At 32.8% G+C, this 72,089-nt stretch overlaps 1 protein-coding gene across 1 annotated transcript; it reads right to left on the minus strand.

Moving 5' to 3' along the window:
- Positions 1–19,217: 19,217 nt before the first annotated feature.
- LOC139855826 (uncharacterized) lies at positions 19,218–33,017 on the minus strand. Its single transcript, XM_071845070.1, has 3 exons — positions 32,570–33,017; positions 19,867–20,096; positions 19,218–19,775 (listed from the first exon to the last, which is right to left on the minus strand). Exons 1-3 carry the CDS (start codon positions 32,913–32,915, stop codon positions 19,497–19,499), a joined length of 855 nt encoding a protein of 284 aa, XP_071701171.1. The 5' UTR covers positions 32,916–33,017; the 3' UTR covers positions 19,218–19,496.
- Positions 33,018–72,089: the final 39,072 nt, after the last annotated feature.

Consider the following 72,089-nt stretch of genomic DNA (forward strand, 5'->3'; position numbering starts at 1 on the left):
GATGCTTTAGTATTTCGAAATTTATATCATATCCGAAGGGTGTCCCGGAATGATGGGGATATTCTTATATATGCATCTTGTTAATGTCGGTTACCAGGTGTTCACCATATGAATGATTTTTATCTCTATGTATGGGATGTGTATTGAAATATGAAATCTTGTGGTCTATTGTTACGATTTGATATATATAGGTTAAACCTATAAATCACCAACATTTTTGTTGAAGTTTAAAGCATGTTTATTCTCAGGTGAATACTAAGAGCTTCCGCTGTTGCATACTAAAATAAGGACAAGATTTGGAGTCCATGTTTGTATGATATTGTGTAAAAACTGCATTCAAGAAACATATGTCGATGTAATATATTTCTATTGTAAACCATTATGTAATGGTCGTGTGTAAACAGTATATTTTAGATTATCATTATTTGATAATCTACGTAATGTTTTTTTTAAACCTTTATAGATAAAATAAAGGTTATGGTTGTTTTAAAAATGAATGCAGTCTTTGAAAAACGTCTCATATAGAGGTCAAAACTTCGTGACGAAATCAATTAATATGGAACGTTTATAATCAATATGAACGGGACATTTCAGTTGGTATCCGAGCGTTGGTCTTAGAGAACCAGAAAATTTACATTATTGTGTCTTATCGAGTTTGTTAAGATGAATTAGTGAGTCTGGACTTCGACCGTGTTTTCTTTAAAAATGATTGCTTAACATTTTTGTTAAAAACTATATATTATTAACATGTAAATATTATGTGATATATTAATCTCTTAACATGTTTGATATTGTGTGATAGATGTCTACCTCTAGCACAAATCCCATTGATTCACCTAATAATAACGAAGATTCGAATATATATTGGCAAGATTCACAAGTTCCCGAAGAACCGGAAGAAGAGGAAACGGAACCGGAAGAAGAGGAACCCGAAGAAGAGGAACCGGAAGAAGAAGAGGTTCCGGAGGGGGGAATAGTAGAAACCACAGAAAACCGGTCAAATAAAAGAAAATCCTCAACCAATGGACCAAAGTTAATAATGGTCAATGGTGTTTCCGCTAAGGAAGTAAAATATTGGGAAAATTACCAATTTTCCGCTGAATCGGATCCTGATGAGGATTCCGATGATGTTATAGAAATTACCCCGACCCAATTTAATGAGGCAAAAGAAAATAATAAGGGAAAAGGCATCAAAATAGAGAAATCTGATTCCGACCCCGATGAACTTTATATGTACCGTCAACACCCGTATTTTCAATATCGTGACAATAACTCGGGAACCTCTAAACCACCAGGTTTTTCTAAACCAATGTGGAAAATGACGGCTCGTATTAGAGGAACATCATATATCCCTAGAAAATTAGGAAAAAGAACCAAGTCCGAAGAAGAAGAAACCAGTGATTCAGATTAGAGGGGTGTGAGCATGTTGTGTAATAAATGTATTGTAGTGTGCTTGTACTTTTATGTTCTATGTAAAAATTGCTTGTATTGTTTATTATTATGAATCTAATCCTTGTCTATTTTACAGTATAAAAACAAAATGGACATTAAGGGTAGACAACTGAATATTTTAGAAGACCTACCAGAGGATATGATTGAGGAAATCTTGTCTAGAGTCGGTCAGAATTCATCAACACATTTAGTTATGGCGAAATTAACTTGTCAAACATTTGAAAGACTTTCCAGAAATGCCTTAGTTTATAAAAGGCTTTCCTTTGATAGGTGGGGTATATCACATTGGGGAGACTTTAAGTTACGCCGTGTTTTCTTTAAAGCGTTAAATGCGGGGAACCCAAATGCAATTTTACGCTACGGGTTAAGAACCTAATTTGACTCAACATATCCCAACATAGGATTTCGTGAATTAGAAAGAGCTTCTAACATGCAACATAAAGAAGCATGTTATGCTTACGGGTTAGTGATGTTCGCTTCTTACCAAAGTGAGAAAAAGAACATCGGATTGCAGCTTTTAAATAAAACTTTCCCACAAGTGACGGATTCAGTAGTTGGGGTGAGAAACAAGGTTTTTAGATTATTACGGGGCTGTTGGACATTACGAAACCCTCGTCCTTTTGACGACATTACAACATGCTGCCTAGCTAATGGTCATAACAGTTATTTTCCACAAGACCAAGGATGGGAAGTCGTCTTAGTAAAACCAGAATGCATGACTTGTTTCTGGACTTATGAATTACGTGTCTTTATTTCCTTTGCTGAACAACTTGCGTATTAACTAGATTTATCTTCAAAACTGTCCTGTATCATAGTGTACTATATTCATGTTATATGTGATATAGCGAAGTTGTAAGTTTGAAGAATATTTGTATGTGATATATTATTATAATCAGTTTTTCATATGGAATTGTAGTAGTTGAATTGTATATTAGCTACTAAGTATGAACTTAACTGGTAGGTAGTACCCGAATTTAAACTTATAAAACGCTAATATGAAGAAAAAGCTTTTATAAATGAGTTCATATTATGCTACGAGATACTATTGACTACTCTTAATATTCTGTATGATTAAATTGTTTCATTTGACTATTTTGAAGGAAATGGCATCGACTACTCGACACACCTTGAATATGAGCGAAGAGGAATTTCGTGCCTTTCTTGCTTCAAACATAGCCGCAGTACAGGCCGCGCTACATACCAACAATAACTCTGAATCTAGCAATACAGCTAACGGTACAAGAAATCGTGTAGGATGCTCCTACCAGGAATTCGCTGCCTGCAAACCTTCAGAATTTGATGGGATCGAAGGACTAATCGGATTGAAACGGTGGACCGAGAAAGTTGAATCGGTGTTTGCCATAAGTAAGTGTGCTGAAGGAGACAAATTGAAGTACGCTACGCATACCTTCACAGGTATTGCGTTAATATGGTGGAATACCTATCTAGAGAAAGTGGGACAAGATGCTGCTTACGCGCTACCGTGGTCAGCATTCAAGCACTTGATGAACGAGAAGTACCGTCCCAGAACTGAGGTCAATAAGCTCAAGTCAGAACTTAGAGGGTTACGAACACAGGGATTCAATATTACTTCGTACGAAAGACGATTCATAGAATTGTGCCTATTGTGTCCAAGAGCGTTCGAAGATGAGGAAAAGAAGATCGAAGCGTTTGTGAAAGGGTTACCGGAGAGAATACAAGAAGATAGAAGTTCACACGAGCCTACCTCCATACAAAAGGCATGTAGAATGGCTCACAAATTAGTGAACCAGATTGAGGGAAGAATTAAAGAACAGGCGGCCGAAGAGGCCAACGTGAAGTTAGTCAAAAGAAAGTGGGAGGAAAACTATGATAAGAGTCACCAAAACAACAACAACTATCCCAACAATCGCAACATCAATCACAACTACAACAAACGACACAACAACAATAACAACAACAACAACAACTACAACAATCATCCCAACAACGATAACAAATGCAACAACAACAACAATCAGAAGAAGCTATGCCAAAGGTGTGAAAAGTATCACTCGGGGTTCTGCACCAAATTTTGCAACAAGTGTAAAAGAAATGGTCATAGCGCGGTGAAGTGTGAGGTCTACGGACCAGGGGTTAACAGATGGAAAGGAACAAATGGTGTCGGAACGAGTAATGGCGGAGCAAGTAGTGTCGGAGCAAGTTATGCCAATGTAGTTTGTTATAAATATGGAAAACCGGGCCACATTATTAGAAATTGCCCGAACCAGGAGAACACAAATGGACAAGGCCGCGGAAGAGTTTTCAATATTAATGCGGCAGAGGTACAGGAAGACCCGGAGCTTGTTACGGGTACATTTCTTATTGACAATAAATCTGCTTACGTTTTATTTGATTCGGGTGCGGATAGAAGCTATATGAGTAGTGATTTTTGTGCTAAATTAAGTTGTCTATTGACGCCGTTGGATAGTAAATTTTTACTCGAATTAGCAAACGGTAAATTAATTTCAGCAGATTATATATGCCGGAATCGAGAAATTAAACTGGGTAGCGAAATATTTAAGATTGATTTGATACCAGTAGAGTTAGGGAGTTTTGATGTAACAGTTGACATGGACTAGCTGAAGGAGATGAAAGCAGAGATCGTATGTTATAAAAATGCAATTCGCATTGTACGAGAAGAAGGAGAACCCTTAATGGTGTACGGAGAAAAGGGCAACACGAAGCTACATCTTATTAGTAATTTGAAGGCACAAAAACTAATAAGAAAAGGTTGCTATGCTGTTCTAGCACACGTCGAGAAAATACAAACTAAAGAAAAGAGCATCAATGATGTTCCCGTCGCAAAAGAATTTCCCGATGTATTTCCGAAAGAATTACCGGGACTACCTCCACATCGATCTGTTGAATTTCAAATAGATCTTGTACCAGTAGCTGCACCAATAGCTCGTGCTCCTTACAGACTCACACCCAGCGAGATGAAATAACTGCAAAGTCAACTGCAAGAACTATTAGAACGTGGTTTCATTCGACCAAGCACATCACCATGGGGAGCTCCTGTTTTGTTTGTCAAGAAGAAGGATGGTACATTTAGGTTGTGTATTGACTACAGAGAGTTGAATAAACTTACCATCAAAAACCGTTATCCACTACCGAGAACATGACTTATTTGATCAACTACAAGGCTCGTCGGTTTATTTGAAAATTGATTTACGTTCTGGATATCATCAAATGCGAGTAAAGGAGGATGATATTCCAAAAACTGCTTTTAGGACGCGTTATGGTCATTACGAGTTTATGGTTATGCCATTTGAATTGACTAATGCACCAGCTGTGTTCATGGACCTTATGAACCGTGTGTGTGGGCCATATCTTGACAAGTTTGTCATTGTTTTCATCAATGACATACTTATTTACTCAAAGAATGATCAAGAGCATGAAGAACATTTGAGAAAAGTGCTAGAAGTATTGAGGAAAGAAAAACTGTACGCTAAGTTTTCAAAGTGTGCATTTTGGTTGGAAGAAGTTCAATTCCTCGGTCACATAGTGAACAAAGAAGGCGTTTCAGTTATTGAAGAAAAAGCTAACTACAGCACCTATATTGTCATTGCCTGAAGGGAATGGTGATTTTGTGATTTATTGTGACGCATCAAAGCAAGGTCTCGGTTATGTTTTAATGCAACGAACGAAGGTGATTGCATATGCGTCTAGACAATTGAAGATTCACGAGCAAAATTATACAACTCACGATTTAGAATTGGGTGCTGTTGTTTTTGCATTAAAGACTTGGAGGCATTATTTATATGGGGTCAAAAGTATTAAATATACCGACCACAAAAGTCTCCAACATATATTTAATCAGAAGCAACTGAATATGAGACAACGCAGGTGGATTGAACTGTTGAATGATTATGATTTTGAGATTCGATACCACCCGGGGAAGGCGAATGTGGTAGCCGATGATTTAAGTAGAAAGGACAGAGAACCTATACGGGTAAAAGCTATGAATATAATTATTCGTACTAACCTTACTACTCAAATAAAGGAGGAGCAATAGGGGGTTGTAAAAGAAGAAAAGTTGAAGAATGAGATACCCAAAGGATCAGAGAAACATCTTAATATTCGGGAAGACGGAACCTGATATAGGGCGGATAGAATTTGGGTACCAAGGTTTGGAGATGTGAGAGAAATGGTTCTTAAAGAAGCACATAAAACCAGATATTCAATACATCCCGGAGCGGGGAAGATGTATAAAAATCTCAAGAAACACTTTTGGTGGCCGGGTATGAAAGCCGATATTGTTAAATATGTAGAAGAATGTTTGACGTGTTCTAAGGTCAAAGCTGAACATCAGAAACCATCAGGTCTACTACAACAACCTGAAATCCTGGAATGGAGATGGGAAAACATTACCATGGATTTCATTACTAAATTGCCAAGGACTGCAAGTGGTTATGATACTATTTGGGTAATAGTTGATCGTCTCACCAAGTTAGCACACTTCCTGCCAATGAGAGAAGATGACAAAATGGATAAGTTGGCGCGATTGTATTTGAAGGAGGTTGTCTCCAGACATGGAATACCCGTCTCTATTATCTCTGATAGGGATGGTAGATTTATTTCAAGGTTCTGGCAGACATTGCAACAAGCATTGGGGACTCATCTAGACATGAGTACTGCCTATCATCCACAAACTGATGGGTAGAGTGAAAGGATGATACAAACGCTTGAAGACATGCTACGAGCATGTGTTATTGATTTCGGAAACAGTTGGGATCGACACCTACCGTTAGCAGAATTTTCCTACAACAACAGTTATCATTCTAGTATCATTCTAGTATTGAGATGGCGCCGTTTGAGGCACTTTATGGTAGAAAGTGCAGCTCTCTGATTTGTTGGAATGAAGTGGGGGATAGACAGATTACGGGTCCGGAGATAATACAAGAAACTACCGAGAAAATCATCCAAATTCAACAACGATTGAAAACCGCCCAGAGTCGACAAAAGAGCTACGCGGACAGTAAAAGAAAAGATATAGAGTTTGAAATTGAAGAAATGGTCATGCTTAAGGTTTCACCTTGGAAAGGCGTTGTTTGATTTGGTAAACGGGGGAAACTAAATCCAAGGTACATTGGACCATTCAAGATTATAGATCGTGTCGGACTAGTAGCTTACCAACTGGAGCTACCTCAACAACTCGCAGCTGTACATAACACTTTCCACGTCTCGAATTTGAAGAAATGTTTTGCTAAAGAAGATCTCACTATTCTGTTGGACGAAATCCAAATCATTGAAAAACTTCAATTCATTGAAGAACCCGTCGAAATAATGGATCGTGAGGTTAAGAGACTTAAGCAAAACAAGATACCGATTGTTAAGGTTCGATGGAATGCTCGTAGAGGACCCGAGTTCACCTGGGAGCATGAAGATCAGATGAAGAAGAAATACCCGCATCTATTTCCAGAAGATTCGTCAGCACCTTCAACAACTTAAAATTTCGGGATGAAATTTATTTAACGGGTAGGTAATGTAGTGACCCGAACGTTTCCATGTCTATATATATTAATTGAGATTGATATTTAAATGACTAAATATTTCCAACGTGTTAATCAATCAAACTTGTTAAGACTTGATTAATTGAAATAGGTTTCATATAGACAATTGACCACCCAAGTTGACCGGTGATTCACGAATGTTAAAACTTGTAAAAACTATACGATGACATATATATATATATATATATATATATATATATATATATATATATATATATATATATATATATGGTTATATATATAGTTAACATGATTTTATTATAAGTAAGTATCTCATTAGGTATTTTAACAATGAGTTATATACATAAAAATGAGTCTATTAAATTAAGAAACTCGAAAACGATATATATAACGATTATCGTTATAACAACGTCTTACTAGGTACATATGAATTATATTAAGATATTGATACACTTGGTTAATTATGCTAAATGATAAGTAAATATATCAGTAAGTGTATTAACAGTGAACTACATATGTAAAAATAAGACTACTAACTTAATGATTTCGAAACGAGTTATATATGTAACGATTATCGCTGTAACGACATTTAACTGTATATATATCATACTAAGATATATTATATATCATAATATCATGATAATGTAAAAATTTAACATCTCATTTGATATAATAAACAATGGGTTAACAAGATCGTTAACCTAAAGGTTTCAAAACAACATTTACATGTAACGACTAACGATGACTTAACGACTCAGTTAAAATGTATATACATGTAGTGTTTTAATATGTATTCATAAACTTTTGAAAGACTTCTAGACACTTATCAAATTACTTCTACTTAACAAAAATGCTTACAATTACATCCTCGTTCAGTTTCATCAACAATTCTACTCGTATGCACCCGTATTCGTACTCGTACAATACACAGCTTTTAGATGTATGTACTATTGGTATATACACTCCAATGATCAGCTCTTAGCAGTCCATGTGAGTCACCTAACACATGTGGGAACCATCATTTGGCAACTAGCATGAAATATCTCACAAAATTACAAAAATATGAGTAATCATTCATGACTTATTTACATGAAAACAAAATTACATATCCTTTATATCTAATCCATAGACCAACGACCAAAAACACCTACAAACACTTTCATTCTTCAATTTTATTCATCTAAGTGATCTCTCTCAAGTTCTATCTTCAAGTTCTAAGTGTTCTTCATAAATTCCATAAGTATAGTTTCATAAAAATCAAGAATACTTCCAAGTTTGCAAGTCTACTTTCAAGCTTTCTAATCCATTCCAAGTAATCTTCTAAGATCAAGGAACCTTTGTTATTTACAGTAGGTTATCTTTCTAATTCAAGGTAATATTCATATTCAAACTTTGGTTCAATTTCTACAACTATAACAATCTTATTTCGAGTGAAAATCTTACTTGAACTGTTTTCATGTCATGATTCTGTTTCAAGAACTTTCAAGCCATCCAAGGATCCTTTGAAGCTAGATCCATTTTTCTCATTTCCAGTGGTTTTATCCAGAACACTTGAGGTAGTAATTATGTTCATAACATCATTCGATTCATACATATAAAGCTATCTTATTCGAAGGTTTAAACTTGTAATCACTAGAACATAGTTTAGTTAATTCTAAACTTGTTCGCAAACTAAAGTTAATCCTTCTAACTTGACTTTTAAAATCAACTAAACACATATTCTATATCTATATGATATGCTAACTTAATGATTTAAAACCTGGAAACACAATGAACACCATAAAATCGGATATACGCCGTCATAGTGAAACCGGAGGCTGTTTTGGTTTGGATAATTAAAATTTATGATAAACTTTGATTTAAAAGTTGTTCTTCTGGGAAAATGATTTTTCATATGAACATGAAACTATATCCAAAAATCAAGGTTAAACTCAAAGTGAAAGTATATTTTCTAAAATGGTCATCTAGACGTCGTTCTTTCGACTGAAATGACTACCTTTACAAAAACAACTTGTAACTTATATTTCTGACTATAAACTTATATTTTTTCTGTTTAGATTCATAAAATAGAGTTCAATATGAAACCATAGCAATTTGATTCACTCAAAACGGATTTAAAATGAAGAAGTTATGGGTAAAACAAGATTGGATATTTTTGATCTTTTTAGCTACGGGAAATGTTTAACAAATCTATACAAATCATATCCTAGCTAACATATATTGTATTATACATGTATTCTAATATATTATGTAATCTTGGGATACCATAGACACGTATGCAAATATTTTGACATATCATATCGACCCATGTATATATATTATTTGGAACAACCATAGACACTCTATATGCAGTAATGTTGGAGTTAGCTATACAGGGTTGAGGTTGATTCCAAAAATATATATACTTTGAGTTGTGATCTAGCCTGAGACGTGTATACACTGGGTCGTGGATTGATTCAAGATAATATATATCGATTTATTTCTGTACATCTAACTGTGGACAACTAGTTGTAGGTTACTAACGAGGACAGCTGACATAATACACTCAAATCTTTAAAACATAATAAAAATGGTTGTAATTATATTTTGATCAAACTTTGATATATATGTACATATTTGTATAGGTTCGTGAGTCGATCCGTGGCCAAGTCTTATTTCCGAGGAAGGAAATATCTGTGAAAGTGAGTTATAGTCCCACTTTTAAAATCTAATATTTTTGGGATGAGAATACATGCAGGTTTTATAAATGATTTACAAAATAGACACAAGTACGTGAAACTACATTCTATGGTTGAATTATCGAAATCGAATATACCCCTTTTATAAAGTCTGGTAATCTAAGAATTAGGGAACATACACCCTAATTGACGGGAATCCTAAAGATAGATCTATTGGGCCTAACAAACCCCATCCAAAGTACCGGATGCTTTAGTATTTCGAAATTTATATCATATCCGAAGGGTGTCACGGAATGATGGGGATATTCTTATATATGCATCTTGTTAATGTCGGTTACCAGGTGTTCACCATATGAATGATTTTTATCTCTATGTATGGGATGTGTATTGAAATATGAAATCTTGTGGTCTATTGTTACGATTTGATATATATAGGTTAAACCTATAACTCACCAACATTTTTGTTGACGTTTAAAGCATGTTTATTCTCAAGTGAATACTAAGAGCTTCCGCTGTTGCATACTAAAATAAGGACAAGATTTGGAGTCCATGTTTGTATGATATTGTGTAAAAACTGCATTCAAGAAACATATGTCGATGTAATATATTTGTATTGTAAACCATTATGTAATGGTCGTGTGTAAACAGTATATTTTAGATTTATCATTATTTGATTATCATTATTTGATAATCTACGTAATGTTTTTTTTAAACCTTTATAGATAAAATAAAGGTTATGGTTGTTTTAAAAATCAATGCAGTCTTTGAAAAACGTCTCATATAGAGGTCAAAACCTCGCGACGAAATTAATTAATATGGAACGTTTATAATCAATATGAACGGGACATTTCAATAACTTGGACCAACACCACGTTCCCATCCATAACGATGACCTAAGACATCTCGCATGATTTCCCGTTCACTCATTGGACTTTGTGCCCCAACTTGCTCATCACGCATCCGCACCATCTCATTCTTCATAGTTAAAACACAAAAATAACCACCATTAGAAACTTGAAAATGATGTTTTTATTATACAAATTAAAGAGCTAGTGATTATAATGACTTACATATTTGCGAACGGGTTCCTCGAAAGGTTCAAACCAATTTCCCTTGTCATCCGTGTTGTTCCTCTTATAGCCTTCGATTAAGCTCTCGTTCTCGTTAGTTTCCCGATTACGCTGTAAATATATGAAATTGATAGATATGTAGATATATATATATATATTTTTACTAATTTATTAATATATGTAAGTATGTATATATATTTATATGTAAGTATGTATATATTATCCAAAATAAAATTAAACTAACTTACATGCTCATATCGATTTTGAGCGAATGACTTTCGCCCTTGGTGAGTTTTGAGTTTTGACTTTCGCCCTTGCTTCGTATCCTAAACCAATCTCACTCATTTTCTTCTTAGCCTCATAGTGAGACTTAGGAATATTAGCGAGAGGAAATGCAGTTGTAAGTAATTGCAACAATTTGTCAAATGATGTATTGGTCCATTTACTATCTACCTTCATGTGCATCAACTTTGCCAAAAAATTAAACGCTGACATAAAGTTACAACCAGGGTATAGCTCTGTCTCGTCAAGTTTATCTAATTCGCTAATACCGGCGTGTCTAGCACTTGGTGCATCAGTTGTGTTCATTGGATCATCGCCATCTATGGTTTGTTCATCTAAAGTACTATCCTCACGAAGATCGTTCAGTAAATCATGCAATCGGTCAGTCGGTTCATGTGTGACAGGTTCTGTTGGCGGTGGCATAACGATATTTTCACCATGCCATCTCCATATCTTATAACGTTCACTAAACCCGTGTTTATGTATGTGTATTTTAATTTTATTTGGCTTGTGAAATATATGGTTATCACAATTTTCACATGGACAACGACATTCCCCTTTGGTATTAAGGTATTCGTTACATCTACTTATGAACAACTCAAGACCTGACCAAAATTCTTCAGATAAACGATCTAAAGTAGTCCAACTCTTATCGATTGACATTTACTACATTTACAAATTTACAAGTAACAAATGACATAAACATGCATATAAAAATCACATATATATTAAGTCAACAAATTATTTAATAGCCAATCACAATCAAACTTTAAGTATGTAAAATATTAAACTAAGGTAAGTGGAGTGTAGAAAGGTTGGCTGCCTAACCCACTTTTTGAAAATGTGTCTCATATACGAATGCGTATATATGATTTACTATTTAAGAAAAATTCGACAGCATTTCCCCTTAGCCCCCAAATAAGTGTATGAAACACATATTCGTAGGGCAAAAGAGAAATGTTACCGAATATTTCTTATAGTAAATCAAATACACGCACTCATAACCTAAATGAGACAACACATTCAAAAAGTAGTCCCAAAACGGGGACTATCCGGAATTAATTTCTAAATTAATTCAGGACGGGTGACCTACGGTTTAAGACGGGGAATAATTAACATACCTAAACACACATCATACAAAGTAAACTTACAAAACTAAAATAAACATAAACATTAACTTACTAAACTAACATAAACATTAACTTACTAAACTAACATAAACATTAATTTAACAAAGTAACATACAAACTAAATTTGGATTACTAACTAAATTAAGTTACTAACTTACAAATTTCCAACTAAATTAAGTTACTACCTAACAAGCAACTAACTTATAAGCTTCTAATTATCATATTGTTAACCTAAATTATCAAGTTGTAACTTGTAACCTAAATTACAAGTTACTAACTACTAATTATGAACACTAACAATAACTTAAATAACAAAAATCAAAACTAACACTATCAAAGTAACAATCATCTAAGAAAATTATCAACAATAACAACATTGTTCTAATATTATGAACACTAACTAACAACCATCTAACTAAAATTATGAACCCTAACAATATAAATCAAAATTGTAGTGTAATCTAACAAGAGAAACAAGTTTAAAGAAGCAATTCTAGCATATTTAACAACAAAAATGCATAAATCTGAAAATTAAAGATTAATGCTTGAAAACAAGAAAAAACAAGAAAAATTAAGAAAAGAGGAGTAGATTACTAACATTGATGAAAAATTGTTGAAGATTAAAGGTGGAATCGACCGGAATTGAGTGAAGTAGACCGAAAATTGACGGATGGGGTTTGGTGGTTGAGATGGAGTGAAATGGGGAAGTGAAAAGAAGCAGAAAGTTTTATTTTTTCTCAGGTGGTATTTGCGGCGACGCTCGCCGCAATTGCTAAAGCTACGCCGCAAATGCTTTTTGGCGGTGCACTGAATTTTCTTTGAGAGAAATTTGACTTTTGACGAAAATTTTGGATGTTACCTCAATTGCGGCGATCCTCGCCGCAAATGGTCGTTGTTTTTGTTAAATTTGTTTTTTTTTTTATAAAATGTTTAATTAACCAAAAAATATTAATGCTATTATTTGTTAATTAATAATATTTTATTTATTTAATTAAATATTTAATTGATTTTATTAACAATAATCTTACTACCACCAACATTGTCGTCATCATCTTCGTCATCATCATTGTCATCATCATCATCATCATTGTCATCATCTTCGTCATCATCGTCATCATCACCACCAACACCAACATCATCATTAAATTGAGCCGTAATAATTTGGTGGGAAATTTTTGGCGGGAAAACATTTGGTGGGAATTTTTTGGCGGGAAAACAGATGATAGCTTTTTGTGCGGAAAAATTCTTCTATATAACTACCCCACTAATCACAACACTAGATGACTGCAACAATATGGCTGATAATTACCACTATGGTCCAGTGGAAACTTTGCCTGTGAAATTTTGTCGATCTTGTGGTTCAAAGATGGTTCTCAAAACGTGCTTGACTGATGAGTACGAGTACGGTCGACGATATTATGGTTATGGTGGTACGTTCGGCACCTTGATGTCTGAACTTCGTAGAAAGCGACAAATTTGGATTGATCCGCTCTGGTCTGAAAGGGTGCTTGAGGTGATACCAGAATTGTTAAGGTCCAAAAAAGATATACAACGTTCACTCAAAACCGCAAAACGTCAAGCAAAAATGTTGAAAATGATGTTAATTTGTACTCTTGTAGCATTTGTGTCGTATTTCATTTTCAACTAACCGATGTAATCCCCTTTGGAAGTATTGTGTTGTAGTTTGTAGTTTCAGAATTAATTTCAGTTTCTAGTATTTCAGTTTCAGAATTAGTTTGTAGTTTCATAATTAATTTCAGTTTCTAGTATTTCTGTTTCTACTATTTCAATGCATCTTCATGGTTGATGCTGACGTCAGCCTTCCATCATCTAATCCACCACCACCACATTCATGACCAACTTTGAATGCTTAAAGTGTGTCATTGTTGTATTTTGAATTTCAATAAATTGTTGTATTTTAATAAACTGTGTAATTTTAATTTTCAATAAATCGTGTAATTTTAACATTGGATTCGTGTAATAATGTTGTGTTTAGCAGAGATGCTCTGCATAAAGTTGTGTTGAGTAGAGATGCTCTGCATAAAGGTGTGTTGAGCAGAGATGCTCTGCATAAAGTTGTGTTGAGCAGAGATGCTCTGCATAACGTTGTATTGAGCAGCGATGCTCTGCATAAAGCTGTATTTAACATGTGATTTTAATTCATGACCATTAGATTCGTTCAAACAAGTGCTTCAATCCCCTATAAATACAACCCCTCAAATGTTAACAAACCACATCTCAAACACTTATCTTTCGTTGTTATTGTGTTTAATAATAACAATACACCATTACAATACACCGACACATGCATAAAACTGTTACAATACACCGTTACATAACAACATTACATTACACCGTTACGTACACCGACACATAAACACCGTTACACTAGGGCGGGAAAATTTTTGGGCGGAAAACATTGGTACGGGAATTCTTGGTGGAGTGGCAGTTTGTGGATCTACTTAAAGAGTAGCCATACACACTCTTTTCATCCATATCTACCCATTCAAGTCTCTCTATCTCTATCTCTACAATCACACTATGAATCAACTAACACATAATAGACCTATTAGTGAAGGTCGACAAGTCAGACTACAAGATTTTCCAGAGATCGATCGTGAATTCAGAAGAATGGGTTGGCTCCCTTTCCTTTTGCTTGATAAGTTTTTTTTCCCTGCTCTCGTGCATCAATTCTATTCCAACTTTGAATTCACTAATGAACAATTGGTGAGGTTTCAAATCTATGACAGGCAACACGAGTATACTCTTGAACAATTTGGTATGCTATTGGGCGTACCATTTGTAGGTAAAAATATCTATTTTCCCAGTGAAGACCTCGAAGCTCTTCCTCATGATATTCCAAAATATGACATGGCCATACTTGTGTGTCGTATTGCGGTTCCATTCAGAACCATAGAACGTTCAGGCATCCTTGACAAATACCTTCGTCCGAGAAATATTGCTATAAGAAATGCACTTATTAGGAGTAACATGTACCACCGCGAACCAAACGTCACTCGATTGTCAATGACCGAAGCATGTCTTCACTGGTGCATAACTCACAACATCCAAGTAAATATTGCTCATTTGGTCGCTTCCCGAATGAATCAACTTCGTTATGCAGAAACAAGACCTCATCTTCCGTACGGAGCATTTCTGAACCTTCTATTTACTAGTATTGGTGCGGTTGAATGTCTGGTGGGACGACGTCCGATAGCCACGTTACCTATCGACCGGTTCTTCATCTCTGAAACATCGGCAGCATCGAGCTCAGGTTCTGAAAGTTCGTCCACTAAATCGGATGCTCGTAGTCATCCTCGTCGTCGTTATTAGTGTGTTTCAATACCAGTAACTTTGTAGTCGTGTGCTTGAAGTGTGTTTAATTCAGTAAGTGTGTTTAAATTTAGTAAGTGTGTTTAATTTTAGTCGTGTGTTTAATTCAGTAAGTGTGTTTAAATGTAGTCGTGTGCTTGACAGTGTTTGGTGTTTTAATAAAAGTGATGTTTAAAAAAATAATCTTTTATGAGTAGTAGTAGTAGTAGTAGTAGTAGTAGTGGTAGTGGTGGTGGTAGTGGTGGTGGTAGTGGTAGTGGTAGTAATTATGGATTAAATTATAATTTATTCAGTATTAATTATTGATTAAATTGAACTGTAATTTAAATGACAATTGTTTTTCAACATAACTAATAAAAATGATACAATTAATACCAAAATAAAAACGATACAATTAATACTAACAAATGATACAATTAATACAAAAATAAAAACGATACAATTAACACTAAAATAAAAATGATACAAATAATACTAAAATAAAAACGATACAATTAACACTAAAATAAAAATGATACAATTAATACTAAAATAAAAACGATACGATTAACACTAAACTTAGCTAAACTTAACAGTTTAGTTGACGGAAATTAAAACAACTTTACTCATCTTCCAAAACTAAATAAAGAGAAATGCGATTAGAACGCCAACTCAAGGTTTCTTTTATACCGTTCCACTGATCCTCTGTTCGGAGATATGTAGCAGACAATTCTGGAACACAGTCATCTTCGTAATACAAGACATCCGTGTGTTCGAACGGAACCATTTCATTCAAAAAGTATAGAAGGTCCTCTAAACCTACGTCGCGAACATCAATTTCTTCGAACGTAGATTTCGAACTACTGTTATTACGGTAGTCTCTCATTTGATTACGGAATCTACTTCCGTAATACACGTCGAAAGAGACAATCATTGGCGGAACGGTTACCATTTTCGTTGTATTTGATGTGTGTATGAGGGTAAAAATATATGTAATGTTAATTAGTTATATATCTCTGCTCTTACTTATAGAATCCGTAACGCACCTTTTGCGGCGCACACCTACTACGATGCACCGAAACTAGCGGGAAGAAAAAAACTTGCGGGAAGTAGTTTGGAGGGAAAAAATAAGCGCCAAAAACTTTTACGTCGGAGTATTAGCGGCGACCCGTCGCCGCAATTACATATGGTCCCACACTTCCATCTTTGACCAGAATTTGCTAGCGAAGGAAAAAGGAAAAGAAAATATGGTAAATTTATTAGCAGCAAGGGAGCGCCGCAATTGCGTGTAGGCCCAATTCAACTGGTCAGAAGTCTGATTTTTTTGTCGTTTAGCGGCGAGATTGGTGCGCCGCAAAAAGCCTTCGTCGCCTGTTCTCTTTTTTCTAGTAGTGTTTCTCAACTTTTAAAATTTATATTATCTTAATTTACTGTACACTTTAACATCCTTACGAGCAACAAAACCCGATCAAGGTAGTATAGTAATTAGTAAGTTAAGGATCGTCCAAAGAGATTACATGTAGCAAAATATAAGTTGTCTTTAATTTTAACTCATATGAAAAAATTAGAAGTATTTAATATTATTATTATAGATTATCTTTAATTAACTTTGGTAAGACTATCTTATGAAATACGTAGTATAGAATATGAATTGATTTAAATTAATTAAATATAATAAAAGGAAGCGGTTATTTGTACTTTTTAATTGGGAGGGATTCATTATTAGATAGTTTCATTACTCATACTAATACCAATAAATAGCAAAATAATAATCATAGACCAATTATTATCCCTAAAAGGTTAAGCTAAATATAACATAAAGTTCAAAAAGTAAGACTTAAAACATATATTAACTAAATGGGGGTTCAAAGTTAATATCCTGACTTATGATATTCAAATAACCACATGATAAATGTCTTCTTAATCTTGTGGTGTGGACTAAGGCAACATGTAATCAGACTGATAAATAGATAAGCTGATAAACCTAAACAGATCAATTAAAGTTACTAGCTACGAATCAATCTTTTGACTAAGTTTTCATACAATGGAAAATTGAATCCACATAAATTAGGGTTCTTCGATTAAGTCTAACAATAGTGAGTTTATTACATGAGTATAATTATTATTGAACTAGTTGATTACTACTCATGATCTTTAGCTAAACTCCATGCAATTCAAATACTTTATTGATGCGATTAATCTCAAAAGTTAGATGAATCGAGTAAAAGAATACTTAGAATTAATTACTAGTTAATTGTAGTTCTTATTACCTAATTATTAAGCATGCAGATAAAGATTTAGAACGTGACAGCAATACACAGATAAAACGACAATCACAACAACATAATTATACAGTTCTGAAAAAAAATCAGAAACTGCACAATTTGAAGCACGAAGCCGGCGGCTCTGGATCCAAATGGCGGCTAAGATCATCACAGCCGGCGGCTTCATCTTAAGTCCTAGATAATTTAGTTTTCGTCCAATTAACCACTATGAATGTTTAGTTCATAATGGTAGACGAATATAAACGAATAAACAATAAATTAAACATAACTGAAAAGAAACAAGAATATAAAAGTAAAAGTACATTGATTAAATGAAATAAAACTTGAATTAACTTGAGAAGATGATGATTACAACTTGAAAGAAAGATTAAAATTCTAAACAATTCGTAGTTTTTCGTGACTAAACCTTAAAACTCAATGTACGTGTAAAACAACAGAATTCGACCTCTATTTATAGGACTCAAAAATATAGCCTAGCTGGCGGCTAAGATAGGTCTAGCCGGCGTCTAGGGATGTCGGTTAATAAACTTTACGCGTTTAACTTGTTATTCAAGCACACGAAACCGCCAATCTGCATGTCTAGCTGGCGGCTAAGGGTGATCCAGCCGCGGCTCGGACACTTTCAATCTAGCAAGTTCATATGCATTAGGATATCGGAACTCATTTGATATACTATAATCCCTACGTGGAGGATGAGTAAAACGGCCACCATGATATCGTTTGATTGTAAACGGTCCAGGATATTCATCTACATGTAAAATAAGAATATGCAAATTTTAATCATAATCAATGAAACAGTAGAATCATGTTTAAAAAAAAATATTTGAATAAGAAATCTTATCATATATGTTGTTGACATCAAATGAGTTTAATTCGTTTCACATTTGATATTAACTAGAATCCATCTGCGTGAAAACTAGGGTTTTTGCAGGTTTGTGGAGATGAAGCAGAAAAAAATGAACCGTCGTTTGGTTTTTGCAGGTTTGTGGTTTACTTGCCGATTGGAATAACTTTTATATGGAACAATTAATTGGAACGAACCAAGTTGCCCTCACATGCATGGCACATGAGAGAGTTTAATGGCTTAATATTGACGGTTGTTTAACTGGGTAATAACCATGATTTTCCAACAAAACTGAGGTACTAACGAAGCAAAAAATAAAGTACAAGTGCTGTGAAGAAAAACTTAACAAACCACATGTACTATCAACGTAATTTTTTGGGTAATTAATTTATGGGTAAATTTTCCGTAAGTTCATTTTTCTTATCTTTTTTTCTTTACTATTAATACTTTTGTGTTATAATTACGTAATAATGATAATGATAAGCATTTGGTATTATACCGATCATAGATATGCGTATTTGTTATGTGATTTCTAAAAATGATTCACCGTTGCACGCGCGGTCCTATCATTATCTTGTTAAACACATTTTCAAACACATGCTTAGCAATCAAGAGAAGATTTATGCATTCCATGTCAAATGTGACAAGGAAAATACCTACAGATCTCAGTATACCAAATGTATAGAACCATATATTATTTCTTATCTACCATAATAATAACTTCCTTAATATGTCTCCCAATAACAACAATGATAATACCCAACCCTATCATTGTTGGATATGATAAGGTAAAAATGTATACAATATTTCTTGTATCTCAAATAAGGGAGAATTCGTTTTCCCACCCACGGTAGATGCGGTAGAGAAAATCGAATTCAACTCTCCCACTTTTGAGAAAATATGGCATAAACTTTCTTCATATTGTACGCTTGAATTGCATTCTGGGCACTAAAGTGAAGAGAAAATCGGGACGCCCGGTAAGGTAGTACCTGCATCCGCAATAAATGTATTGCCACTTATGTATTCAGACGAATCATGAATCAAATACCTGACTAATCTAGTCAAGGCTGGATCACCCGTGCCATACGTTCTTAAAGGAACAGTCTTTTGAGCCACACTGTTGAGCCAGTTTTTTTCCATTAAACCTTCCGTGAGCTCGGACCTAAATAGCCCTGGATTTATAGAGTTCACCCTGATCTTGTACATACCGAGTTCCATAGCCATTACCTGTTCAAATCGTTCAAATTCAAATAATATAAAAATTAATAATGAAAACCATTCACGGTTTAAGAAACCCGAATAACAAACTCAAGGTTACCTTAGTTAATGTGATAATACCCGCCTTTGAAACAGAATATGCTAGACCTCCGGGTAGTTGACTACGATCAAGACCCGAAATAGATGAGATATTGATTATTGATCCTCCGCGTTTTGAATCACGCATACATATAGAAATGTACTTTGACACCAACCATGTTCCAGTTAAGTTTGTTCTCATTGTTGAATCCCACTCTTTTTCAGATAAGTCTAACGGAGTATGTATATTACCTGAAACCCATAATATATAATAGGCCATACGTTAGCGTAATTTAACAATCATATATATATAATTTAACAATCATATGTACATACAGGGGCGGATGTACTTGGCCAGGACTGGTAGCACATGCTACCAGTGAATTTGGCCCACTAAGTGTAAAATTTTTGGGTTTTCATTTAGTGCAACCAATGGATTATATCTAGTGCTACCTTTTAGCCCAATTTAAAACTTCCAATCCTCACAAGTCTGTAAACAAAGAGCGAACTCAATGTTTATCTTCTTTCAGATCAACATAACGTTATCGTATAATCTCAAGTTTCAAACAATTTCGGGTATTAAATTATAATCTCCTATCTTAAAATTGGGTTTATAAATTTCTAATTTTTTTACTTTGTAATCTATTTTCTCCCCAGTAATTTTAGGGTTTATTAGTTTATTAAATGAGAACGAATGCTTAATAATATATGAGATGCTAAACAGTTTATAATGCGTGGTCAATCACTTCTTGAGGGTGATTTAGGGATTATAAGTAATTATCTATTTAGGGATTGTCACTTCAGGTATTAATTATGCTTTGCTTTGTAACAATCTAATTCACAGTGCCATGGGCTGTGACTTGTTTAATTTAAACGTTTATAGATTTTTTTTGTACTCGGGTCTTGAGTTTATACACTTTAGCTAACAATTGCTAGCTAATTACTCGGGTCACGGATAGAAGATGTTTTCTCCAATGAAGCTTGTAAAATTCAAATTACGAAATCGAATATGTTTTTTGAACGACTTTCTAATTGGTGCCGTACAAAAGAAGCACTTCTTAATGCTTAAATCGAAGTCGTAATGAAGCGCTTTCGACGGATGAAAAATCGTAAAGGACAACTGAACTAGCTAGGAGGTAACTTATAAAATCTTTTAATGATATACTATTATAATTATAATTGTTGTTGTTATTATATTAATATTATTATAATTATAATTGTTGTTGTTATTATATTAATATTAATTTTAATAAATATTAATAATATTATTATAATTATAATGTGCTACCAGTGGCTTTGATTCTTAGATCCGCCACTGTGTACATACATACATGTATATGTACATACATACATGTATTATCTTGAATGTTATTTTTGTCGATCGTTTTCCAGCCTAAATAATAACATTCATCACGAAGTGTCTCTTCTAAATGTTCATATTTTCGTGTGATCTTGATGCCGGAAAAAAAAATTACAAAAAAAACGAAAAAAAAATTTTTTGCTTCCCCCCGCTTCCCCCTATTGGTTACTTCCCCATTGATCCTGCCTATATATATATATATATATATATATATATATTATTTGAGATAGTTCTGCTATTCATAACATAAAGCGTGAAGCTTCAGCTACTTGTGTTCTGCTTATCGTGACACACGCAACATAATAGTAAGATTGACCAATAACTAGAATCTTACATATCATGACCATAAGTAACACTTACAAGGCCCTCACAGACACACACAACAACATATTTACTACGTAATAGACAAAAATACATAACCGTACGTCTTGTGCATAACGATCATCTAAAACCAAATGGTTCCACTTTCGGGTTATACCCGTGTCATAAAGAGCAGCCAAACAGGGACTCGTCTTACTCAAAGTTAAATTAGAAGTGCCAAGTCCAATAATATCATTATCGTATATCATAAATCATAAATCATAAAATGATGTAATAATTAATTATAAGAATAAAGATAAAAAAAATATATCAAGTATTCACAACAGAAAAAAAAAAAAAAGAGATGATATCAATTTGCGATTTAGTATATATCAAAGGTGACTAATTTGATTATATATTAGGATCAATTTGAAATACCAGATGGATATGAAGTAGAAAAGTATGCTCTTGGGGGGGGGGGGGGGGGGGGGGGGGGGGGGTGGTTAAATATCGGGTATTTAAAAACAAAAAAACTTGCGTTATTGGGTAAATGGTGGTGGGGGTTCAAAACCGAAACTACGTCCCTTTGGGCAAGAGTAATTCGTAGCATTTATGGTTCTAATGGTGGCCTAAATTTGGATGGTGGATTCTCCCACACTTCGTCTTTAGGTATTTGGAATAATATCATTCGTGCAGGTAAAGAAATCGAAGACGCTAAAGTTTCATTTTCAGTTTCGTTTTCAAGAAAAATTGGCAACGGACGATCTACCTCTTTCTGGAACGACATTTGGATAGGAAATTCAAGCTTTCGGGACATGTTTCCGAGACTGTTCATGTTGGACGTGTTGGTTTTATTTTTTGATAGAAAAAATTGATATGGTTACTTTGTGAAGGATGTTATCCCACATAGGTGGGAGGAGAAAGTTGGAGGTATGTGACTTGGTTATAAAAGGAGGGCTAAGTCTTCATTCCAATTTGCACCAATCAATACACTTTAAGTACTTGATTATTTCTTTCTTACCCTTGTTTGAAAGTTGTATTAGTTAAATATTTTGGAGAGTGTAGTTGGCTTAAGAGAGTCGTCTATATCATTGTAACAATTTGTGATATAGTGTATTTTTCTCTTTGGGGGCCGGTGATTTTTCTCCTGTTTTGGAGTTTTCACGTTAAATCTTGTGTTGTGTATTGTTCTTATTTCTTTACTGTTATTATTGGGCTGGGTGGTGGGAATTAGTGAGATCGTAATTTCCCAACAACTGGTATCAGAGCGTGAGGTTTGACGGGGGTCGCGGTTATAGGAGTTGGAGTATGCTCTGTGGTTGCCACAGGAGTGGATCGTCCACATCAGAAACGAGTTCTATTGATCGTATAGGGTATCTGGTTAGACAACATTTTTTATGATTCGGAGTAAGTGGTGTCTAGAATTTGTAGTGGACCGGGTGTTGAATTTTTCAATTTAACGGATCCTGTGCGCCACTCCACTACATCTGTCGGCCAGTCGAAACGTGAGCAAAATCAGAGAAAGTGTTGTTTATAGGATACGGATACGATGTCGAAGTTCAGTCCAATGAGGTTTGATGTAGAGAAATTTGATGGGAGGATCAATTTTGACTTGTGGCAGGTTAAAGTCAAGGACGTGTTGATTCAGTCCGGCTTACACAGGGCGTTGAAGGGTAAACCCACCCTTGTTCCCGACAGTGATTCTAGCAAGAAGTTCGATGAAGAAGAATGGGATGATATGGATTTGAGGGCGGCAAGTGCGATTTGTTTATGTCTTGCAAAGAACGTGCTTGCAAATGTGCACGGGTTATCAACGGCTAAGGAACTTTGGGATAAGTTGGAGCAGTTGTACCAGGGCAAGGGCATCTCAAACCGGTTGTGTCTTAAAGAACAGTTCCATACTTTTCGTATGGATGGGGGTTCAAAGATTTCAGATCATCTGAGTATTCTTAATGGTATTGTTTCGGAACTGGAGGCTATTAGAGTTAAAACGGAAGATGAAGATAAAGCTTTGAGGCTGATATTATCTTTGTCATCGTCCTATGAGCACATGAAACCCATTTTGATGTATGGGAAAGAAACTCTGAAGTTTGAAGACGTTACTAGCAAGCTTCTATCTGAGGAGAAAAGACGGGAAGGTAACGGGGTCTCGTCATCAGAAAGTACGGTACTGTTGTGTTCGGATAGACGGAAGAGAAACTCCGGAAAGAATCTGGTATGCTGGAGGTGCGGGAAGACTGGGCATGTAAGGGTTAATTGTCCAGGTGGAGCTAATTCGGTAAATGGCTCTAAAGGCGCTAATGATGTCTCCGTTGTTACGGAGAGTGACGAATTCCTCTGAAGTCACACTATCCTCATGGTGTGTCCGCGCCACCGTGAAAAGGGATGTTCGTTAGCGGTTCCACAATTACACATGCGCATTGGTTTGGCGTTGATGCAGGTTGTGTGGTGGAAACTGATGTTGTAGCTGATGAGACTTTCGGGAAAGCCAAACAGGGAAGTTGCACCATAAAGTTTCAGCTGGTTGTTCAACAACATGTGCCGAGGTGAAATGTTTGGAATGTGATATTCTAAGTGCTATACTCTTAATGATGGAGTATGATAATTCTTGTTAAGAGTTATGATTGTCTGTGATGACAATGATTGTCGGTTTAGACAATATTCGGTAAAGATGCAAGTTTTGTCTCTTGGGAGATAATGTTATCGGCATGAAGATGAGGATCTTGAAGTTGTCATCGAGGAAGCATCTATATCGGTTATCCTTATAATGTTAAAGTATGGTTATCTTTTTCTATCAAAAAGGTGGAGATTTGTTGGTTTTATTTTTTGATAGAAAAAATTGATATGGTTACTTTGTGAAGGATGTTATCCCACATAGGTGGGAGGAGAAAGTTGGAAGTAGGTGACTTGGTTATAAAAGGAGGGCTAAGTCTTCATTCCAATTTGCACCAATCAATACACTTTAAGTATTTGATTATTTCTTTCTTTCTTACCCTTGTTTGAAAGTTGTATTAGTTAAATATTTTGGAGAGTGTAGTTGGCTTAAGAGTGTAGTTGGCTTAAATCATTGTAACAATTTGTGATATAGTGTATTTTTCTCTTTGGGGGCTGGTGGTTTTTCTCCTGTTTTGGAGTTTCCACGTTAAATCTTGTGTTGTGTATTGTTCTTATTTATTTACTGTTATTATTGGGCTGGGTGGTGGGAATTAGTGAGACCGTAATTTCCCAACAGGACACAGTTCACGATGTTTCTGTGATGGATAGAGTGGTAGCAGGCCCAACAAATTATGATGGTAATGCAACGTATATCGGTTGGAACTGGATCAGAGAACCAAGAGGACGAACCTTAGGAGAATTGCAGCAGCTGACTTTGATGGTTGCAGCGTGTTCTTTTGATTCAAGCAAAGAAAATTCGTGGTCGTGGAATTTGGCTTCAAGCGAAAAATTTACGGTAAAGAAACTGTCCATTGAAATTGAAAATCAAATTTTTGAGGAAGCTTTTAATAGAGGAGATCAAACAATCCGAAATTATTTGGTTCCGAAAAAGATTGAGATTTTCACTTGGCGAGCTTTAAAAAGAAGACTTCCGGTAAGAGTCGAATTAGATAAAAGAGGAATTGACCTTCATAGTGTACGGTGTCCACTTTGCGATGACGATATTGAAACCTTAGATCATTCCCTCATTTTTTATAAACACGCAAATGAGGTGTGGTTGAGGGTTTTCAAATGGTGGGACATAGGTGCTTTCTCAAGCTACACTGCAAACGAGCTACTTCGTGTTCATCCTTCTCAAATCGGGACGGGTGGCACAACTCTAATATGGCAAGCAGTCGTTTGGGTAAGTGCTTACTTGATATGAAAGAATCGTAATAATAAAGTTTTTCGAGATAAATGTTGGATTGCGCCCGTGGCTCTAAATGAAATTCAAACACTATCGCACGAGTAGATTTCGCATAGAATCAACGGTGTCAAAATCGACTGGAATGTTTGGTTAACAAATCCAAAAGTGTATGTGTTGTAGTTTGTAGATGCTATGATGCAATCTCTGCATCTTTCGGGTTTTTATTGTTTTTGTATTCGGGTTTTTATTGTTTTTTATCTTTCGGCTCTATTTTTGAGTCAATAGCAAGCGTCGATTTATTGGCGTCTTGACTGCCGTTTAGAGCCTAAATTGAATTCCAGGCAGGATTTAAAACCCATGGAAATTTGATTCTACCATTTTCATGGCGTCTCAATTTTATTTTACTTAAAAAAAAAAAATTTCCTACTTATTGGCCGGAGGTCCACTCGGAAGCAATCTCTTTATCCGTCGAATAGAGAGAGAGAGAGATGACTTTCTCTACTTTTGAGAGTGTTTCACTCTGGGTGGAGAAATGACTTGTTTTTATTTTAGGATAAGGGAATGATTGTCTACATCTCACCTCTCCCATACACCACTCATGAAGTATTGGGTTTTGTTGTTGTTGTTGTTGTTGTTGTTGTTGTATTCGGGTTTTTCGTGGTTTCGGCTAGCTCAGGTTTGCTTTGTAATGGGCTAGCCCGTCTCGTGTATTTTCGCTTTTCTTCTATAATATATTTGGCTTTTCAAAAAAGAAAAAGAAAAGTATGCTCATGACTGGGGGCTATGTACTATGAACTATAAAATATATTTGGCCAGTTAGCAGGCCCAACACTGGCCAAACTATAATCAGATACTCCGTAGTACGGAGATTATTTTTATAATCAAAATCAGCTATATTTCATTATTTTACTAGCAAACACCTTGTAAATTCGTAGAATCATACGGAGTACTTATTTATATTTATTATTAATATTAATTAATAATATCATAGTGGTTCGTTGGGTCGGGGTGATCTGGTGGTTTGAGGTAGCCTGGTAACCCGGTGGTGGTTCGGTGGTCCGGTTTCCAGGTGGTGATCCGTTGTGTTAGGAGTTAGTGAGCCCCAACAAGAAACGATATCCCAAGTTATCACTCACTAAACAATAAACAGAAGAACACAAGAACACGCAAAGATCACGATTAATATAAGTGCAAGAAACGTAAAAGAATAAGGAATTTAATGTGGTTATGTATAAGCGTTAAAATCAACGATTAGTTTAATCCACGGCCTAATGGAGAGAGTTTTTATTGATAATTTTCGTGATACAAGTTACAGGCTACATGGGGTCTATTTATAGAGCATAAACAAAGACGAATCACATCACAATGAGGAATCCAAATCACGTTCCAATTCTACCCGCCTAGGGGCACTTCGCGATCGCGACATACCCTACGCTGTCGCGGGATTGGTCTCCCAAACTTAGCTGCCTTTTGATCATATTTCGCGGTCACCATCATTCCCTTCCCAATCGCGAACCAAGCATTGCGGGCACCATGAAGATGGTCCCGGCCACGAAAAATGTAAGCAGCAACATCTCTTCGTTTTAATTTCAATCATCTCCACACTCCACCAAATCTCCCACTTGAAGGAGAATATAAACAAACTCGTATCAGATGACCATCTTGACCTCATTGAACCTACCCATCTATACCGCCAAGGAAAAATTTCTTGGGACACGCACAATCCAACCACGACGAGCGAGAAACTTTTGATAAAGAGTACTTCAACTTCAGAAGCCAAAAAACGTAACCAACTAACATGTAAACTCGTTACTTCAATCATCCCTCAACAACAATCGATCTCCCGACTACAACTCCTTTAATTACCCATGTATACTAATGACCACCGAGTTTTTGGTCGTTTTGACCCAACCCCCACCCAAATTCGGGTCAAAACGACATCAGGGGAAAAAGGGGGGGAAAAACCAAACACCCCCTCAAACTATATCCAACTTTCAATATTCAACCCCCATATCAGGGGTGCAAAATGAAACTTATTATTTTAATTAAAAATCTTAACCAAACTTCACCGATATTTTCAACGAGACATATCTTTACGCTCGCCTCGCGTTAAATTTTTCCGAACCCACCGTTCAACTCAAAAAAATTTTACGAACACAACGGGACTAACTATACGCGAAACGGACACTTCTAAAAAAAACGCTAAATATCTCGGATATATTCAATACATATACACATCTGGGTACTAACTACGTGTATCTAAAAACACCCGTAGCAAAACGTTTTTACTTCTTTAAATACATAACGCTTCGTTAACTATGAATACGCAACCCAAATGCCCCGCGACATCGCGGGGGTCCGTTTTACTAGTTGATACCGCCGGATAAATTAACTCGGGACACGTCGCACTTCCACGCCATGGGAAGGAAGACTTTTGTAACCTTAAATTGAGCTATAATTCAATCCCCGTTACTCACCTGGGACCAGCTCATCCTTTCTCTATTTCTTGGAAATCATCTCACTAGATATTGAGATACCGGGTCGGAGCCCAACCCGTCTCTAACAACCCCATCACCCAAGTGATCAATTTGTACGCAATAACATCTACTTGATCCATCTTTCCAACAAAGAATAGATCACCCAGTAGATCAAATCCGTGGACATAACCATCAAGAAACCCATGAGAGAACACCATCACATTCTTGATCTTCCACTTTACCGCTTTCTCTTTCACCGTTGGAACACTGACCACATAGGTGCGCACGAATTCAGACAAACCGAATTTGTCAACTCGAGTCAACTCCCACCGTACGCATGTAGTAATACCAATGACTCCCGCAAGAATATCATGTTCATCTTCTCCTATCAGTTGCAACATAGTTGCCATTGGAGGTGATCTAACCGAAGTCTCGAAACCTCAAGTGCTTCTAAATCACCAACCCGATTCCCCACTAGTTCCAAGGTCTTCTCGAGATCCCACTCGACCAAGATCCATCAACAAAATCCGAAAGTTCAAGCTTGCTGGAAATTGTAACACATACGAAACAACCTAGCCATTCCTTAATATGAATCTCAACGATATACATAGTTCCCGTCTGTAACCCGTGAGAAATAATCTGAGCACCCCTAAGCACCTTCCACTATTGATCTCCAAAAAAAACATGATAACCATCATTATCCAACTGGCCAACAGAGATTAGTCTTCTTGCGAGCTTGAGAATGAACCTCACGTTCTTCAAGATCCAAAAAAACCTAGGTGTCTAACGGAAAGATCACCAATACCTGCAATATTAAGTATTCTTCCGTCCGCAAATTTAACCCTACCTAAATACCCTTTAAATTTCACCATCTCGTGCATGTAAGCGGCAACATGAAACGAGAAACCCGAATCCAAAACCCAAGATTCGTCCAAAAACTCCTCAAAGCACATCAAAGCATCTTCAACTACCGCCGCTGAGTTCTCATTCGATTTCAAACCCTGGCACTGTGACCTAAAGTGACCAACTTGCTGAAAGTTCCAACGCACAACGTTTCTCACTTGGAGAGTGTAGTTGGCTTAAGAGAGTTGACAAAAAGGGGTGAGAAACGTTGTCTTAAGCCAACTACATAGACAACTCTCTTAAGCCAACTACACTCTTCAAAGTATTTAACTAATACAACTCTCAAACAATGGTAAGAAAGAAAGAAATAATCAAATACTTAAAGTGTATTGATTGGTGCAAGTTGAAATGAATCACATGAGCTCCTGTTATAACTAAGGATTTCACCTCAACTTCTTCCACCCACTTATGTGAGACAACTTCATTTTATATTCAAAAAGGTTACTTCTCTTTTCTTCCATCCACTAATATGGGACAAGTAACCATATTATTTTTCTATTAAAAAATAACACTAACATATAGTTATAGATGTCTTTTTAAAAGGAGGAGTGAAAGAGATTTGAGAGTCTGATACTTAAGATTAAAGAAATTGAGCAACCATTGCGTTTACGATTTTTGTTTTCCGTGAATTTGGAGTAATGATCAAATTTTCATTTTGTATTGTTCTTATAAAACTCCAACGACCTACTTTTTTAAAGATATGCCGACCATCACGTGTCATGTCCCTTCTAATTTAAAACGTAGTAATGGTTTTAGAAAATTGATATTTTTCATCACTCAAATCAAATTGAGTGATGAAAGCATCACCATAATTTATTCCAGAACTATATAGTTGTGGTACGCTATGCAAACATGACGTTCTCATAATCTCTACACAATATAACATGGAAACCACAATATTCCACTGTAACTGTATCATATTACTAGCTCCATCCTTATAGTTTTTTACATATATTTAATTCTTTTGATTTATTATCAAAGTTATATGGAAATTTCCTATCACTACGGGGAATCAAACGTTAAAAGTCTTTTGCGACGGCTATTTGCGGCGTTAGACAGTGAGACCCATTTGCGGCGATTTGCCTCGGGAATGAATTTTCAACGTTTGATCGAAATTTAATGCGAAAGAAAATGAAAAAGAAAATTAAGTATCTTATTTGCGGCGATGTGGTAAAAGGTCATCGCCGCAATTGCTTGGTGGACTCACGACTCTGGTCAAAAGACTGAAAATTTTGTCGTCTAGCGGGTTATTAGAGGCGAGATCTCATCGCCGCAAAAGGCTTTCGTCGACCGTCCTCATTTTTCTTGTAGTGCATGACTGACGAGAGTAGAGCTTCCTCACGTAACTTTGATAAAACGACGAGAACTTCTTACGTAATGAAAAAAGTTAAAAGAACGTAGTTTACTGTACTACATACTACTCCCTCCGTCCCACAAAGAGTGTCTACCAACAAAAAAAAGTTGAATTTAAGATATCTTGTGCAAATGTCTATTTTATCCTTCAATTAGTATGTTTCTGAATTAATTAATTTCCTTAGTAAAGTAAGTGATAGAAGAAATTGAGTAAATGTTTTACTGACTTCCATATATAAGAAAGGTAAAATTGGAGTTTCAGTACTTTTTATTGTTATTTTGAGTAAGGAACACTTCATTTAGAACAAATATAGATAGTAATATGGATTCTTTTTATAAAACGGGTGGAGTATAAACTTACGATATAATATAATTTCTTTGATTTCTTTGATATCCAACACAAAATTACTAAAAATTGTAATAAAAATTAGTCAATTTAGTCAGACTGTAAGTACATGCGAACATGTACCCAACATGGATATCTACCACTTCAATAAAAAAATGTGAAATACTTTGATCCAACATATATCCAAATCCGGGGCGGATCTATATACGTGATGCTGAGTGGTAGCACATTTATTCCTTTCTAGAAAAGATTTTTAATCCCTTATTTTTACTTTTAGTCCCTCATCCTAAGTCGATGGTCCACATTTTCCCTTTCAAATCCATCGTCTACTTGTATTCAATTTTATCAAGTACAATTTTGTATTTTAGTAGCTTATTTTTAAAGATAATTCTCGCACACTACTTTTTGATTCATTTATATTTTTTTCTTATAAACTTACAGTTATACTTCTAAAGAGTTAAATCTATATTATTATTTTAATATATAATTAAGAGTATAATAGTAAATTATGGTGTGTGAGAATCACCTCCCTTATTTTTATTTCATTATTATTAATATTATATTTATATTATATTATTAATTATTAATACTTAAACTTGTTATATATATTTTATGGTTGGCAATGTCTTTTATATTAAAATAATAACTTGTTACTAACTATGTACAATTTTAGTAATCTTTGAAGAACTTTTCTAACGACTGCTCGTAGTTTGGACTATCGTTAATGTGAATAAAAATCTTGTAATTAAAGATCATATATATAATTTAAAGCGATGATTATGAAATTGTACTGGACTATTATTATTATTATTTAGTATTATTTTTATTAATACTATAACTAATTATTAATTATTATGTGACTATGATTTCTATATCCATCCAAATACAAATTCTTATCTTTTATCTTAAAAAAACTAACATAAAACCAATTCAAATAAACGAAACTGTAAGGATAATTCAATCTACTTTATTTTTTACATAAAAACTATTCACCTTACACTTTATCTATATTTCTAACTAGTTTTGGAACCCTCGCTTCGCGCCGGGAATTCGATTTTTAATGTATTTTATTGTGTTTAGTTATGGAGCCTGCGAGTGAAAAATCAACGTATATGAAAAGTACCCTAAATATTTAGCGTTTTTTAAAAAGTGTCTGTTTTGCGTATAGGTAGTGACATTGTATTCGTAAAATTATGTCGAGCTTAACGATGGTGTCGGAAAAATTTAACTCGTTGCGAGCGAGAAAATATGACATGTTGAATATTTGAGTGGAGTTTATTTAAGATATTTTATGAAAATTTTGATTTGGCACTTTAACCCCCTGTTTTGAGGGCCGATTTTAATTTTTGAACAAAATGTGGGGGCGTTTGTGGTGTTAGTTAAAAAAAAGGAAAAAAAGAAGTGAAAAGACAAAAACGCCCCTGGTACTATTTATCATTTTTGTCTAATAAATAGTATAGTAATAGTAATAGTAATACTTGTACCATTACAAATATAACTAATAAACATTATTAAACTTTTAATTACTACAGTATTATTTATTACCCGTGATCATTTATTTTTTAAATAATTTCAGTCAAACTTATATTCAAAATCAAAATTTTAAGAACAATATTGCTAGCAAGGAAAGAGTAAAACTATTGATTAGTTTGTGGCAGGTGATTTGGTAAGCCACCATTTTCTATCCATTTACCACCGAATACGTACGAGAATATAGTATAACGCGTAACATGTACTCCGTAGTACATATAGTACGGAGTACATATAATACTACTACTATAATAATAAGCAGAAAAAATCTTGATCAATAGAAGAAAGATATCTCTATTTTTAGTCAATAAAATATCAAAGTCGAAAATTTACTCATTTCATACTAGAAATTATCACATAAATCCCTCAATAATCATATTTCTAAATGATAAATGATATTACAAGATCAATACAATTGATCACTGAATCCATGAAATCGAATTTGTCCAATAAAGTTATTGTGTTTTCCAATTAAATGTTGAATTTTCAAATATCAGTTCATTATTTATCATCACAAATAACATCCGTCATCTTATGTTAATATAAAAAACATTAACCAGTTTTAGGAGATAGGTTAGCTAAACTAAATTAGAAAGATTAGAAATCAGAAATTACCTCTTACACCAGCATTATTAATCAAACAGTCAATGTGACCAAACGCCTTCCACGCCTTTTCTATTGACACTTCAATAGCGGCACCATTCGCACTAATATCAAGTTCAACCGCCACCGCTCGTAAGTTGTTGGCCACGTCATCATGTTTTTCTCGCCCTATTTGATTTATCTGATCACATAAAGACTCGAGCCGATCAATTCTGCGTGCGGCCGCTACAATTTTGCAACCCGATTTTGCCAAGTCTATACAGAAGTCGCGGCCGAGCCCGGATGATGCTCCGGTTACCATCACAACTTTCCCGTCTAAATTTTGCCACGGCTCCAATTTTGTAGATACGGTCGTCATTTGATTATTAGATTAGATTAATAATAATAATAATAATAATAATAATAATAATAATAATAATAATAAAATAATGAGTGTTGGTTAGAGCAAAGTTGTGCGTTTATATGAGATATGGATGGATGTGGATTTTGTAAAGAAATACAAAAGGAAAATAAGTTGATGTTGGAGTAATCAACCTGGCAAAAGTAAGTCCATAAGAATGGCCTTTGAATATTTGTACATCTAACAACATGACCAAAGTTCATTCAAAAGAATCACGTATGTGGATTTTACGCAGTCAGGACAACACGCTATCGTTGACCAAAAGCATACGGTATGCATACCATGTCCATTCTGGAAGAGTCGAGTTAAGCTAACGGTGTGGCCGTGTGGGTCCAATCATCCCACAACTTTGTACGGAGTAATTTCTTATGGAATAAACCACCATTGCAAAACACATAGTCTCGATCCGTTGCGACGGTTTAGTGACTAACTCGTCATGTCTCGAAAAAAACCGTCTAATATGATAGTCAACGCTCAAAATTCGGGTCAAAGTTGAAAAAAAATCAGGTCAAAGTCTCTCAAAATTTGAAAAAGCCAGAAAGTCGGTAAAATCGGTCATATTTTTCGTATGTTAGTTTGAATTTTTTGTATTATATTAACGGTGATAGCGATTATGAGTACAAATTAGTCAATTAAAGTTTTTAGCTTTAAAATATGTACACATATATACATTTATATTTATATACTTGTATATTTAAAAGTCAACTTTAGTCAACGTCCGTCTCGACCCCCCGTCTCGAACGTCTTGACTTTTTTAGGACCCGATTGTCTCGACCCCGTCTCACGTCTTTTGCAACCTTAGAATAAACATCAGTGCATTTAACTATAAGGCATCATATAATTTTAAAGTTTATGATCTTTTGAGTCGGCAATTTTAACTGCTATTTAAAGCCTAAATTGAATTCGAATCTAAAATTCAGGAAAATTTAATTCTACCATTTTCATGGCGTTTCAATTTTATTTTTAATCTTATTTTTTTATAAATTTTCTACTTATTGGCCGGAGGTCCAATCGGAAGCAATTTCTTTATCCGTCAGAATTGAGAGATGGATAACTTTCTCTACTTTTGAGAATGTTTCATTGTCGATGGAGAAATGACTTATTTTTATTCACGAATAGGGGAATGATTGTACATCTCACTTCTCCCATACACCACTCATGTGATATTGGATTTTTGTTGTTTTTAATCTTTTGAATGTAAACAACCACTAAAATATCCAACATGTTATAATTCAGTAGGCTTATAACTAATTTTGACCTAAGCCTATACAATCCTTAAATATGAGAGAGTAGTAATGGAAGAGAGAGAGAGTATATTTCTTATATGTAAGAAAATGGTGTGTATATGTGTGTTCATTATCCACATATATATAGTACAAATTTTACTATCCATATTTGACTAATTACCATCCATATTTTACTACTAAATTTACAACACTCCCCCTTGGATGGTAATTTTTTTTTTTAAAGAGCAATTAATACTGCCTCGTTAAAAACCTTGCTAAAGAAAACCCAGTGGGATAAAACTTTAGCTAAGGGAAAAAGAGTGCAGCATAGAGTTGACTCCCCCTCAAGTAGACAACGCTGAGTCGTCACATCTTTTGAACTTGCCTCATGCCAATATTGTGAATGTATGTTTTGAAAAACAGCGATTGACAGTGCTTTGGTATAAAGATCAACAGAGTTGTTGATTGAACGTATCTCATTTTAATCTGGTTGTCTTTTACGAGATCTTGAGTATATGAGAAGAATCTGAGGTTTTCATCTGAAACTGTATCATCTAAATCTTTTATGTACAAGTTTGGTCCACGTGATTTGTCTACAGTCTCCTTCATGGTTTGTTCAAACTGTTGTTTCAATTCCTATTCCCTTTCAGTATTTTTCTGAGCCTTACTAATATACCATTCTTTTCCATCAAACTTATGACCGTTGAGACTGTTTATAACTTTAGCGCCTCGTCAGCATTTATGTTTTGTTCTGTCATTTTTTGATACTCTTCTTTCATTTGTACTATGTAAGCTGTATTATCTTCATAGATAGTTGTTAGGCTTTTATAGCGTTCTAGTCCACAAGAATCAATAATGATTTGTATCATTGATCTTAACTAAAATCATTCCCGAGTAGCTTCATGTAATGCAATCACTTCAGCATGATTTGATGATGTTGCAACAAGTGTTTGTTTTGAGAACGTCATGATATTGCGGTGCCTCCATTTAGGAATACATATCCAGTTTGAGATTTAGCTTTATGTAGATCGGATAAATAATCTGCATCTGTATAACCAAACAAATCTTGTTTCGAGTTGTTAGAATAAAATAATTATAAATCAGTAGTTCCCCGAAGGTATCAAACTATTTGTTTGATCCCATTCCAATGTCTTTTGGTAGGGGCTGAGCTGAACCTTGTCAACAAATTAACTGCAAAAGAAATGTCAGATCTTGTATAATCTATAAGATACATAAGAACCTCAATTGCACTAAAATATAGAACTTTCGATCTGTTAAAATTTTCATGATCTTCGCAGGGATGAAATAGATCAGTGTCAATATTGAGTGATCTAACAACAATGAGTTTGTCTTTAAAAAAAATGTTTTAAAATCTTTTCGGTATAAGTTGTTTGATGTACAAGTAAACCATTAGGCATATGCTCAATTTGCAATCCAAGGTAATACTTGGTTTTTTCAAGATCTTTCATTTCAAAATAATTCTTTAGAAGTTGAATGATTTCATAGATCTCTTTATTTGTTCATATGATGTTAAGAACATTGACATAAACAACTACGATCTCATATCCGAACATTGTTTTTATAAAACATACGTGCAAAATAAGTTTATATTTATACCCTTTTTTTATCAAGTAGTCATTTAATCGGTTATACCACATACGTCCCGTTTGTATAAACCCACTTAGAAATCTTTGTGATTTAATGGAATATATTCCCTTGGGTTTTACATTAGATGCTTATGATACCTTAACCCTTTAGGTATATTCATATATATCACTATTAAGTGATCCATACAGATAAGTAGTAACAACATTCATGAGATGCATTTAAATAACTACCAGGTTGATTAAGTATCTAATAAGTAATTGTATCCATTACAGGAGGATAATTTTTTCTCCTAATTCATTTCTGGTCTTTGTGGGAAATATTGAGTTACAAGTCTAGTTTTGCCTTGTAACTTCATTTGCACATTTCTTTTCGGATAAAAATTAATTTGTATCCCATACGTTTCACATCTTTAAAAGTGATAACGATTGATCCGAAAACTTTTCTTTTATCGAGCGATTCTAATTCAGCTCTTATTGCTCCTTTCCATTGAGCTCAATCATGTCCATTTTGTATATTCAATGACAGATTTTAGTTCCAGATCATCATCTTTATTCATGATGTCATTGTAACATTATATGAAAATATCTCATAGAGATTTTAGTTTCATTTCGGTTCCATAATATTGCATAATTTATCGCAATTTTAGTATTTACATTTATCAATATCCTCTGCAGAAGGAATATTGATTTGTGGTTCTTCTTGAACACTTTCTCTTACCTCATTATCAGCTGATTTTCTTTTTCGAGGATTTTTATCTTCGGAACCAATTGATCTTCCACGTTTGATGCGTGGCAAAGACTCAACAGTGACATTATTGCCAGCTTTTGGAATTTCAGTTCGAGCTGGAGCATTTATCGCTGGTATATATGATTTAGTCACTTTTTTATATCTGTAAATGCATAAAGTAATTAATTTGCAAGTTCTTGAATATGCATTATTTTTGAACTTTCGTTTCACATTCTTTTGTGCGAGTTCAATATACCTTAATTGATGTTCGCATCATGAAGCATCATTTTATTTTTTATTTTTATTTCTCCCCCTAATCTAGGGAACAATGTTTTATTAAAATGACAATCAGCAAAACGTGCTGTAAAAACATCACCCATCATGGGTTCAATATATCTTATGATTGAAGATGTTTTATATCCAAAATATATTATCATCTTTCTTTGAAGAACCATTTTATTGTGTTGTGGTGATACAATTGGAACATACACTGCACAACCAATGTTTTAAGGTAGAAAATATTTGGCTCTTGGCCAAAATCAAGTATTAAGTGAAAATATTTACGACTTCCACATGGTATAATGCGAATTAATGTCGCAGCATGTAAATTTACATGTCCACATATAAATATTGAGAGATTTGTACTCATTATCAATTGTCTAGTTATTAGCTGTAAGCGTTTATTTATTGATTCAGCTAAACCAATTTTGTGTATGCACATGAGCAACTGGATGTTCAACAACAATCCCTGTAGATATATAATGATCATTAAATGCTTGAGATGTTAACTCACCAGCATTATCAAGTCTCATCCTTTTAATGGTGTAATCAGAATAATGTGTTCTCAATTTAATAATTTGTGCAAGAAACTTTGCAAATGCCATATTACGGCTTGATAACATACAAATATGAGACCATCCGCTAGATGCGTCTATTAGAACCATGAAATATCAAAATGGTTCACATGATGGATGAATTGGTTCATATATCTTACCTTGAATTCTTTCAAGAAACATTTGTGATTCTTTTTCACAATATACTTTTCATTAATCACCATATGTGCTTTCCATTAATCACCATATGTGTTTTTTTTTTTTTTTTATAAATCACCATATGTGTTTTTTTTTATCATATATCCTTTTCACCATATACGCTTTTAATCATATGCGCTGTGTTTTTCACCATATGCGCTTTTAATCATATGCGATTTTCATCATATGCGTTGTGCTTTTCATCATATTCGCTTTTTATCATATGCGCTTATCATATGCGATGCGCTTTTTATCATATGCGCTTTTTTATGTGAATAGTAAATTAATTAATTTCGTTTTACTATTCATATGAATTAATTTAGATTTACTATTTTGTTAATTGAGTAATATATATATACATCATATACTTGTGACTCCGAAGGCTCAAATGAATTTGACCATATAGTTATACGTTGTACCTTGCACATTAATTTTCAGTAGAAGCTTTAGATGCATATTATTTTCAGTAGAAGCTTTAGATGCACTTTTTTTTTAATCACCAAATACCACAAACACTTTGTTTGCGTTCGTTCATAGTCATCAATGAAAACCATTTTCTTTAATTTTATTTTATACAATAAAATTAACGCATCATTATTCTTTTCAAAAACAATAATCTATTGTTATTGTTCACTTGTGCCATGTTTAACAACAAAAGTCAACAACCAAAACAACCTTTGCTTTTGTTACCGAGAATCCAAGACCAAAAAAAAATTAATTTTTAATTAATCTTTTATCAAAACCATAAATGATTTTATTGATCTACGTTGATATGGCCATAAAGAATTGACGGCTGACCTACTTTTGTAAGTGTATTTCGGCTATCATCCCGAAAACGCACAACGACCCTTTTTTTTTTTATGAACTATTTGTTTCATATCTAGCTTAGGCAATTATTGTGAACATTTGGTCCCTATAAGAGCATTTATTTTTTAGACTTTTAGTTGATTTGTACTTGTCACAATTAGGGATAGCACCCGCGGGTCGTGGATGCGGATCCATTGGATCCATCACCCGTACCCGCGGATTTTTTTTAAGAGACATCCAATTGAACCCTTGTTCGTTGAAACAATTTGACTATATTTTTACTCCCCATTATTAAACGGGCCATTTTGATGCACACTCTTAAAAAAATAATTTGTTTTTTAAGTTTTATTATTCAACCTCCTTTTTTCAACGGTCACGTTTTTTAACAAAACATTTGACAAGTTTGGAAAAAAGTTTTTTATTGATTATCATCAAAAGTTTTCTATTGTCACTCTACTGGATGGAATTATGGCATACAACCAAAATTGCAACCCAACACTACATAAGAACAAAAAAAAAAGGTTGTTTTTAATTAACATATGTATATGTGTTAAACTCGAAATAATAATAACTTATTTTAGAAAATTAACATAAGACATGTTGAAACATTTTTGTCACATTTAGCTCATCAAGTCTAATACTTATCATTGATAGATTTTATCACGTCTAGGAGATGTTTACTTTTTTCTTGTATTAAGTCCTACTTTCATTTACCTTTGTTTGGAAAAAAGTTTTTTTTTTTTTTTTTTTTTACTTTGCTTTCCCCCTTTCTGTAAAACTCATTTAAACACTTTCTTTGTTTTTTTTTTTAAAAAAAAAACTTCCTTTTTTTTACGTTACCCGTAAATTATAAATATATAAAAAAAACTTTTTGTTTAAATTTTTTTTCTAGTTTTTAAAAGGCCACTTGACCAATTTTTTAATTCTTTCACAACACCTGATATCGTGATCGTGACCTTTCACCAAAGCAAGAGATATTCTTGATAAACTAAACACGGACTCGTGTTTGAAATTGTCGGCCACAAAAAAAATTCATTTGATAAAAGTATATATTTTTTTTTAGTTATAGAAGGAGACCACTTCATTTTCAATACTTCATTTTTGACAAAAAAACTATTCCATTTTACCATCCCCTTTTTTTTCTTACTTTAACTTTTAAGATATACTTTTAATAAAAATACAAACTTTTTTTTCTTATTTTAACTTTTAAGATTTACTTTTAATAAAAATACAAACTACTTTTTGTATTTTAACTTTTAAGATTTACTTTTAATAAAAGTACAAACTACTTTTTCTTATTTTAACTTTTAAGATTTACTTTTAATAAAAATACAAACTATTTTTTTATTTTAACTTTTAAAATTATAAATTTAAGAATAAACATTAGTATGCATGAAATAAATAATGATTAATTGCATAAGTAATCATAAATGTTAGATAACATATAAAGACCCCGTCGTATTCGTATTGATCGGAATTAATCTCGACCCATGGTACCGTGTTGTCAAATGACATGTTGCGTACAATCATGAGGTCTTATTAACATAAATATAAATGTTAGTGAAGTTAATAAGAGTTAGATTACAGAAAATATAATTCAGGCGGTATAACCGGCCATATATAACTTAAATAACATAAATATAAATGTTAGTGAAGTTAATAAGAGTTAGATTACAGAAAATATAATTCAGGCGGTATAACCGGCCATATATAACTTAAATAACATAAATATAAATGTTAGTGAAGTTAATAAAAGTTAGTAAACATAAATGATAGTTAGGCGACAGTGTCGACCATATATAATTTAGGTGGCAGAGCCAACCATATAATAAGAACAATACAAATGCACTAAGAACTTAATAAAAATTAGTAGTTCAAAATGTTAGTAGTCCAAAATTTGATATGTCCGAGTCTGAAAAACCTTAATAATTTCATACCTTGATTAGTGACTCGTGATCGTTTGAGATATCCTTTGATTACACTAAGCTCTTCGTGCTGATAACGTGTTATAATTCAGTAGGCTTATAACTAATTTTGACCTAAGCCTATACAATCCTTAAATATGAGAGAGTAGTAATGGAAGAGAGAGAGAGTATATTTCTTATATGTAAGAAAATGGTGTGTATATGTGTGTTCATTATCCACATATATATAGTACAAATTTTACTATCCATATTTGACTAATTACCATCCATATTTTACTACTAAATTTACAACACAACAAATATAATTAACTTAATAAAAAAGAAAAATGAGACCATATTAATTTTTTATCATGAATTTGTCGATGCAAATCTCCTTAAGTTGGTTAATAGATCTTACTAGTTGTGGAGCCCTCGCTTCGCACTGGGGATTCCGTTTTGAATGCGAGTTAAAAAAAAAAGTCTTGATCTATTTTGTAAATTTTTTTTTCGACATCTAACATTGAAGGGTTGTTCCTTTTGTGAAAGTTGCTTATTTTAGCGTTCGTTTTTTTTAAAAAGTTAGTTGATCTATTTTGTAAAAAAAAAAATGTTTTTCGACATCTTTTGGTAGCATTGAAGGGTTGTTCCTTTTATGAAAGTTGCCTCCTTTATCGTTGAGGAAGAAAAGGAAAAAAAAAAAGGTTAATTGATTTTTTTGGTAAAAAAGAATTTTTTCGACATCTTTTGGTAACATTGAAGGGTTGGTTCTTTTATGAGAGTTGCTTCTTTTATCGTTGGAGATCAAAAAAAAAAAAGTGAAATGATGAAAATACCCCTAATTACTATTGATAAATAGTGCTACAGTGTTTTGTCTATTAGATATATAGATAATTTATTTAGATTTAGATTATTTCCATAATTATATCTTATATTATTGAATGTTAGTTTTGAAAAAAATATTAATACGATTTGGATGGTTTCAGAATTAGAGTTACGCCATAAATATAAATCCAATTCTACCAATTGAGATGTTAATTGATACCCCTTTATCGGGAATAAATACTAAAAATAAATTTAAATTACCACCGAACTATTGATTGAGTGATAAAAAGCCTCAATTGGTTGTGGACCCGTATCATTGAAAAAATAGGTGCAGGTTCAAATTTTGAGAGGGGAGTTTTCTTCAAGGTTGTGCCTCTGGTATCATTCACTTTGTGCGGGCCAAGCAGTTAACATAAAGCATTTCGGGTACGCTTTGCGCGATGGATGTGAGGAGTTTCTTCCTAACGGGTGTGTGAATGACAAATGGGAGGATTCGATGCTCCGAAATTGCCGTTCTAAAAAAAAAAAAATTTAATTTAATTTAAATACGGCTAATATCAGAACAATAATATTTACACTTTATGTTAATTAGTTAGTGAACCAGATTATTTAAAGGTTATTAAACATGGCATTACGTGAAAAGACTATTTTTCATAAGCTTATTTAGTAAGCCATTTTTCTATTGTAGATAAAATTATGTCGTTGGTATTTGTGATTTGTTATAAATTGCGTGAATATCTCTAAACATTTTTTTACTTGATTGGTCACTCATGTTTGCAAAAGTTACGCAATTCACTATTGAACCTAACGATCATTAAATATTTCTATTAATTTCGTGCCATTCATGTGAGGGTAGTTTTATCTTTAACTTTTTTTTTTCTCTTTTGCTTTTCTTTTCTGTATACGTATCATCATCACGTAATGGCCATGATGCGTTGTCAGGTGAACAAGTCTGGATATTTGTAGACTTGAAAAGTATTTTAATTATTAATATTGTGAATATATTATTTATATATTAGGTGATATACTTTTCACATTGTTGTAGATTTATTCTATTTTTCAAGTCATATGTACTCCTATAAATTCATGTGTATCGTCCCACATAATCGGTGTGGAGTGATATCGCTCAAATCAAACATATATTTTATCGCAGTATCAAGCGATTATCCCTCGATTTTGTTCATTTTTGAAGACATTATGGAAGTTTAACACCTTTTATGCCAATGTGTAACGACCCTACTTTTTCCGTTATTTTTTTCAGTTAAATATTTAACTTTTGTGAAATTGGTATCCTTGCCATGCCATCTTTATATGATAAAATATATTCCTATAATTTAAATAGTATTCCAATTCCAATATTATTTATATAATGAAAATGTATTTTTATGGGTTATTACGTTATAAATCCGAAATATTTTTCTAAGACATTCTGTTGAGTCCCCAGAGTAATTAAGAATTTAATTATGACAAAACAGAATTTATTTGCACTAAAATGTAATGTGCAGCCAGCACAAGTTTGTTTATGTATAGACAGCAAATATTGCTGTGTCGGGTGTCTAGTATGCTGCCTAGTCTACCAGCACAAGGTAGACAGTATTCTTCGAATCATCACAGGATGTGTACCCAGCAATTCAAGAATATCAAGTGACTCAGCATAGAAGAACCAGCATGGCTGGAAAGCATCATACAACACAAGACAACTATACTCCATTACAAGCATAGTAGTTTCCTAAGTGGTCTACATCAATTGTACTATTCAACAGAAGTCGAAGACAAAGTTGAACAGAAAAGGACACGCGACGGCGGCTGACAAGTGACCTTACATGACCACGTGGGAATGCAGAAGTTTAACGCATGTGCAGACATGTGTTATACTTTGTCAACGCCTAGGGAACACAACATTCTATTTTTTTAAACAAATAGTGGTGATAAACCGAATTGGGGTGTTCCTACCAATAGCTACTTAAGAGGAAAGAAGGGGGCACGCTCTCTGACATATTTGTCCCCACAAGTACAGACATCCTATGTACCAGTGGACAATAGAATAATTACACGGTTAATAGGACCACTATAAATTGGTGTATCCACTATTGTAACAACTAGTAACTAGTGGTGTAGGTTTATTTATTTAGAGCCCAAAACGTGTAATAGCTTTAAGAATATCCTCAATAGCTATACTTAGGTAAATCTGTATCAACCAACTATCATTCCGCCAAGGTTAGTTGTTGTAGTGACCCGGAAATTTCCGACCAAATTTAAACTTTAACCTTTATATTATTCCGACACGATAAGCAAAGTCTGTAGCGTTGAGTCTCGAAAACTTTGAAATTTATATTCAGTTACCCTTCGACTATTACCGACGATTCACGAACAATTATTGATAAATAAATATGTGCAGGTGTATACATATATATAATGAATGTAAATAATTATAACAACTGGAAATAGTAAAATTTAACCATATGAATTAAGAATTATTAATATTAAGTATTGTCATTAAGAATTATTATTATTGTTATTATTATTATATACACCATATAATTAATAACATGAAATGCTAAAAAATAATATAATAAATTACTTATAAGTTAAAATATAATTGTTAAAGTAATATTATTATTACTTTCAATAGTAACATCTATATTGGTATCATTAATATTATTATGAAACGGGATAGAGATATAAATTATAATATTATTATTAATAATATTATAGTAGTTAGTATCATATTATTATCATTATCTTTGTTATTTCAATTATCAATTTTTTTTATAATAAAAAATAAAAATAAATAAATAATACAATTTAATATGGTTATCATTACTAATCTTATTATTATCATTTTTTTTCAATGATTATTAAACTTGTCTTTTTATTAAAATTCCCATTAATTTTATCATTTATGTTATCATAACAATAAATTTCTATTACATTTTATTACTTTGATATTATTAATAAATGATAAATGATATTATTATTTTTATTATTATTAATTGTATTTTTACTAACAGTTGTTTATCATTATCATATTTACGTACGGAGTATAATAATCCAATAATGAATCACGAGCTGATTTAAAGGTGTCCTTTATTTGTTTCATATCAATATCTAATTTGCTTTCTTTTATTATTTTTTTCTTCTTCCACTCGGATCCTGTCGAACGTCCATCTCCCTCAAAACATCTGAACAAAATTTTTTATTTATTTAAACTGAACGTTCATACATCATCATATTCAATTACCACAATTATTATATGTATTTGTTAAATTTATATCGAAGAACAGTCGGTATTTCTGTCCTTTTTCATTTTTATCAAGATCACGATTTTGTAACGATTTTAGAAATCTAAAATTGCTGTTATGATTGAAATCCCTTACTCAAACTATCTACAAACTTGCAGGTTCCAATTTTTCATTTTGATTATCAATTTTGAAGTCAAAGGTTTTTGAATTAAAAGTCAACAGATTGTTAATCAAGCGAATTCGAATTTTGGTTTTTTGTTTCTGATTAAATTGATGATTGGGATAGTTTATAGGAACGATTTGAAACAAGTTTGGTGTTTTAATCTTTGGCTAAAACATTACTAAATTGAAAATCAAATTTTTTTTATTTATATACAGCGAAGAACAGAGAGTTCTTTTTCTTTTATTTTTTTTATTTTATTTAATCTAAATAGATTGTTTATGTAAACGTGTTAAATCCTAAAGCTAAATTTGTCAAAATGGGTGTCGTTTGCTTTGAACCTTTGATCGATCAAATGGAGAAGAAGAACGAAACAGAAAAAAGGTTTGAAAGGGTTTAAATGAGTTATAATTCAGAAAAACAAAAGTGGTGCAATGGTTGTTGAGTGTTGGTGTAACCGAGAGGTCTCGGGTTCAAGTCTCGACTCTGACGATTTGGTTCTTTTTTAAAGCCTTTTAAGGTAGTTCTTATATTTACTATTATTATTATTATTATTATTATTATTATTATTATTATTATTATTATTATTATTATTATTATTATTATTATAATTATTATTATTATTATTATTATTATTATTATTATTATTATTATTATTATTATTATTATTATTATTATTATTATTATTATTATTATTATTATTTTGATTATCATTTATATTGTCATAATTATTAATGATATTACTAGAATTATTATTATTGTTATTGTTATTGATATTATTAGTATTAGTAGTGTTATAACACTTATTATTATTATTATTATCGTAGTTATAAGTATTAAAACCGTTATTATTATTATTAACATTATTAATGTATCTATTATTATAAATTTGTCATGCAAGTATTAGTTATCATTATTATTATTATTATTATTATTATTATTATTATTATTATTATTATTATTATTATTATTATTATTATTATTATTATTATTATTATTATTATTATTATTATTTGAAGTATTATAATAATTATTATTAGTATCATAATAAGTGATATACTAATTATTATTATTATCGCTTCAAGTAGTAATAATGTTATTCTTATTATTGAATTATCATTTTAGGACTACTAATATTATTATAATTGTGATTAGGGTTATTATTGTTGTTACTATAAAAATAATACAAACTATTATTATTTTCGCTAATATTAGTATTAATATCATTTTTGCAATTAGTAGTATTACTATTATTATTATTAACAAAAGTATCATTTCTAACAATAAAGTCATTATAATCAGTATTTTCAATATCAAAGGAGATTATTATTATTAGTAAGTCATTATTATCGAAAACTATCACTTTTGCTACAAATAAATATTTTGTACTTAAAATATACTTAATACATATATTATAATTATAATAATAGTTTATATACCATAAATCAAACATATTAATATTAGTTATATAAATATTTATATATAACCAACTAATAATTTTCTTTTTATATATATATATATATATATATATATATAGATATATCAATATAACAAAATATATAGATATTAAACATTTTTAAATGTATATAACATTAAGTTATAATTTATACTAACATATTATAATAAGACTAATAATTATATAGAAATTTATTCGATTACAAATATATGTGTTAATATGTATACACATAATATAGGTTTGTGAATCCGAGGCCAACCATACACTTATTCAATGTCGTCATATGTATTTTTACTACAAAATACAGTATGGTGAGTTTCATTACTCCCTTTTTAAATGCTTTTGCAATATATATTTTTGGGACTGAGAATGCATGCGCTGCTTTTATAAATGTTTTACGAAATAGACACAAGTGATCGAAACTACATTCTATGGTTGGATTATCTAATCGAATATGCCCTTTTTATTAAGTCTGGTAATCTAAGAATTAGGGAACAGACACCCTAATTGACGCGAACTCTAAAGATAGATCTATCGGGCCCAACAAGCCCCATCTAAAGTACCGGATGCTTTAGTATTTCGAAATTTATATCATGTCCGAAGGAGGATCCCAGAATGATGGGGATATTCTTATTTACATATTGTGAATGTCGGTTACCAGGTGTTCAATCCATATGAATGATATTTTTGTCTCTATGCATGGGACGTATGTTTATGAGAAATGAAAATATGAAATCTTGTGGTCTATTAAAATTATGAAATGATTATTTATGTTAAACTAATGAACTCACCAACCTTTTGATTGACACTTTAAAGCATGTTTATTCTCAGGTATGAAAGAAATTTTCCACTGTGCTTTTGCTCATCTTAGAGATATTAATTGGAGTCATTCATGACATATTTCAAAAGACGTTGCATTCGAGTCGTTGAGTTCATCAAGATTATTATTAAGTCAATTATAGTAAGATATATTATGAAATGGTATGCATGTCGTCAACCGTAGATGTAATGAAAGATTGTCTTTTCAAAAATGAATTCAATGATTGTAAAATGTATTATATAGAGGTCAAGTACCTCGCGATGTAATCAACTGTTGTGAATCGTTCATAATCGATGTGGACTTTGTCCGGATGGATTAGGACGGGTCCTTTCAGTTGGTATCAGAGCGGTGGTCTTAGCGAACCAGGTCTATATTAGTGTGTCTAACTGATAAGTCGTTAGGATGCATTAGTGAGTCTGGACTTCGACCGTGTCTGCATGACAAAAGTTTTGCTTATCATTTCGTGTCGAAAGTTACCTGCTTATCATTCTTAGGGAATCACTTGCTTATCATTCTTAGTCTAGACACATCTTACTGCAATGATTGCATGAATAGTGTATAGACAAAATTCGTATCTTAGCGTATCTGCTAATTCATATCTTAGCATATCTGTTACTGTAGACTTTGCCTGATAACTTCCGTAGATTCCTTCGTAACTTATGGGATTTTAGTATTATATATGCATATGTAAATTATGTATTGCAGGGTACTAATCTGAAATGTCCCGTTCTTATTGATTAAAAACGTTCCATATTAATTGATTTCGTTGCGAGGTTTTGACCTCTATATGAGATGTTTTTCAAAGACTGCATTCATTTTAAAACAAACCATAACCTTTATTTCATCAATAAAGGTTTAAAAAGCTTTACGTAGATTATCAAATAATGATAATCTAAAATATCCTGTTTACACACGACCATTACATAATGGTTTACAATACAAATATGTTACAACAAAATAAGTTTCTTGAATGCAGTTTTTACACAATATCATACAAGCATGGACTCCAAATCTCGTCCTTATTTAAGTATGCGACAGCGGAAGCTCTTAATAATCACCTGAGAATAAACATGCTTAAAACGTCAACAAAAATGTTGGTGAGTTATAGGTTTAACCTATATATATCAAATCGTAACAATAGACCACAAGATTTCATATTTCAATACACATCCCATACATAGAGATAAAAATCATTCATATGGTGAACACCTGGTAACCGACAATAACAAGATGCATATATAAGAATATCCCCATCATTCCGGGACACCCTTCGGATATGATATAAATTTCGAAGTACTAAAGCATCCGGTACTTTGGATGGGGTTTGTTAGGCCCAATAGATCTATCTTTAGGATTCGCGTCAATTAGGGTGTCTGTTCCCTAATTCTTAGATTACCAGACTTAATAAAAAGGGGCATATTCGATTTCGATAATTCAACCATAGAATGTAGTTTCACGTACTTGTGTCTATTTTGTAAATCATTTATAAAACCTGCATGTATTCTCATCCCAAAAATATTAGATTTTAAAAGTGGGACTATAACTCACTTTCACAGATTTTTACTTCGTCGGGAAGTAAGACTTGGCCACTGGTTGATTCACGAACCTATAACAATATATACATATATATCAAAGTATGTTCAAAATATATTTACAACACTTTTAATATATTTTGATGTTTTAAGTTTATTAAGTCAGCTGTCCTCGTTAGTAACCTACAACTAGTTGTCCACAGTTAGATGTACAGAAATAAATCGATAAATATTATCTTGAATCAATCCACGACCCAGTGTATACGTATCTCAGTATTGATCACAACTCAAACTATATATATTTTGGAATCAACCTCAACCCTGTATAGCTAACTCCAACATTCACATATAGAGTGTCTATGGTTGTTCCGAAATATATATAGATGTGTCGACATGATAGGTCGAAACATTGTATACGTGTCTATGGTATCTCAAGATTACATAATATACAATACAAGTTGATTAAGTTATGGTTGGAATAGATTTGTTACCAATTTTCACGTAGCTAAAATGAGAAAAATTATCCAATCTTGTTTTACCCATAACTTCTTCATTTTAAATCCGTTTTGAGTGAATCAAATTGCTATGGTTTCATATTGAACTCTATTTTATGAATCTAAACAGAAAAGTATAGGTTTATAGTCGGAAAAATAAGTTACAAGTCGTTTTTGTAAAGGTAGTCATTTCAGTCGAAAGAACGACGTCTAGATGACCATTTTAGAAAACATACTTCCACTTTGAGTTTAACCATAATTTTTGGATATAGTTTCATGTTCATAATAAAAATAATATTCTCAGAATAACAACTTTTAAATCAAAGTTTATCATAGTTTTTAATTAACTAACCCAAAACAGCCCGCGGTGTTACTACGACGGCGTAAATCCAGTTTTACGGTGTTTTTCGTGTTTCCAGGTTTTAAATCATTAAGTTAGCATATCATATAGATATAGAACATGTGTTTAGTTGATTTTAAAAGTCAAGTTAGAAGGATTAACTTTTGTTTGCGAACAAGTTTAGAATTAACTAAACTATGTTCTAGTGATTACAAGTTTAAACCTTCGAATAAGATAGCTTTATATGTATGAATCGAATGATGTTATGAGCATCATTACTACCTTAATTTCCTTGGATAAACCTACTGGAAAAGAGAAAAATGGATCTAGCTTCAATGGATCCTTGGATGGCTCGAAGTTCTTGAAGCAGAATCATGACACGAAAACAAGTTCAAGTAAGATCATCACTTGAAATAAGATTGTTATAGTTATAGAAATTGAACCAAAGTTTGAATATGATTATTACCTTGTATTAGAATGATAACCTACTGTAAGAAACAAAGATTTCTTGAGGTTGGATGATCACCTTACAAGATTGGAAGTGAGCTAGCAAACTTGAAAGTATTCTTGATTTTATGAAACTAGAACTTTTGGAATTTATGAAGAACACTTAGAACTTGAAGATAGAACTTGAGAGAGATCAATTAGATGAAGAAAATTGAAGAATGAAAGTGTTTGTAGGTGTTTTTGGTCGTTGGTGTATGGATTAGATATAAAGGATATGTAATTTTGTTTTCATGTAAATAAGTCATGAATGATTACTCATATTTTTGTAATTTTATGAGATATTTCATGCTAGTTTCCAAATGATGGTTCCCACATGTGTTAGGTGACTCACATGGGCTGCTAAGAGCTGATCATTGGAGTGTATATACCAATAGTACATACATCTAAAAGCTGTGTATTGTACGAGTACGAATACGGGTGCATACGAGTAGAATTATTGATGAAACTGAACGAGGATGTAATTGTAAGCATTTTTGTTAAGTAGAAGTATTTTGATAAGTGTCTTGAAGTCTTTCAAAAGTGTATGAATACATATTAAAACACTACATGTATATACATTTTAACTGAGTCGTTAAGTCATCGTTAGTCGTTACATGTAAATGTTGTTTTGAAACCTTTAGGTTAACGATCTTGTTAAATGTTGTTAACCCAATGTTTATAATATCAAAAGAGATTTTAAATTATTATATTATCATGATATTATGATGTACAAATATCTCTTAATATGATATATATACATTAAATGTCGTTACAACGATAATCGTTACATATATGTCTCGTTTCAAAATCATTAAGTTAGTAGTCTTGTTTTTACATATGTAGTTCATTGTTAATATACTTAATGATATGTTTACTTATCATAATATCATGTTAACTATATATATAACCATATATATGTCATCATATAGTTTTTACAAGTTTTAACGTTCGTGAATCACCGGTCAACTTGGGTAGTCAATTGTCTATATGAAACCTATTTCAATTAATCAAGTCTTAACAAGTTTGATTGCTTAATATGTTGGAAATATTTAATCATGTAAATATCAATCTCAATTAATATATATAAACATGGAAAAGTTCGGGTCACTACAGTACCTACCCGTTAAATAAATTTCGTCCCGAAATTTTAAGCTGTTGAAGGTGTTGACGAATCTTCTGGAAAGAGATGCGGGTATTTCTTCTTCATCTGATCTTCACGCTCCCAGGTGAACTCGGGTCCTCTACGAGCATTCCATCGAACCTTAACAATTGGTATCTTGTTTTGCTTAAGTCTTTTAACCTCACGATCCATTATTTCGACGGGTTCTTCGATGAATTGAAGTTTTTCGTTGATTTGGATTTCATCTAACGGAATAGTGAGATCTTCTTTAGCAAAACATTTCTTCAAATTCGAGACGTGGAAAGTGTTATGTACAGCCGCGAGTTGTTGAGGTAACTCAAGTCGGTAAGCTACTGGTCCGACACGATCAATAATCTTGAATGGTCCAATATACCTTGGATTTAATTTCCCTCGTTTACCAAATCGAACAACGCCTTTCCAAGGTGCAACTTTAAGCATGACCATCTCTCCAATTTCAAATTCTATATCTTTTCTTTTAATGTCAGCGTAGCTCTTTTGTCGACTTTGGGCAGTTTTCAACCGTTGTTGAATTTGGATGATCTTCTCGGTAGTTTCTTGTATAATCTCCGGACCCGTAATCTGTCTATCCCCCACTTCACTCCAACAAATCGGAGACCTGCACTTTCTACCATAAAGTGCTTCAAACGGCGCCATCTCAATGCTTGAATGGTAGCTGTTGTTGTAGGAAAATTCTGCTAACGGTAGATGTCGATCCCAACTGTTTCCGAAATCAATAACACATGCTCGTAGCATGTCTTCAAGCGTTTGTATCGTCCTTTCGCTCTGCCCATCGGTTTGTGGATGATAGGCAGTACTCATGTCTAGACGAGTTCCTAATGCTTGCTGTAATGTCTGCCAGAATCTTGAAATAAATCTGCCATCCCTATCAGAGATAATAGAGATTGGTATTCCATGTCTGGAGACGACTTCCTTCAAATACAATCGTGCTAACTTCTCCATCTTGTCATCTTCTCTTATTGGCAGGAAGTGTGCTGATTTGGTGAGACGATCAACTATTACCCAAATAGTATCAAAACCACTTGCAGTCCTTGGCAATTTAGTGATGAAATCCATGGTAATGTTTTCCCATTTCCATTCCGGGATTTCGGGTTGTTGAAGTAGACCTGATGGTTTCTGATGCTCAGCTTTGACCTTAGAACACGTCAAACATTCTCCTACATATTTAGCAACATCGGCTTTCATACCCGGCCACCAAAAATGTTTCTTGAGATCCTTGTACATCTTCCCCGTTCCAGGATGTATTGAGTATCTGGTTTTATGAGCTTCTCTAAGTACCATTTCTCTCATATCTCCAAATTTTGGTACCCAAATCCTTTCAGCCCTATACCAGGTTCCGTCTTCCCGAATATTAAGATGCTTCTCTGATCCTTTGGGTATTTCATCCTTTAAATTTCCCTCTTTTAAAACTCCTTGTTGCGCCTCCTTTATTTGAGTAGTAAGGTTATTATGAATCATTATATTCATAGATTTTACTCGAATGAGTTCTCTGTCCTTCCTGCTCAAGGCATCGGCTACCACATTTGCCTTTCCCGGGTGGTAACGAATCTCAAAGTCGTAATCATTCAATAATTCAATCCACCTACGCTGCCTCATATTCAGTTGTTTCTGATTAAATATGTGTTGAAGACTTTTGTGGTCGGTATATATAATACTTTTGACCCCATATAAGTAGTGCCTCCAAGTCTTTAATGCAAAAACAACCGCGCCTAATTCCAAATCATGCGTCGTATAATTTTGTTCGTGAATCTTCAATTGTCTAGACGCATAAGCAATCACCTTCGTTCGTTGCATTAATACACAACCGAGACCTTGCTTTGATGCGTCACAATAAATCACAAAATCATCATTCCCTTCAGGCAATGACAATATAGGTGCCGTAGTTAGCTTTTTCTTCAATAACTGAAACGCTTTCTCTTGTTCATCATTCCATTCAAATTTCTTCCCTTTATGCGTTAATGCAGTCAAGGGTTTTGCTATTCTGGAAAAGTCTTGGATGAACCTTCTGTAGTAACCAGCTAGTCCTAAAAACTGGCGTATGTGTTTCGGAGTTTTCGGGGTTTCCCACTTTTCAACAGTTTCTATCTTTGCCGGATCCACCTTAATACCTTCTTTGTTCACTATGTGACCGAGGAATTGAACTTCTTCCAACCAAAATGCACACTTTGAAAACTTAGCGTACAATTCTTCCTTCCTCAATACTTCTAACACCTTTCTCAAATGTTCACCGTGTTCTTGGTCATTCTTTGAGTAAATAAGTATGTCATCAATGAAAACAATGACAAATTTGTCAAGGTATGGTCCACACACTCGGTTCATAAGGTCCATGAACACAGCTGGTGCATTAGTTAAACCAAACGGCATGACCATAAACTCGTAATGACCGTAACGTGTTCTGAAAGCAGTCTTTGGAATATCATCTTCTTTCACCCGCATTTGATGATACCCGGAACGTAAGTCAATCTTTGAATAAACAGACGAGCCTTGTAGTTGATCAAATAAGTCGTCGATTCTCGGTAGTGGGTAGCGGTTCTTGATGGTAAGTTTGTTCAACTCTCGGTAGTCGATACACAACCTGAATGTACCATCTTTCTTCTTGACAAACAAAACAGGAGCTCCCCACGGTGATGTGCTTGGTCGAATGAAACCACGCTCTAAAAGTTCTTGTAATTGGCTTTGCAGTTCTTTCATCTCGCTGGGTGCGAGTCTGTAAGGAGCACGAGCTATTGGTGCAGCTCCTGGTACAAGATCTATTTGAAATTCAACGGATCGATGTGGGGGTAATCCCGGTAATTCTTTCGGAAATACATCGGGAAATTCTTTTGCAATGGGAACATCATTGATGCTCTTTTCTTCAGTTTGTACTTTCTCGACGTGTGCTAGAACAGCATAGCAACCTTTTCTTATTAGTTTTTGTGCCTTCAAATTACTAATAAGATGTAGCTTCGTGTTGCCCTTTTCTCCGTACACCATTAAGGGTTTTCCTTTTTCTCGTATAATGCGAATTGCATTTTTGTAACAGACGATCTCTGCTTTCACTTCTTTCAACCAGTCCATACCGATTATCACATCAAAACTCCCTAACTCTACTGGTATCAAATCAATCTTAAATGTTTCGCTAACCAGTTTAATTTCTCGATTCCGACATATATTATCTGCTAAAATTAATTTACCATTTGCTAATTCGAGTAAAAATTTACTATCCAAAGGCGTCAATGGACAACTTAATTTAGCACAAAAATCTCTACGCATATAGCTTCTATCCGCACCAGAATCAAATAAAACGTAAGCAGATTTATTGTCAATAAGAAACGTACCCGTAACAAGCTCCGGGTCTTCCTGTGCCTCTGCCGCATTAATATTGAAAACTCTTCCGCGGCCTTGTCCATTCGTGTTCTCCTGGTTCGGGCAATTTCTAATAATGTGGCCCGGTTTTCCACATTTATAACAAACTACATTGGCATAACTTGCTCCGACACTACTTGCTCCGCCATTACTCGTTCCGACACCATTTGTTCCTTTCGTTCTATTAACCCCTGGTCCGTAAACCTCACACTTCGCCGCGCTATGACCATTTCTTTTACACTTGTTGCAAAATTTGGTGCAGAACCCCGAGTGATACTTTTCACACCTTTGGCATAGCTGCTTCTGATTGTTGTTGTTGTTGCGGTTATTATTGTTGTTGGGATGATTGTTGTAGTTGCTGTTGCTGTTGTTGTTGTTGTTGTTGTTGGGCCGTTTGTTGTAGTTGCGATTGATGTTGCGATTGTTGGGATAATTGTTGCGATTATTGTTGTAATTGCTGTTGTTGTTGTATTGGTGATTCTTATCACCGTTATCCTCCCACTTTCTTTTGACTTGCTTCACATTGGCCTCTTCAGCAGTCTGTTCTTTAATTCTTTCTTCAATCTGGTTCACTAGTTTGTGAGCCATTCTACATGCCTGTTGTATGGAGGCGGGCTCGTGTGAACTTATATCTTCTTGGATTCTTTCCGGTAATCCTTTCACAAACGCGTCGATCTTCTCTTCCTCATCTTCGAATGCTCCCGGACACAATAGGCACAATTCTGTGAATCGTCTTTCGTACGTGGTAATATCAAATCCTTGGGTTCGTAACCCTCTAAGTTCTGTCTTGAGCTTATTGACCTCGGTTCTGGGACGGTACTTCTCGTTCATCAAGTGCTTGAATGCTGACCACGGTAGTGCGTACGCATCATCTTGTCCCACTTGCTCTAGATAGGTATTCCACCATGTTAACGCAGAACCTGTGAAGGTATGTGTAGCGTACTTCACTTTGTCCTCTTCAGTACACTTACTTATGGCAAACACCGATTCAACCTTCTCGGTCCACCGTTTCAATCCGATCGGTCCTTCGGTTCCATCAAATTCCAAAGGTTTGCAGGCAGTGAATTCTTTGTAGGTGCATCCTACACGATTTCCTGTACTGCCAGATCCAAGGTTATTGTTGGTATGTAGCGCAGCCTGTACTGCGGCTATGTTTGAAGCTAGAAAAGTACGGAATTCCTCTTCATTCATATTCACGGTGTGTCGAGTAGTCGGTGCCATTTCCTTCAAAATACTCAAATGGAACAAGTTAATCATACAGAATATTAAGAGTAGTTAATAGTATTTCGTAGCAAAATATGAACTCATTTATAAAAGCTTTTTCTTCATATTAGCGTTTTATAAGTTTAAATTCGGGTAGTACCTACCCTTTAAGTTCATACTTAATAGCTAATATACAATTCAACTACTACAATTCTATATGAAAAACTGATTATAATAATATTTCGCGTTCAAACTTTTATACAATATTTTACAAACTTACAATACCGCTTATTTTACATAAAGCATGAAATATAGCACACAATAACTTTGATACAAGATAGTTGTGAAGACAATTCTAGCTAGTACACAAGTCGTTCAGCAAAGACAATAAAGACACGTAATTCATACGTCCAGAAACAAGTCATGCATTCTGGTTTTACTAGGACTACTTCCCATCCTTGGTCTTGTGCAACATAACCGTTATGGCTGTTGATAAGACAGCGTGTTGTAACGTCATCAAAGGGACGAGGGTTACGTAATGTCCAACAGTCCCGTAATAATCTAAAAACCTCATTTCTTACCCCAATTACCGACTCCGTCACTTGTGGAAACGTTTTGTTTAATAGTTGTAGCCCGATGTTCTTGTTCTCACTTTGGTGAGAAGCGAACATTACTAATCCGTAAGCATAACATGCTTCTTTATGTTGCATGTTAGCCGCTTTTTCTAAATCACGAAGTCCAATATTCGGATATATTGAGTCAAAATAATTTCTTAACCCGTTGCGTAAAATAGCATTTGGGTTCCCCGCAATATATGCGTCAAAGTAAACACATCGTAACTTATGGGTTTCCCAATGTGATATCCCCCATCTTTCAAACGAAAGTCTCTTATAAACCAAGACATTCTTGGAACGTTCTTCGAATGTCTTACAAACTGATCTTGCCTTAAATAGTTGTGCCGAAGAATTCTGGCCGACTCTAGACAAGATTTCATCAATCATGTCTCCGGGTAGGTCTCTTAAAATATTGGGTTGTCTATCCATTTTGTGTTTTTAAACTGTAAATTGACAAGAGTTAGATTCATAAAAAAATACTTATTAATACAAGCAATTTTTACATATATCATAAAGCATAAGAACACTATATTACATATATTACACCACACGAATACAACTATCTTATTCCAACTCGCTCGTTTCTTCTTCTTCAGTTTTGGTTCGTTTTGCCAAGTTTCTAGGGATATATGATGTTCCCCTAATACGAGCCGTCGTTGTCCACATTGGTTTAGAAAAACCTGGTGGTTTAGAGGTTCCCGGGTCATTGTTACAACTTAAGGACTTCGGGGGTTGACGATACATATAAAGTTCATCGGGGTTGGAATTAGATTTCTCTATTTTTATGCCCCTTCCCTTATTATTTTCTTTTGCCTTTTTAAATTCAGTTGGGGTAATTTCTATAACATCATCGGAATTCTCGTCGGAATCCGATTCATCGGAGAATTGGTAATCCTCCCAATATTTTGCTTCCTTGGCGGAAACACCATTGACCATAATTAACTTTGGTCGGTTGGTTGAGGATTTTCTTTTACTTAACCGTTTTATTATTTCCCCCACCGGTTCTATTTCTTTATCCGGTTCCGATTCTTCTTCCGGTTCCGATTCTTCTTCCGGTTCCGACTCTTCTTCCGGTTCCTCTTCGGGAACTTGTGAATCAGTCCACAAATCATTCCAATTTACATTTGACTCTTCATTATTATTAGGTGAGTCAATGGGACTTGTTCTAGAGGTAGACATCTATCACATAATATCAAACACGTTAAGAGATTAATATATCACATAATATTCATATGTTAAAAATATATAGTTTCCAACAAAAATGTTAAGCAATCATTTTTAAAAAAAACACGGTCGAAGTCCAGACTCACTAATGCATCCTAACAAACTCGATAAGACACACTAATGCAAATTTTCTGGTTCTCTAAGACCAACGCTCGGATACCAACTGAAATGTCCCGTTCTTATTGATTAAAAACGTTCCATATTAATTGATTTCGTTGCGAGGTTTTGACCTCTATATGAGACGTTTTTCAAAGACTGCATTCATTTTAAAACAAACCATAACCTTTATTTCATCAATAAAGGTTTAAAAAGCTTTACGTAGATTATCAAATAATGATAATCTAAAATATCCTGTTTACACACGACCATTACATAATGGTTTACAATACAAATATGTTACAACAAAATAAGTTTCTTGAATGCAGTTTTTACACAATATCATACAAGCATGGACTCCAAATCTCGTCCTTATTTAAGTATGCGACAGCGGAAGCTCTTAATAATCACCTGAGAATAAACATGCTTAAAACGTCAACAAAAATGTTGGTGAGTTATAGGTTTAACCTATATATATCAAATCGTAACAATAGACCACAAGATTTCATATTTCAATACACATCCCATACATAGAGATAAAAATCATTCATATGGTGAACACCTGGTAACCGACAATAACAAGATGCATATATAAGAATATCCCCATCATTCCGGGACACCCTTCGGATATGATATAAATTTCGAAGTACTAAAGCATCCGGTACTTTGGATGGGGTTTGTTAGGCCCAATAGATCTATCTTTAGGATTCGCGTCAATTAGGGTGTCTGTTCCCTAATTCTTAGATTACCAGACTTAATAAAAAGGGGCATATTCAATTTCGATAATTCAACCATAGAATGTAGTTTCACGTACTTGTGTCTATTTTGTAAATCATTTATAAAACCTGCATGTATTCTCATCCCAAAAATATTAGATTTTAAAAGTGGGACTATAACTCACTTTCACAGATTTTTACTTCGTCGGGAAGTAAGACTTGGCCACTGGTTGATTCACGAACCTATAACAATATATACATATATATCAAAGTATGTTCAAAATATATTTACAACACTTTTAATATATTTTGATGTTTTAAGTTTATTAAGTCAGCTGTCCTCGTTAGTAACCTACAACTAGTTGTCCACAGTTAGATGTACAGAAATAAATCGATAAATATTATCTTGAATCAATCCACGACCCAGTGTATACGTATCTCAGTATTGATCACAACTCAAACTATATATATTTTGGAATCAACCTCAACCCTGTATAGCTAACTCCAACATTCACATATAGAGTGTCTATGGTTGTTCCGAAATATATATAGATGTGTCGACATGATAGGTCGAAACATTGTATACGTGTCTATGGTATCTCAAGATTACATAATATACAATACAAGTTGATTAAGTTATGGTTGGAATAGATTTGTTACCAATTTTCACGTAGCTAAAATGAGAAAAATTATCCAATCTTGTTTTACCCATAACTTCTTCATTTTAAATCCGTTTTGAGTGAATCAAATTGCTATGGTTTCATATTGAACTCTATTTTATGAATCTAAACAGAAAAGTATAGGTTTATAGTCGGAAAAATAAGTTACAAGTCGTTTTTGTAAAGGTAGTCATTTCAGTCGAAAGAACGACGTCTAGATGACCATTTTAGAAAACATACTTCCACTTTGAGTTTAACCATAATTTTTGGATATAGTTTCATGTTCATAATAAAAATAATTTTCTCAGAATAACAACTTTTAAATCAAAGTTTATCATAGTTTTTAATTAACTAACCCAAAACAGCCCGCGGTGTTACTACGACGGCGTAAATCCAGTTTTACGGTGTTTTTCGTGTTTCCAGGTTTTAAATCATTAAGTTAGCATATCATATAGATATAGAACATGTGTTTAGTTGATTTTAAAAGTCAAGTTAGAAGGATTAACTTTTGTTTGCGAACAAGTTTAGAATTAACTAAACTATGTTCTAGTGATTACAAGTTTAAACCTTCGAATAAGATAGCTTTATATGTATGAATCGAATGATGTTATGAGCATCATTACTACCTTAATTTCCTTGGATAAACCTACTGGAAAAGAGAAAAATGGATCTAGCTTCAATGGATCCTTGGATGGCTCGAAGTTCTTGAAGCAGAATCATGACACGAAAACAAGTTCAAGTAAGATCATCACTTGAAATAAGATTGTTATAGTTATAGAAATTGAACCAAAGTTTGAATATGATTATTACCTTGTATTAGAATGATAACCTACTGTAAGAAACAAAGATTTCTTGAGGTTGGATGATCACCTTACAAGATTGGAAGTGAGCTAGCAAACTTGAAAGTATTCTTGATTTTATGAAACTAGAACTTTTGGAATTTATGAAGAACACTTAGAACTTGAAGATAGAACTTGAGAGAGATCAATTAGATGAAGAAAATTGAAGAATGAAAGTGTTTGTAGGTGTTTTTGGTCGTTGGTGTATGGATTAGATATAAAGGATATGTAATTTTGTTTTCATGTAAATAAGTCATGAATGATTACTCATATTTTTGTAATTTTATGAGATATTTCATGCTAGTTTCCAAATGATGGTTCCCACATGTGTTAGGTGACTCACATGGGCTGCTAAGAGCTGATCATTGGAGTGTATATACCAATAGTACATACATCTAAAAGCTGTGTATTGTACGAGTACGAATACGGGTGCATACGAGTAGAATTATTGATGAAACTGAACGAGGATGTAATTGTAAGCATTTTTGTTAAGTAGAAGTATTTTGATAAGTGTCTTGAAGTCTTTCAAAAGTGTATGAATACATATTAAAACACTACATGTATATACATTTTAACTGAGTCGTTAAGTCATCGTTAGTCGTTACATGTAAATGTTGTTTTGAAACCTTTAGGTTAACGATCTTGTTAAATGTTGTTAACCCAATGTTTATAATATCAAAAGAGATTTTAAATTATTATATTATCATGATATTATGATGTACAAATATCTCTTAATATGATATATATACATTAAATGTCGTTACAACGATAATCGTTACATATATGTCTCGTTTCAAAATCATTAAGTTAGTAGTCTTGTTTTTACATATGTAGTTCATTGTTAATATACTTAATGATATGTTTACTTATCATAATATCATGTTAACTATATATATAACCATATATATGTCATCATATAGTTTTTACAAGTTTTAACGTTCGTGAATCACCGGTCAACTTGGGTAGTCAATTGTCTATATGAAACCTATTTCAATTAATCAAGTCTTAACAAGTTTGATTGCTTAATATGTTGGAAATATTTAATCATGTAAATATCAATCTCAATTAATATATATAAACATGGAAAAGTTCGGGTCACTACATAATCTACATCCTATAATCTATTTTTTATCGAAAATCCTTCATCTGATCGTATGAGATGAATCCCTCAACCAGTTCGAGTCCCTTAGATTACGATAGCTATTCCAATAGTTATTCCGACAGCTATTCCGATATAGATTTCCACTCGAACTTCGAAAGCAGTGTAATCGGAATGGAGCAACCAATCAGCCATCCCCAATTCATCTGATGGGTTCGTAGTCGACTTAATCAATGGAGACGCGAAGAAAGCGATCTTTTCCATCAACCAAATTCACCTCTTGACGAATAACCCGAAGCACTTATCGGTGAATCAATCCGAAACAACATCTTCACCCTCATTTCCAGAGTAGCTCGACATGATTATATTCTACCCACAATTTGAAACCTTATTCATCTACTCGTTCTGATCGACAATTATTCCGGAGTAATACAAGAAGTCAACGAACTTCACGCTTAAGTAATCAATTTGGAGAATATAGTGCAAAATTTACCAGCTTCAACAACATCACCGGCACCAACAGTACCATCAGTAACAGCACAAGTACCACCAATAATCCATGCCTCAACATCTCATTCAGTACCTTGAGTACAATCATCGTTATACGTATCGTTCTACATCAATCATCTTCGTTCTTCATGGCAATTATGTAATCTCTAATGTTTTAGAGATTATGTATTCTAGTTATAACGGTAAATCAAATGAGATTAATATTATATTAACTCATTAAATCTATGATTACATCTGAAGGAAATATATATGTAAATATATTTTCATAAAGATTGTAATTAAAAATTCTTTCGTACAAACTGTTAATGATGAAAATATTTTAACGGGTAGGTAATACCCTAGGAATATTTAGATTTCACATTAATAAGTTATACCGTACATTCTTCGAATCTGATTCAACAGTCATTTACTATCTTACTTACAACCACCAATGTACGTATCCGTTCACCGCAGAATAACCATTTTTATTCAATTTCATATTCGGATTTTGACCTATCAGAATCCAACAAGTGGCATAATGAAGAAAACATATGACAAAATAAAATTTGTTAGAAACAAACGAATTAACTAATCGAAAATTTTGTTAAGAATCCACGCTAACTGATCCTAGCTAACTATTCCTTGCTAACTGATTACATCTTATTTATCGCAATTTAATTATCGCAATTTACATTCTCGCAATTTTATTTATCGTCATTTAAATTCTGTTATTTACTTTACGCACTTTATTTATCGTTAATTAATTTTTGTTATTTATTTTACGCACTTTAAATATCAGGACACGTATACAAGGTTTTGACATATCATATCGACGCATCTATATATATTATTTGGAATAACCATAGACACTCTATATGCAGTAATGATCGAGTTCTCTATACAGGGTTGAGGTTGATTCTATAATAATATATACACTTTGAGTTGTGACCGAGTCTGAGACGTATACGGGTCACGACACGTATTGATTAATTCGAATATAATATATTAACTATATATGAATTACTGGACTGTTAGCTGTGAATTACCGACTTTGGACTAATGACATTGGACAATTAAAATGAATTAAAATATTGATTATAACATATGAAACTAAATAATTCTTCAAGTTTGCCACTTGATTGCATCTTAAACCTCATTTGTATCTTGACGATTTCAATCTGCGTTCAAACCTTTCATGATTCTTAAAAACGTCTCAATCGAGAGGTTGAACCAACCGCACTTCATCTACGGAAGAAAAGATTGATGCATATAGTTATGCACTTGAAAACACTCGGAAACTGAGTAAACGTTTAACACATAACTGTGCTAATTTCTTTAGTGTTATTATTTCCCAAAATAACTTTGCAGTTCTTCTTCAAAATAGCCAATTTTGTCACAACTCCAGCAAGACAACTTCGACTTTTCGTACGAAACAACCTTATTATAACATTGATATATACGCGTGGTCTTTTATTGTTACCAGGTAACCTTTCATATTCCACCATATTACCATCAGCGTTTAATCATCTAAAAACACAATTCTCCTGAAACCACCTTGGATTAATAACTGATGATTCAGATATCATAGCATTAAATGCAGAGGAAACAGAAAAATGGTAGATGGTCTAAACGGCCAAAAGTTAGATGATAAAGAAAGGAGTGTTAGGAACGCTCTATAGAAAATTGGGTATTGAAAAACAGATTGAGCTACCCATGAAGGAGACCAAGAACAAATACAAGGACCAAACCCTATATTCAAAGGATTCAGGTAATTCTGGATCCGTTGAAATCTTTAGAGAATATCTTGCTCCGATGTCATGTTAAAATCTTGTGGAAAATCTTTCTCCATCAACCATCGAACTTAGAAATTCCAAAATATCATCATCAATATCTTCGATATTTCTGAGGATATTTTCATAAATATTCTCGTCCGAAATTATATACCTCTTCGTGCTTCCTGTGTATCATTATATTGGAAACATTCAATAGAAAATTTAGTACCGAAAAGCAGATTATGCGAAACTATGAAGAAAGCAGTGGACAAATCACAAAGAATAAGTTTGACTTCAAAGAATCCAAATGATTCAATGTCTGCTAAAGTCTTTAGTGAATATCTTGCTCCTTACCCTAAACCCTTGCAGGCAATAGTTTCTATCATCCTCTGATCTTAGATATTCCGAGATATTATCGTATCTTTCATTATAAATATCCTCCATATTTCTGGAGATATTTTTATAACTGTTCTTATCTGAAATCATTAATCTCTTCGTGCTATCAGTGTTACATCATATAGAAACTGTTAGTTTCTATATTCTGTAAACTTTCGAGCTTAAAATATGAATGTTATTGAAGTAATGTTGGGAACTGATGCATGAGTTAGTATAATATAATGACACTTGATCAACGTGATTATATTACAGTAAGTCATGCTGAGTTCCTAATGAAACCTGATGATGGTTCACAGTAGATTATACCATCATCATGTGTCATGTTACATAACTCTTTCATTCTACATAACCTCCGAACATATCAAGAAGAATATATTCTTGATAGTTCTATCGTCTGTATTTTTGATAAATTTGAAAATCAAATCGTGCTATCACGTTCTTTCCTGCTTAGAACATTATAATCATTCAAAACTCTATATCTACGAATTCTGGACCATTACTCGCTTGATTTAAAGTCGAGAAGAGAAAAAAAAAGAATGAATCTCCGAAAAAGAAATGGGGGGGTATAAATCACAGCAAATAGGAGAGGGCATTAACTATGAATGACAATGATTATTAAAGACAGAAGCAGGGACTTTGAAATTTAAAGGAAAATATAAAACCCGATAACAACACATAAATTACAAATTGTGTATATCAATGTTTATCGCAACATAAAGACACGGGAGAATTAAAAACATTATAATTCCAAGGGTGAAGTAGAAGAAAGCAGATTCCTCTGGTAGAAGTTGGAAAAGGAGAATGATTGTTGAAATAGTAAGGATGAGGACAAGGATCAGAACTGGATTAAGCATTTCAGAATCTTTTGGATGTAAGAAACAAGAAGGAAAGTATAGGAATGGTGAGAATAATGGAACGGAAGAGTTTAATTTATAATGGAAATATCAGACAGAGTAATCGAAACAGATCACCGTATTTAATTAGAGAGATCTTAATTTCCCTATTCGCCGAAGAATCAGATCTTATAGATATTCAAAGATTTTCTTTAGATCCCATGAATTCCAGAAATCAATCATAACTACGTCACTGGTTAAAACAATTCTACATTTACTCATCTCGCTCTTTTACGATAGTTTCATTCATACGTTTCGAGAAATCGAATTATTTTATCCGTATTTCTTAATCATGATAAAACTCTATGCATCAGCTTATATTCGTCGTAATAACATTCTTACTGTTAGCCATGACGACCTCTATCAAATTTCGGGACGAAATTTCTTTTAACGGGTAGGTACTGTAGTGACCCGGAAATTTCCGACCAAATTTAAACTTTAACCTTTATATTATTCCGACACGATAAGCAAAGTCTGTAACGTTGAGTCTCGAAAACTTTGAAATTTATATTCAGTTACCCTTAGACTATTACCGACGATTCATGAACAATTATTGATAAATAAATATGTGCAGGTGTATACATATATATAATGAATGTAAATAATTATAACAACTGGAAATAGTAAAATTTAACCATATGAATTAAGAATTATTAATATTAAGTATTGTCATTAAGAATTATTATTATTGTTATTATTATTATATACACCATATAATTAATAACATGAAATGCTAAAATATAATATAATAAATTACTTATAAGTTAAAATATAATTGTTAAAGTAATATTATTATTACTTTCAATAGTAACATCTATATTGGTATCATTAATATTATTATGAAAAGGGATAGAGATATAAATTATAATATTATTATTAATAATATTATTGTAGTTAGTATCATATTATTATCATTTTCTTTGTTATTTCAATTATCAATTTTTTTTATAATAAAAAATAAATAAATAAATAATACAATTTAATATGGTTATCATTACTAATCTTATTATTATCATTTTTTTCAATGATTATTAAACTTGTCTTTTTATTAAAATTTCCATTAATTTTATCATTTATGTTATCATAACAATAAATTTCTATTACATTTTATTACTTTGATATTATTAATAAATGATAAATGATATTATTATTTTTATTATTATTAATTGTATTTTTATTAACAGTTGTTTATCATTATCATATTTACGTACGGAGTATAATAATCCAATAATGAATCACGAGCTGATTTAAAGGTGTCCTTTATTTGTTTCATATCAATATCTAATTTGCTTTCTTTTATTATTTTTTTCTTCTTCCACTCGGATCCTGTCGAACGTCCATCTCCCTCAAAACATCTGAACAAAATTTTTTATTTATTTAAACTGAACATTCATACATCATCATATTCAATTACCACAATTATTATCTGTATTTGTTAAATTTATACCGAAGAACAGTCGGTATTTCTGTCCTTTTTCATTTTTATCAAGATCACGATTTTGTAACGATTTTAGAAATCTAAAATTGCTGTTATGATTGAAATCCCTTACTCAAACTATCTACAAACTTGCAGGTTCCAATTTTTCATTTTGATTATCAATTTTGAAGTCAAAGGTTTTTGAATTAAAAGTCAACAGATTGTTAATCAAGCGAATTCGAATTTTGGTTTTTTGTTTCTGATTAAATTGATGATTGGGATAGTTTATAGGAACGATTTGAAACAAGTTTGGTGTTTTAATCTTTGGCTAAAACATTACTAAATTAAAAATCAAAATTTTTCTTTATTTATATACAGCGAAGAACAGAGAGTTCTTTTTCTTTTATTTTTTTATTTTATTTAATCTAAATTGATTGTTTATGTAAACGTGTTAAATCCTAAAGCTAAATTTGTCAAAATGGGTGTCGTTTGCTTTGAACCTTTGATCGATCAAATGGAGAAGAAGAACGAAACAGAAAAAAGGTTTGAAAGGGTTTAAATGAGTTATAATTCAGAAAAACAAAAGTGGTGCAATGGTTGTTGAGTGTTGGTGTAACCGAGAGGTCTCGGGTTCAAGTCCCGACTCTGACGATTTGGTTCTTTTTTAAAGCCTTTTAAGGTAGTTCTTATATTTACTATTATTATTATTATTATTATTATTATTATTATTATTATTATTATTATTATTATTATTATTATTATTATTATTATTATTATTATTATTATTATTATTATTATTATTATTATTATTATTATTATTATTATTATTATTTTGATTATCATTTATATTGTCATAATTATTAATGATATTACTAGAATTATTATTATTGTTATTGTTATTGATATTATTAGTATTAGTAGTGTTATAACACTTATTATTATTATTATCGTAGTTATAAGTATTAAAACCGTTATTATTATTAACATTATTAATGTATCTATTATTATAAATTTGTCATGCAAGTATTAGTTATCATTATTATTATTATTATTATTATTATTATTATTATTATTATTATTATTATTATTATTATTATTATTATTATTATTATTTGAAGTATTATAATAATTATTATTAGTATCATAATAAGTGATATACCAATTATTATTATTATCGCTACAAGTAGTAATAATGTTATTCTTATTATTGAATTATCATTTTAGGACTACTAATATTATTATAATTGTGATTAGGGTTATTATTGTTGTTACTATAAAAATAATACAAACTATTATTATTTTCGCTAATATTAGTATTAATATCATTTTTACAATTAGTAGTATTACTATTATTATTATTAACAAAAGTATCATTTCTAACAATAAAGTCATTATAATCAGTATTTTCAATATCAAAGGAGATTATTATTATTAGTAAGTCATTATTATCGAAAACTATCACTTTTGCTACAAATAAATATTTTGTACTTAAAATATACTTAATACATATATTATAATTATAATAATAGTTTATATACCATAAATCAAACATATTAATATTAGTTATATAAATATTTATATATAACCAACTAATAATTTTCTTTTTATATATATATATATATATATATATATATATATATATATATATATATATATATATATATATATATAGATATATCAATATAACAAAATATATAGATATTAAACATTTTTAAATGTATATAACATTAAGTTATAATTTATACTAACATATTATAATAAGACTAATAATTATATATAAATTTATTCGATTACAAATATATGTGTTAATATGTATACACATAATATAGGTTTGTGAATCCGAGGCCAACCATACACTTATTCAATGTCGTCATATGTATTTTTACTACAAAATACAGTATGGTGAGTTTCATTACTCCCTTTTTAAATGCTTTTGCAATATATATTTTTGAGACTGAGAATGCATGCGCTGCTTTTATAAATGTTTTACGAAATGGACACAAGTGATCGAAACTACATTCTATGGTTGGATTATCTAATCGAATATGCCCTTTTTATTAAGTCTGGTAATCTAAGAATTAGGGAACAGACACCCTAATTGACACGAACTCTAAAGATAGATCTATCGGGCCCAACAAGCCCCATCTAAAGTATCGGATGCTTTAGTATTTCGAAATTTATATCATGTCCGAAGGAGGATCCCGGAATGATGGGGATATTCTTATTTACATATTGTGAATGTCGGTTACCAGGTGTTCAATCCATATGAATGATATTTTTGTCTCTATGCATGGGACGTATGTTTATGAGAAATGAAAATATGAAATCTTGTGGTCTATTAAAATTATGAAATGATTATTTATGTTAAACTAATGAACTCACCAACCTTTTGGTTGACACTTTAAAGCATGTTTATTCTCAGGTATGAAAGAAATTTTCCACTGTGCTTTTGCTCATCTTAGAGATATTAATTGAAGTCATTCATGACATATTTCAAAAGACGTTGTATTCGAGTCGTTGAGTTCATCAAGATTATTATTAAGTCAATTATAGTAAGATATATTATGAAATGGTATGCATGTCGTCAACCGTAGATGTAATGAAAGATTGTCTTTTCAAAAATGAATTCAATGATTGTAAAATGTATTATATAGAGGTCAAGTACCTCGTGATGTAATCAACTGTTGTGAATCGTTCATAATCGATGTGGACTTTGTCCGGATGGATTAGGACGGGTCCTTTCAGTTGTAATTTTTTGGTGATTTAATCAATAAAAAATAAACCATTGAAAATTACCTTTGACTCTATTTAATTTACTTGCTTGAATACTAAACTGTCTAAACTGTTTAAGTTAATTAAGAAGAATTGTATTCAACCCCCCTCTACAATACTCCTGTTGTTTATCAAGGGACCAACAACTGGTATCAGAGCTTCAGTCTTGATAATTTAATATCTTGGATTTGAGTTCTCTCATAGCTGTATATTCAAATACAACTTACCTTAAAAATGGCTCATCCAATAGACCACTCAAATTCGATTAAGATGAGTATAAAACTTGGAAGGCAAGGTTTATGCTTCACCTTGAGTCTATTGACCCACTCATGCCTGATATTGCCACAGATGGTCCATTTATCCCAACCGAGACTATTGATAGTGTTCCAGTTACTGCTGACACTCCTGCCATTCCTGGCCAAGAGGTTGTTCTCACTCCAGCAAAATGGGATGCTGAGGACAAATGTCATGTTGGACTTGACCCTAAGATCAGAACCCTGTTAGCTATAACATTACTTAACCATTTGTTTAAACTGATTAAGGGAAAGCTGAATGCTAAGCTTATGATAGACTATCTTGATGTTACCTATGAGGGCATGGATGAGGTTAGGCAGAACAAGATTATTACTTTGAAAAGAGAGTATGAGATGTTCTTTGCCTATAAGAGTGAGACCCTTAAGCAAACCTTCATTAGGTTTAACTCCTTAGTTGCTGATCTGCTTACTTTGAAAATCACATATACTGATTTTGAACAAGTAAACAAATTCATTGACTCACTGCCTGCTAAATGGAAACCTGTTACTGACCCTCTGAGAACCACCCATACTTTAAAGTACTTTAACCTGTCTTCTCTCTATGATACACTTTGGAACCATGAGAAGGCAGAAGCTAAACTTGAACTTAACTTGAAAGAAAACTTTAAGTCGGCCCCCACCACTTCAAAATCTTCTAAGACAGATGATACTGCTCTTATTGCTGCTGCTAAAAAGAAAGCTCAAAAAGCTTTACTGGTTCAAAATTTGATGGCAGAAGAAGAGTCAGCTGAAGATGAGGTGGATAGTGGTACTGGGTCTGAAGAAAGCAATGATGATGAAGATGATGTGGAAGGGTTTGCTGAATGTATGGCTGTAGTGACCCGAACTTTTCCATGTTTATATATATTAAATGAAATTTTTATTTACATGATTAAGTGTTTCTAACATGTCAAGCAATCAAACTTATTAAGACTTGATTAATTGAAATAGGTTTCATATAGACAATTGACCACCCAAGTTGACCGGTGATTCACGAACTAAAACTTGTAAAAACTATATGATGACATATATATGATTATATATATAGTTAACATGATATTATGATAAGTAAGTATCTCATTAGGTATTTTAACAATGAGTTATATACATTAAATTGAGTTTATTGAATTAAGAAACTCGAAATGATATATATAACGATTATCGTTATAACAACATCTTACTAAATACATATGAATCATATTAAGATATTGATACACTATGTTTAATCATGATAAATGATAAGTAAACATGTCATTAAGTGTATTAACAATGAACTACATATGTAAAAACAAGACTACTAACTTAATGATTTCGAAACGAGACATATATGTAACGATTATCGTTGTAACAACATTTAACTGTATATATATCATACTAAGATATATTAATATATCATAATATCATGATAATGTAATAATTTAACATCTCTTTAGATATAATAAACAATGGGTTAATAACATTTAACAAGATCGTTAACCTAAAGGTTTCAAAACAACATTTACATGTAACGACTAACGATGACTTAACGGCTCAGTTAAAATGTATATACATGTAGTGTTTTAATATGTATTCATACACTTTTGAAAGAATTCAAGACACTTATCAAAATACTTCTACTTAACAAAAATGCTTACAATTACATCATCGTTCAGTTTCATCAACAATTCTACTCGTATGCACCCGTATTCGTACTCGTACAATACACAACTTTTAGATGTATGTACTATTAGTATATACACTCCAATGATCAGCTCTTAGCAGCCCATGTGAGTCACCTAACACATGTGGGAATCATCATTTGGCAACTAGCATGAAATATCTCATAAAATTACAAAAAATATTAGTAATCATTCATGACCATGTAAACAAAATTACACATCCTTTATATCTAATCCATATACCAATGACCAAAAACACCTACAAACACTTTCATTCTTCAATTTTCTTCATCTAATTGATCTCTCTCAAGTTCTATCTTCAAGTTCTAAGTGTTCTTCATAAATTCTATAAGTTCTAGTTTCATAAAATCAAGAATACTTCCAAGTTTGCTAGCTTACTTCCAATCTTGTAAAGTGATCATCCAACCTCAAGAAATCTTTCTTATTTACAGTAAGATATCTTTCTAATACAAGGTAATACTCATATTCAAACTTTTATTCAATTTCTATAACTATAACAATCTTATTTCGAGTGGAAATCTTACTTGAACTTGTTTTCGTGTCATGATTCTGCTTCAAGAACTTTCAAGCCATCCAAGGATCCTTTGAAGATAGATATATTTTTCTCATTTCCAGTAGGTTTATCCACAAAACCTGAGGTAGTAATGATGTTCATAACATCATTCGATTCATATATATAAAACTACCTTATTCGAAGGTTTAAACTTGAAATCACTAGAACATAGTTTAGTTAATTCTAAACTTGTTCGCAAACAAAAGTTAATCCTTCTAATTTGACTTTTAAAATCAACTAAACACATGTTCTAAATCTATATGATATGCTAACTTAATGATTTAAAACCTGGAAACACGAAAAATACCGTAAAACCGGACATATGCCGTCGTAGTAACACCGCGGGCTGTTTTGGGTTTGATAATTAAAAACTATGATAAACTTTGATTTAAAAGTTGTTCTTCTTGGAAAATAATATTTCTTATGAACATGAAACTATATCCAAAAATCATGGTTAAACTCAAAGTGGAAGTATGTTTTTCAAAATGGTCATCAAGACGTCGTTCTTTCAACTGAAATGACTACCTCTTACAAAAACGACTTGTAACTTATATGTTCAACTATAAACCTATACTTTTTCTGTTTATATTCATAAAATAGAGTTCAATATGAAACCATAGCAATTTGATTCAATCAAAACGGATTTAAAACGAAGAAGTTATGGGTAAAACAAGATTGGATATTTTTTGATTGTTGTAGCTACGGGAAATATTGTAACAATTCTATACAAATCATATTCTAGCTAACTTATATTGTATTATACCTGTATTCTAATATATTATGTAATCTTGGAATACCAGAGACACGTATGCAAATGTTTTGACATATCATATCGACCCATCTATATATATTATTTGGAACAACCATAGACACTCTATATGACTATATGCAGTAATGTTGGAGTTAGCTATACAGGGTTGAGGTTGATTCCAAAAATATATATACTTTGAGTTGTGATCTAGCCTGAGACGTGTATACACTGGGTCGTGAATTGATTCAAGATAATATATATCAATTTATTTCTGTACATTTAACTATGGACAACTAGTTGTAGGTTACTAACGAGGACAGCTGACTTAATAAAATTAAAACATCAAAATGTATTAAAAGTGTGGTAAATATATTTTGAACATACTTTGATATATATGTACATATTTGTTATAGGTTCGTGAATCGACCACTGGCCAAGTCTTACTTCCCGACGAAGTAAAAATCTGTGAAAGTGAGTTATAGTCCCACTTTTAAAATCTAATATTTTGG

This window comes from Rutidosis leptorrhynchoides, chromosome 6 (genome assembly GCF_046630445.1).
Source record: "Rutidosis leptorrhynchoides isolate AG116_Rl617_1_P2 chromosome 6, CSIRO_AGI_Rlap_v1, whole genome shotgun sequence".
In the NCBI taxonomy this organism is placed as follows: domain Eukaryota; kingdom Viridiplantae; phylum Streptophyta; class Magnoliopsida; order Asterales; family Asteraceae; genus Rutidosis; species Rutidosis leptorrhynchoides.

What these genes read in the sequence shown, in the direction of transcription:
- LOC139855826 (XM_071845070.1), bottom strand. Translation starts at nt 32,915, where the DNA reads ATGACGACCGTATCTACAAAATTGGAGCCGTGGCAAAATTTAGACGGG. An exon ending in TAATAATGCTGGTGTAAGAG is followed by an intron (nt 20,097 to 32,569) that starts GTAATTTCTGAT and finishes TATGGGTTTCAG; the next exon opens with GTAATATACATACTCCGTTA. An exon ending in GTATTATCACATTAACTAAG is followed by an intron (nt 19,776 to 19,866) that starts GTAACCTTGAGT and finishes CGATTTGAACAG; the next exon opens with GTAATGGCTATGGAACTCGG.